Raw genomic sequence first — 72,089 nt, forward strand, 5'->3', positions numbered from 1 at the left:
CCTGTCTCAAAGTTACAGAACTCCGAAAATTTTGGCAACGTGCCAATTGGTGAAATTTTGCACAAAGGTCCCGCTTATTGCTAGACACAACCGTGCAAACTGGCACCAATCTCCCAAGTCCTGTCTCAAAGTTACAGAACTTATAAAATTTTGGCAGTATGCCAATGGGTTCAACAGGGACTACTTACTGCGACTATCAATGTGTATTTACTATTATTACTCTATCACCTATCAAAGCAAAGTTATAACCATTTGAACCCCTTGGCAATGGGCCAAAAATCTAATATGGCGACAGCAACCCCCCCGTGCACTGAGAAGCACTGTCACAATACCAAATTATACAGTAATATAACCTTACCAAAGACAACAATATCCTGCCAGACTACGCCAATTTATGTCTTACCTGCTCAAGTTTTGGCTATTCTTTAACCTCATTGGCATACCTACCAAGCATACCGTCTGAGACAGTTTTCAAAGTAAGACAAATATAAAACACAGGTTTATTTACTCTTTAGTATATGTAAGTAAAATAGTTAATTAACATATAGGCATTGAGATCACATGGGTAACAAAGATAAGCATCAATACGTCACCGGATATTGTAGCATCACTCCGCAATCGGGGGATCTCCAGGTACGATTGGTAGGAGGAATCCGAGAATACGCCAGTACGTCTACTGGCCACAAGATGAGTCCCGACTCCTCCCTGAAGATCACTGCTATTTATGCTGTTCTTACATTACGTGGCATATCTGCTTCTGCGCAGTTATGGGTATATACGTCATTCTAATATGGCTATTCAGGATCTAGACATGCGTAGTAGATGATTGGCAACAAAATATATTGAATATTTTGTCCATGAAGTTATCGACATCTGTGTTGTATTATGAGTCATTCTTGCTGTAACATACCATATATGTTCAAAATATTCTGAATTGAACAAATGTTAGCAGAATATTCAGACGGGTCATTAGTTCATTGAAGTTCTGGTTAACTCATACGGCAACTAGTTATTTGATTACCTTAATTTCCCTGCCTCTGACACAATCATCCAGTTCAATCGTATCCCATACGTGTCACAACCCTGACAGCAAGGAAATGCAAACCGGGAAATGCTAATCATTGCTGATTTGAGGTTGGCCACAACTGACTGCTAATAAGCTTTATATCCTGACAGTTTTTTCTCATGGCTTCATTATAGCAATGGAGTTTAATCTGGGCTCACAGGTGTATAGTAGCAGATATTTCAAGGGGTGTTGCCAAAATGAAAATTGTTCCACTATACACACATTTGGGTACACTTTTCTGACTGGTGTTGTGTCCAACTGCTGGGGATCCCACTGCTCCACTGTTTAAACACTCAACAATCTCCGGCACTCACATTGAAATGAATGGGGTGGCAGCAGACAAAAGCTAATGCTGCTCCACTTATGCAGGAAGCTTTGAGACTAGAGATGAGCGAGCACGCTCGGTAAAGTCAGCTACTCAGCGAGCATCACTCTCCTCGAGTAACTGCCTTCTCGGTTGAGCGTGCTCGGGGGGGGGGGGGGGGGGCGTGTAGTAGCATAAGTTTCAAAGAGTGGTATGAAAATGGAAAGTTCTACACTATCCACAGGGTAGGGTATATTTATCCCACTGCCCCTGTGTTGAAGCGCTCAGCAATTTCCGGTGCTTATATTGAAATCAATGGAGTTGCAGCAGACATAAGTTGAAGCCACTTCACTTATGCAGAAAGCTTTGAGACCCATGTTCTGGCGATTGGTGAGGGATGCTAGCAGTTTAACTCCCACCAATTAGAAAGTTATCCACTATCTATTGTATAGGGCATAACTCTTCATCTTGGCACAACAACTTTAAAAAGAAATTAACCAAAATATAGGCACAAATGATAAACAAATGCAAAAACACTCTGCTATATTGCTATGAGAACATAAGAAGGATCCGCACATAGAGCTTAGAATAATTAAAATAGATAAGCTTTTTTACAAAACAAAATAATAGTTAAAAACATGTACCAGGAGAAAAAGAGTATCTGGATATACAGGAACAGGACTTGTACAATGGAATAAAAATTCATCCATGATATGAATAGGATAACAATATATACAACAGTGGATCTACTAAGTCATATATAATACAAGCCAGACAAACAAGGCAATAAATTAATTGTCGGATTACACAAAATGAAAATACAAAGTTGTTACCACATGCCAATCAGGACCTGTATCCTGAGCCCCAACGCATGTTTCACATCTGCTTTCTCAAGGGGGTATGGTAACAATGACTGATCATGTTTAAATAGTCTCCTAAAAGAACTAATATGGAGCACATGATGTATCACATGACTCCAAAGAACACACCCTCCAGTGAAAAGAAAAGAAAGAGTATCCAAAAATATATAGGAATGGGATACATGAGTGAAAAAACAATAAGTGAATAAGGGGCTAAATGATCATCCTAAAATAACAAGTCAAACAAATCCATTGTGTTCTTTGAAGTCATGTGATACATCAGGTGCTCCATGTTAGGTTGTTTCAGAGACTATTAAAACATGATCAGTCATTGTTACCATACCCCCTTGAGGAAGCAGATGCAAAATGTGCTTTGGGGCTCAGGATACAGGTCTTAATTAGCATGTAATAACAACTTCGTATTTACATTTTGTGCGATCCGACAGTCTTAATTTATTGCCTTGTTTGTCTGGCTTGTATTATATGTGACTTAGTAGATCCACTGTTGTATATATTGTTATCCTATTCATATCATGGATGAATTTTTATTCCATTGTTCAAGTCCTGTTCCAGATACTCTTTTTCTCCTACTACATGTTTTAACTATCATTCTGTTTTGTAATAAAGTTCATCTATTTTAATTATGCTAAGCTCTATGTGTGGATCCCTTTTTGTGTTCTCACAACTTTAAAGAGAAGTATCCTTCAAGGGAGTAGGCTTTCCATTAAGCGTAAGTACTCCCAAAGAGGAAGCAAGATAGCTTTTGCCAGAGGCAATATTGGCCAAATTGGTAAAGGGCAAGTTTAAAGGAAAAGAGTGTCTTCCAGTGAAAAAAATAAAACAATGAAATACAATACCTTTAAGTATCAAACATCTGCCACTATTGTCGGATTCCTAAAATGGCAACAGAATACTCATATATTTTTTTTTCACATCTGTGCTTCTCCACACAATATAGTGAATATTGCTTTAGTAATCTGACCAAATACAAAAACCAATGATGTTCTAGATCTGATGAAAAACTAGCAAAACCTTTTCTATATTATCAGCTATTGCCCATCTATCAACTCCCATTACTTCTGCCTCTAGAGATGCTCTCTATTTCATTAGCCATCACTAAGCTTTTCAAATTTTTATCATTATTGATGAATTTACATCCATAACGCCTTCGTGACCACCAATACGCCTTTTGATGGCCTTACCAGCTGGGCCTTATTACACAATTGACAGCCTCACCGTGGAATAAAGCCCCATGGTCTGTGAAGCTGACAGGTCTCTGCTATTGGCTGCTGGAGGTAACCAACAGTCTGGTGCTGTCATGAGGGGCCATGGTATCCGACCTTAAGGTTACACAATCACCTTTACCCACCGCAAATCCCCAGGTAACTGGTGTAATTTAAAATCTCCCTGCTCCTGGCTATCAAATGTAGCTGAGGGCCTGGAGATTTAACAGGATATAATGGATAATGGCGATCATGTAAAAGTTAAAAAAAAGTTAAAATTTCACTTCCCGTCTTGGATCTGATCCTTGAGTGAAAGTGAAATTACTTACCTAAGGCCTCCAGCAATGTTCCCCAATGGGATCTTTTTCCGATGACTTTTCCACAGCTTCAGCACATGCCCCCGTTGGCAAAATGGCGGATGCAAGTGCAGAACCTGGGGAGGGCCCAGGATATTTAAAACATTCTTGCTCTAGGCTATAAAAGGTAGCTGAGAGTCTAAAGCAGTGACCGAGGGCTGCAGTGAGCAGCCCCCACTCACATGATCGCCGTTATCCACTGGATATTGTTGATCACAAAAAAGTTTTAAAAAGTTGAAGTTTAATCTCCCCTCTCCAATGTGAACGGTGAGGTGTGATAAAACTTCTTATTGACATGATCCTCCTCTATAGACATTACCCACTGGCAACATGCAGGACACATGCGCAGCAGCTGGGGACGGCCCAGGAAATATAAAATCTCCTTGCTCCGGCTACCAAAGATAGCTGAGAGCATAGAGCAGTGACCGGTGGCCTCGTTGAGCGGTCCCTGGTCACGAGATAAAAAGCTAGTGATTTACCTTAGGCCACTCTCCCATGACCGCATAGGATTCCGCAAGTGTTTGATTTGTGGCAATGCACAGATCAATCAAATGCATTGGATTACACAATTTCCGGTCACATTAGTGCAATGGAATTACATAATCCACTCGCAGGAAAACATAACACAGCATGTTCTATATTATTGTGCTCTATGGTCGCGGATATACCCCCAGCAATTACACTGTGTATAGGCTGCTGGTACCCACATTATCACTTAGCAATGGAAAGGGAAATATAAACTAAAAGGAGGTGTACTGCGCATGACCGCCTGTGTGAGGACACAGTTATGCACAGTACATTGCGCGGCTGTATGCAGGGCCATGGCCGGGCTCACAGCTGGGATCCACTGCGGGCTTCTGCAAGCAGATTCCACATACAGTCATGGGAGCCTGGCATTATTCAGATCACTACCTGTAATGCCTACATAATTTTCAAGAAGTCCCTGGGAATGCTTACCTTCCTGCAGTTCCAGGAGCAGCTTGTTGAACGCCTTCTGTTTGAGACCACCGCACCTCAGCAAGCTTAGTAAGCCTCACAGAGCGACACTTTTTACACCCCATCCCTGCCACTGAGGTCAAGAAATACCCCCCAAAAAGTGTTGAGATTGCAGCAAGCATGGGAGAAGAAAAGTTACCCAGTTTTATTCCTCCATGTGCCCATCCTAACCAAGCCTCCATAACTACCACTGTTTTCAGACATAGTTTACATTAATATTTTTACTTAAGATTTAGGGAATGTCAAAAAGGGGACGGGGATTATTTCTAGTGAGTCATTTTTTTTTCCGCTCAAGTGAGCCATTGGGCCTGGAATTTATCCAGTTGTGCCCTGAAATCCAATGGGTGTTTCCTCCATTATAGACCTAGCCATGTCTCCAGTAAGCAAATTGGGGCCACAATTGGTATGTTTCTGAACACAGGACAACCAGGGGTTTACAGTCTTCATTTGTAGTGTACAAAAAACCTGTTGTTAAAATGACACAATTGCCAAAAAAATGAAACTTGGAATTTTTTTTCATTTTGCTTTGCTTAGATTAATTCAAAAACGTTGGAGTCAAAATACACAGTACGCCCTTTGAATTCGTAAAATAGTCTAGTTTTCAAAATGGGGTCATTTGTGGTGATTACTTCCCGTAATGGAAGCAATGAGATGGGTCATCCCTCTCCAAAACGCTTGCACCATTGGACAGAACCACCAGATGTGGAGATGGGAGCCCATGTAATAGAACCTCTAAAACATAAATTAGGAACTTCAGCAAAAATGGCATGCCCTCAGATTGTCAGGGCTCAAACCCACAACCTCTTGTGTTTCAATCAGCAGAACTCCCCGCTAAGCTATCCAGGACTGATCAGAATATGATCATGGAGTCATTTTCATGGAGTGAGGAGGCAGGGAGGAAGGAGGAGCAGCAGCCAGAGGATTCAGAGTTGCAGTCCCTAGGCCAGGAGTAGTGGACTGTGTAGAAGACGGGGTGGTCGACACATTGCTGGATGCATTTTCTGCCATCCACGACAGGATCTGCTCACACTGCTCTGTTTGTAATAAAGGTCTACCACGCAGACCCATAAATTGCGATATAAAGCTGGGGACCCCAGAAACTTGCCTCTCTCCTAATCCCGCAGCAGCTGGCTGTGATTCACCATGCCCAGGAACTCGGCCTGTGCGCACACCCTCACTTGGACGTACACATCCGCGCCCTCGCCCCTTACCCCTATTCCTCATCATGGGGGATTAACAATAGAGCAGGGCCCAAATAAAGAACCCCACTGTACAGCACTGACAACTGTGGCTTAATTCACCGCACACAGAGACTTGTAGATAGCGGAGGCTCTATGCTGTGACTTGAAAAAGTTAACCCGCTGTCTTGCGCTGATACCTAGGGGTAATTTACCGCTCGCAGAGACTTGAAGACTCTAAAGCCAGTGGATAGTCCTGGTAACTGCGGCTATCTCAACCCCACCAAGGAAAGGGTATTGTGAAACGCTCTGCACAGCGGAAAAGCTGAAATACTTTGCAGGGGCCCAGGAAATATTGCAGTGCTGTTTAGCATGAGACCGCTGTCTGATTCACTGTAGACACAGAACTGTATAACTGAAGTAGTTTGCAGTAGGCTAGGAAATCTTAGAGTGCAGTTTCAGGGTGAGAGCTGGTTGTATGGCACTGCAGGCTGAAAACGCTATTACTGAGAGGCTGGGAACAGGCCTAGATGCTCAATACAAAAATTGATGCACTACTACTCCCAGCCAGCCACAACTATAATGTACACGGTCTGATGTAGCCCTAAGAAGGATCGTTGGGGTTCTTGCATGGAGGATCAGGACTGTATAGTGTATAACTTTCCCTATAGAAGTGGCTGTGTCCCTACACTCTGTGTCTAATTCACTGCAGACACAGGACGGTATAACCGAAGTAGTTTGCAGTAGGCTAGGAAATGTTAGAGTGCAGTTTCACGGTGAGAGCTGGTTGTACGGCACTGCAGGCTGAGAACGCTTTTACTAAAAGGCTGGGAACAGGCCTAGATGCATAATACAAAAATTGATGCACTACTACTCCCAGCAAGTCACAACTATAATGCACATGGTCAGATGTAGCCCTAAGAAGCAGCGTTGGGGTTCTTGCACAGAGGATCAGGAGGATTGTATACTGTATATAACTTTCCCTATACAAGTGGTTGTGCCCCAACACTCTGTCTAATGCACTGCAGACACAGAATGATATAACTGTAGTCGTTTGCAGTAGGCTAGGAAATATTAGAGAGTAGAGATGAGCGAGCACCAAAATGCTCGGGTGCTCGTTACTCGGGACGAAATTATCGCGATGCTCGAGGGTTCGTTTCGAGTAACGAACCCCATTGAATTCAATGGGCGACCCGAGCATTTTTGTATATCGCCGATGCTCGCTAAGGATTCCATTTTTGAAAATCTGGGCAATTCAAGAAAGTGATGGGAACGACACAGCAACGAATAGGGCAGGCGAGGGGCTACATGTTGGGCTGCATCTCAAGTTCACAGGTCCCACTATTAAGCCACAATAGCGGCAAGAGTGCCCCCCCCCCAACAATTTTTACTTCTGAAAAGCCCTCATTAGCAATGCATACCTTAGCTAAGCACCACACTACCTCCAACAAAGCACAATCACTACCTGCATGACACTCCGCTGCCACTTCTCCTGGGTTACATGCTGCCCAACCCCCCCCCCCCCCCCGCACGACCCAGTGTCCACAGCGCACACCAAACTGTCCCTGCGCAGCCTTCAGCTGCCCTCATGCCACACCACCCTCATGTCTATTTATAAGTGCGTCTGCCAGAGGAAAAGCAGGCACACACTGCAGAGGGTTGGCACGGCTAGGCAGCGACCCTCTTTAAAAGGGGCGGGGCGATATCCCACAATGCTGTACAGAAGCAATGAGAAATATAATCCTGTGCCACCGCCATCAGGAGCTGCACACGTGGGCATAGCAATGGGGAACCTATGTGCCACACACTTCATTCTGTCAAGGTATCTGCATGCCCCAGTCAGACCGCGTTTTTTTATAAATAGTCACAGGCAGGTACAACTCCGCAATGGGAATTCCGTGTGCACTCACAGCATGGGTGGCTCCCTGGAACCCACCGGCTGTACATAAATGTATCCCATTGCAGTGCCCTGGACAGCAGAGCTAACGTCAGATTAAATGCAGGTGGGCTTCGGCCCACACTGCATGCCCCAACCTGACCGGTTTTAATTCATAGACACAGGCAGGTACAACTCCCTATTGTGAAGTCCCTGTGGACCGACAGCATGGGTGGGTGCCAGGAAGCCACCGGCGGTACATAAATATATCCCATTGCATTGCCCATCACAGCTGAGGTAATGTCATGTTTAACGCAGGTGGGCTTCGTCCCACACTGCATGCCCCAGTCAGACTGGGGTTCTTTTGAAGTGGACACATGTAGTTACAACTCCGTGTGGACCCACAGCATGGGTGGCTCCCTGGAACCCACCGGCGGTACATAAATACATCCCATTGCAGTGCCCAACACAGCTGATGTAACGTCAGCTGTAATGCAGGTGTGCAAAAAATTAATTGGATTACACTGTAGGCGAGGGCCCCAAAAAATTGGTGTACCAACAGTACTAATGTACGTCAGAAAAATTGCCCATGCCCAACCAATAGGGCAGGTGAAACCCATTAATCGCTTTTGTTAATGTGGCTTAATTTGTAACTATGCCTGGAGGCAGCCCAGTTAAAATAAAAATTGGTTCAGGTGCAAGTTTCAACCCTTTAATGAGCCAGTGTGGCCCACCTTGGAGATACAGGGCAACCCGCTGTCATATCAGCCAGGGTTGATATCCTGTATGGTGGGTCACCACCCATCTATGGCTGACATCTTTGGTATCGTTCACATGTGCAGGCTATTAGTATATGCAGTCACTCCTCCCCAAACTGGGCTGGGTTGAGTGGGTGACTGCATATTAGCCTGCCAGGAACAAGCTGCTCCTCCACACATTATTGTCTGGCTGACTACATATTTTCAGGGCTTAAGGCCATTGCGTCTGCCCTACGGCGATTGTGCCGGTGGCGATTGTGCCTGCCTTATGGCGATCGTGCCTATGGCGACCGTGTCTGCTTTGCAGACTTTCAGGTATTTTTGGCTTTTTCAGTGAAAATGAGCATTGAAACGTATAAAAATTGTTTAGAAAAATTATATGAGTGAGCCTTGTGGGCCTAAGAAAACTTGCCCGTTCGGCGTGATTATGTGAGGTTTCAAGAGGAGGAGCAGGAGGAGGAATATTATACACAGATTGATGAAGCTAAAAGGTCCCCGTTTTTGATGGTGATAGAGAACAATGCTTCCATCCGCAGGTGCAGCCTACGTATTGTTTAGGTATCGCTGCTGTCCGCTGGTGGAGAAGAGAAGTCTGGGGAAATCCAGGCTTTGTTCATCTTGATGAGTGTAAGCCTGTCGGCACTGTCGGTTGACAGGTGGGTACGCTTATCCGTGATGTTTCCCCCAGCCGCACTAAACACCCTCTCTGAAAAGACGCTAGCCGCAGGACAAGCAAGCACCTCCAGGGCATAGAGCGCGAGTTCAGGCCACGTGTCCAGCTTCGACACCCAGTAGTTGTAGGGGGCAGAGGCGTCACGGAGGACGGTCGTGCGATCGGCTACGTAGTCCCTCACCATCCTTTTACAGTGCTCCCGCCGACTCAGCCTTGACTGGGGAGCGGTGACACAGTCTTGCTGGGGAGCCAGAAAGCTGTCAAAGGCCTTAGAGAGTGTTCCCCATGCCTGTACTGTACATGCTGCCTGATCTCCGCGCCTCCCCTGCTACCTGGCCCTCAGAACTGCGCCTTCTGCCACTAGCGCTGTCGGATGGGAATTTTACCATCAGCTTGTCTGCCAGGGTCCTGTGGTATAGCATCACTCTCGAACCCCTTTCCTCTTCGGGTATGAGAGTGCAAAGGTTCTCCTTATACCGTAGGTCGAGCAGTGTGTACACCCAGTAATCCGTAGTGGCCAGAATGCATGTAACGCGAGGGTCATGAGAAAGGCATCCTAACATGAAGTCAGCCATGTGTGCCAGGGTACCTGTACGCAACACATGGCTGTCCTCACTAGGAAGATCACTTTCAGGATCCTCCTTCTCCTCCTCCTCCTCAGACCATACACGCTGAAAGGATGACAGGCAAGCAGCATGGGTACCCTCAGCAGTGGGCCAAGCTGTCTCTTCCCCCTCCTCCTCATCCTCCTCATGCTCCTCCTCCTCCTCCTCAACGCGCTGAGATATAGACAGGAGGGTGCTCTGACTATCCAGCGACATACTGCCTTCCCCCGCCTCTGTTTCCGAGCACAAAGTGTCTGCCTTTATGCTTTGCAGGGAACTTCTCAAGAGGCATAGCAGAGGAATGGTGACGCTAATGATTGCAGCATCGCCGCTCACCATCTGGGTAGACTCCTCAAAGTTTCCAAGGACCTGGCAGATGTCTGCCAACCAGGTCCACTCTTCTGTAAAGAATTGAGGGGGCTGACTCCCACTGCGCCGCCCATGTTGGAGTTGGTATTCCACTATAGCTCTACGCTGCTCATAGAGCCTGGCCAACATGTGGAGCGTAGAGTTCCACCGTGTGGGCACGTCGCACAGCAGTCGGTGCACTGGCAGATGAAACCGATGTTGCAGGGTGCGCAGGGTGGCAGCGTCCGTGTGGGACTTGCGGAAATGTGCGCAGAGCCGGCGCACCTTTCCGAGCAGGTCTGACAAGCGTGGGTAGCTTTTCAGAAAGCGCTGAACCACCAAATTAAACACGTGGGCCAGGCATGGCACGTGCATGAGGCTGCCGAGCTGCAGAGCCGCCACCAGGTTACGGCCGTTGTCACACACGACCATGCCCGGTTGGAGGCTCAGCAGCGCAAGCCAGCAGTCGGTCCGCTCTGTCAGACCCTGCAGCAGTTCGTGGGCCGTGTGCCTCTTATCTCCTAAGATGAGTAGTTTCAGCACGGCCTGCTGACGCTTGCCCACCGCTGTGCTGCCACGCCGCGCGACACCGACTGCTGCCGACGTGCTGCTGCTGACACATCTTGATTGCGAGACAGAGGTTGCGGAGGAGGAGGAGGGTGGTTTAGTGGAGGAAGCATACACTGCCGCAGATACCACCACTGAGCTGGGGCCCGCAATTCTGGGGGTGGGTAGGACGTGAGCAGTCCCAGGCTCTGACTCTGTCCCAGCCTCCACTAAATTCACCCAATGTGCCGTCAGGGAGATATAGTGGCCCTGCCCGCCTGTGCTTGTCCACGTGTCCGTTGTTAAGTGGACCTTGGCAGTAACCGCGTTGGTGAGGGCGCGTACAATGTTGCAGGAGACGTGGTCGTGCAGGGCTGGGACGGCATATCGGGAAAAGTAGTGGCGACTGGGAACTGAGTAGCGCGGGGCCGCCGCCGCCATCATACCTTTGAAAGCCTCCGTTTCCACAACCCTATACGGCAGCATCTCCAGGCTGATAAATTTGGCTATGTGCACGTTTAACACTTGAGCGTGCGGGTGCGTGGCGGCGTACTTGCGCTTGTGCTCCAACACTTGCGCTAGCGACCTCTGGACGGTGCGCTGAGAGACATTGGTGGATGGGGCCGAGGACAGCGGAGGTGAGGGTGTGGGTGCAGGCCGGGAGACGGTAGTGCCCGTGTCCTGAGAGGGGGGTTGGATCTCAGTGGCAGATTGGGGCACAGGGGGAGAGGCAGCGGTGCAAACCGGAGGCGGTGAACGGCCTTCGTCCCACCTTGTGGGGTGCTTGGCCATCATATGTCTGCGCATGCTGGTGGTGGTGAGGCTGGAGGTGGTGGCTCCCTGGCTGATCTTGGCGCGACACTGGTTGCACACCACTGTTCGTCGGTCATCTGCACTCTCAGTGAAAAACTGCCAGACCTTTGAGCACCTCGGCCTCTGCAGTGTGGCATGGCGCGAGGGGGCGCTTTGGGAAACAGTTGGTGGATTATTCGGTCTGGCCCTGCCTTTACCCCTGGCCACCGCACTGCCTCTTCCAACCTGCCCTGCTGCTGCCCTTGCCTCCCCCTCTGAAGACCTGTCCTCAGTAGGCGTAGCAAACCATCACCTCATCGCCCTGCTGCTCTTCCTCGGAATCCTCTGTACGCTCCTCCCTTGGTTTTACTCCAATTACTACTACCTGAGTGATACACAACTGTGTCTCATCGTCATCGTCCTCCTCACCCACTGAAAAGTCTTGAGACAGTTGCCGGAAGTCCCCAGCCTCATCCCCCGGACCCCGGGAACTTTCCAAAGGTTGGGCATCGGTCACGACAAACTCCTCCAGTGGGAGAGGATTCAGAACCATTGCTGCCCATTCTGGGCAAGGGCCCGAGAACAGTACCCGGGAGTCTGCCTGCTCCTCGGAATGTGTCATTGTAATGGATTGAGGAGGCTGGGAGGAAGGAGGAGCAGCAGCCAGAGGATTCAGAGTTGCAGCAGTGGACGGCGCAGAACTCTGGGTGGTCGATAGATTGCTGGATGCACTTTCTGCCATCCATGACAGGACCTGCTCACACTGCTCATTTTCTAACAAAGGTCTACCGCGTGGACCCATTAATTGTGAGATGAATGTGGGGATGCCAGAAACGTGCCTCTCTCCTAATCCCGCAGCAGTCGGCTGCGATACACCTGGATCAGGAGCTTGGCCTGTGCCCACACCCTGACTTGGGCCTCTGCGTCCTCGCCCGCGTCCACATCCACGTCCTCTAGGCCTACCCCTACCCCTCAGCATGCTGTATTACCAGTAGTGCAGAAACAGAACTCTGTAATTAAATGTGCTGCTTATTGGCCTGTGGTTGGAGGTTTACTTTGCTTACGGAACGCGCAGCAGAGCCAGGAAAGAATTTTTTGCAAGCCTGCTGTAACACTTAGCTGGCTGCGTATGAATTAGGACAACTACCCCCAGCAGAGACGCAGTACACTGAGGACGGTCACAGGCAGCCCAAATAGATTTTTTTTCCCAAATGTTTTTGGAAAAGCCCACTGCCTATATAGACTGTATATGTCTTCTGTCCCTGCCTCACCACTACTGGCCCTGGACTATGTAAAATTACTGCAGGACGCAATGCTCTGGACGCAATGCTCTGCACGGCCGATATACAAAAAAAAAAAAAAGGGCAACACTGCAAAAAGCAGCCTCAACAGTACTGCAGACGGTCAGATGTGGCCCTAAGAAGGACCGTTGGGGTTCTTGAAGCCTACAATAACTCCTAACACTCTCCCTATAGCAGCTCCAGCATCAGCAGCACTTTCCCTGAGCTATGTCTGAATGCATCTGTGGCGAGCCGCGGGAGGGGCTGATTTATATACTCGGGTGACACTTGATCTCACCAGCCACTCACTGCAGGGGGGTGGTATAGGGCTTGAACGTCGCAGGGGGAAGTTGTAATGCCTTCCCTGTCTTTCTATTGGCCAGAAAAGCGAGCTAACGTCTCAGAGATGAAAGTGAAAGTAACTCGAACATCGCGTGGTGCTCGTTTCGAATAACGAGCATCTCGAACACGCTAATACTCGAACGAGCATCAAGCTCGGACGAGTACGTTTGCTCATCTCTACTTCTAACCTCTATTACTAACTCTAACCCAACCCTAACTGGTACCTTATTCCCTCTCCCCCTCCTCCCCTATAAGCAACAACACCGAAAGACTTCTCATTCTAAATTTCCCAAAATCACACCCTACCATTTACACGCAAACAAAACTCGGTAACTAAATTGACAAACGAACTCGTCTTTACCTCTCTAAACACTAAAGGACTGAATACTCCTCAAAAGAGAAATAGAGTGATGTGGCTCTTGAGGAGACAAAAACCTCCATTGCGTTTCTTCAAGAGACCCATTTCAAAGAAGCGTCTCCCCAGAGATTCCCCCCAAAAATGTTTGACAGATGGCTCTTTAGCAACCATCCTAAGAGTGCTTCAAAGGGGGTAGCAATTGCACTACATCCCTCAGTACCCTTTATTGAGACAGGGAGTCTCTCTGATCAAGAAGGCCGCTTGTTATTTTTAAAGGGCAAGATACTGTCTGAAACGTTTACCCTTGCAAATCTTTATGTACCAAATAAGAACCAAGTGTCCTGGCTGATAGAAGCACTAAAAAAACTCTCAGCCTTTGCAGAAGGCAAAATAGTCATAGGAACAGACCTTAATCTGACACTAGACCCTATTTTAGATGAATCTTCTTGGAGATCTCAGATCTCTCAGAGAGTGTGAAAAAGACTCCATAAGGCGCTGAGCGAGTTAAAAATCTCTGACACCTGGAGGACCTTGAACTCTACAGGCAAGGACTATACCTTTTATTCTGCCCCCCCACACACACACACACACACACAAATCTTTTCAAAGAATTGATTACATTCTCACTTCCACATCACTAATCCAACACCTAAAATATGCTAACATAGGAAACATAACAGTCTCCGACCATGCCCCCGTCACAAGCTCTATCAGCTTGGCCCCTCCATCGCACAAGGCCTGGAGCTGGAGACTAAATGAAACAATCCTAGAGAACCAAGAAGCTCTGGAGAATATCTCCACCCATTTAAAAAACTATTTTAAGGAAAATCAATTAAACTCAGAAAAATATCCCTTAGTGTGGGAAGCCCACAAGGCATATATAAGAGACATCCTTATTTCTATTGGCTCCGCACAGAAAAAACAAAAACTCAAAAGAATAGAGGACATTCTAGCACAAATCTCCAAATTGGAACAGGTATCTAAACAAAACAAAGTAAAAGAATCCCAACCAGAACTAACAAGCTTAAGAGAACTGCTTAAAGATATACTAAATAGTAAATTCGCAAAATCTTTCCTATATTATAAACATCAACTTTTTGCCCATGGTAACAAGGGAGGCCAATTCATGTCCTCCTTAATAAAAAAAAAAGCTAGAAGAAAAACACACATAAATATCTGACGCAGAAGGAAAGACACACAGTGAAACCCTAAAGATAGCAAAAACTTTCCAAAAATTTTACTCACAACTATATAACCTGAACCTAGGAGAAGGCCAAACTAACGAAACAAAACGAACGAAACACCTATTCGAAAGCAATTTTGCCCCACTCCTAGAAAATATCTCCTCGTCCTTGCAAACTTACGACCTACCAGTAATTTCATGGTTTGGCCGGAGAAACCTCCTACAAACATACGTGGTCCCTAAGATCTTATATAAAATGCTAATGCTCCCAATCTACCTACCGGACTCCTTCTTTAAACAGATAGATCAAAATTCTCCAAATTTATTTGGAAACATAGGAGACCCCGTCTTACCCACAACTTACTGACACAGAAGAGAGACTTCGGGGGTATAAATTTGCCGGACATGTATCGATACTATAACGCAATTCAACTAACCAGATGGCTAGAGCTAACTAACCCTTCAAAAAATAAAATAGTAAGAAATTTAGCGTAAGCCACCTATGGTAAATATTTCGTAAGAGACATGTGGTTTCCCATACAAAAATCTTATAGGAAGTCCACCTTTGATCACTCTTGAAAGGTGCATGCAAGATTTGGGATACTCTCCGAGCCGACCTGACACCACACCCATCCCCGACGGCCCCTCTATCCCTGATACCAGACTATTTGGGAGTAAATTTGGACCCTCACACAGAGAAATTATGGTTCGCCTTTGAGACGCAACTATTACCAACCTCTGGGTAGCTTGTATACCCAAAAGTAAACAATATATAGAAAACTTACTCTCACAGACAACATTACCACCACTCAACGCATTATCTTACCACCATATATACAAAACTCTAGAGAAATTTAACCAAGTCTATCCTTCTTCACGCTCATACACAGAACTGGAGCGAGTGATGACAACACGCAGCAACTCCAGCAGGAAACTTTCTGTAATCAAAAATGTTACTGGGGCCTGCCAATACTTCTGCTACTGAAATGTTACTGGGGTCTACCTATACTTGTTCTACAGAAATGTTACAGTGGTCTGCCTATACTTGTGCTACAGAAATGTTACAGGGGTCTGCCTATACTTCTACTACAGAAATGTTACAGGGGTCTGCCTATACCTTTGCTACTGAAATGTTACTGGGGTCCGGCGATACTTTTGCTACAGAAATGTTACTGGGGTTCGCCTATACTTTTACTACAGAAATGTTACAGGGGTCTGCCTATACTTTTGCTACAGAAATGTACTGTCTTCCGCCTATATTTTTTCTACAGAAATGTTACAGGGGTTTGCCTATACTTTTGCTACATAAGGGTTACTGGGGTCCACCTATACTCTTGCTACAGAAATGTTACTGGGGTCTGCCCATACCGTTTTAACTGAATGGTTTGAGCGGTTCGCCTATACTTTTGCTACAAAAATGTCACTGGGGTCCGCCTATGCAGTTTCTACTGAATGGTTTGAGGGGTTTACCTATACTTTTGCTACAGAAATGTTACTGGGGTCCCCCTATATTCTTGCTACAGAAATGTTACTAGGGTCCACCTATACTCTTGCTACAGAAATGTTACTAGGGTCTGCCTTTGCTGTGTGTGCACAAAGACTTCCCATTGCACTGTTTTACCCTTTTGGCACGAATACACTGACTGACTTGTGCGGAAATGTGGGCCAAGGCTGAGGTCCTTGGCGGAGTGAAACTCTGCCATGTTTGGACACTCTGATTTCTTTCTGTGTAATACCATCTTTGTGCACTCACAGCACAGGCGAGCCCAAGGAACTCAAAAACTTCCCATTGCAGTGTTGAGCTATCTGACACCTACACAGAATGAAGTGTGTGGGGACCCATGGATTTCCCATTGCAATTTAACTCACGGCACCATTGGTCACACAAGGTGGAGGCTTGGACCGAGCCTGACCCATGGCCCGCTCACGTACTTCCCACACAGAGTATTGCAGGTCCTACCTCAGTCATGTTTTCTCAGCCTTATTATGCCACCTCCTCCTCCTGCTTGGGGTCTGGGGATCAGCGCTGGGCAACTTGTATTTTCTCTCGTGTTACAACAGTTATCTGGAACAGTGGTTTGGGCCAAACAAAAGGAACGCTACTGCAATAATGAGAAGTTTACAGCTGCACTAGCTTCCGAGTCTGCTTTATGCCCATGATTAATGAGGGTGTGAGGCAAGGCAAAGGTAAAACTGCCATGTTCGGGAGCTCTGATTTCTTTGTGTGTAATACTTTCCTTGGGTTCCAGGGGCTCGCCTATGCTGTGGGTGCAGAAAGACTTGCCATTGCGATGTTTTACCTGTCTAGCACAATACACTGACTGACTAGGGTAGAAATGTGGGTCCAGGTCCTTGGTGGGTTGAAACTGTGCCATGCTTTGTGCACTCCGATTTCTTCCTGGGTAATACCATCTTTGTGCACCCACAGCATAGGCGAGCCCAAGGAACTCAAAGACTTCCCATAGCGGTGTTGAGCTATCTGACACATACAATTAATTGTGTGGGGACACATGGATTTCCCATTACTATGTATTTTGCGGCACCTTGGGTCACATAAGGTGGAGGCTTGGCCTCACCCTGGGCCCGCTCACGTGCTTCCCACACAGAGCATTGCTGCATTGTGGAGATGTGTCGAAGTGCTGGCACCTGAGCCCCCTTTATGCCCACGTTTGCGGCTCCTAACAATGTTGTGACGGAGGTGGCACAGTATTGGAATGATGATTGTACGTCAATTTGTCATCAATTCTCATCAGCATTGTGGGTTATCGCCCACACTTTCCAAGAGGGTCGCTGCCTGGCTCTGCCAACCCTCTGCAGTGTGTGCCTCTGGTTTCTCCTCATCCAGTACGCACTTATAAAAAGACATGGGGGTGGTGTGGCTTTGAGGAGAGCGTGTGGCATGAGGGCAGCTGAACGCTGCACAGGGAAACTTTTGTGTGCTCTGTGGATGCAGGGGGGGTTGGACAGCAATGCCAGCATGTAACCCAGGAGAAGTGACAGCAGTGTCACCCACAGGCAGTGATTGTCCTTGGTTGCAGGTAGTGTGGTGCTTAGCTAAGATGTGCCAACGCATGTGCCTTGCTAATGAGGGTTTGTCCGAATAAAATTGTTATGGGGGTTACGCCAGACTCTTGCCCCCAATTTGGCTTAATAGTGGCACCTGGGAGCCTCATATGCAGCCCTGCATGTTGTCCTTGCCCTTCCCTATCCGTTTCTGTGGTGTTTCCATGACTTTCTGATGTTTTCTGGTGTTTGACAAGTCATCACCTCTGGGGAGCATCGGTCCCATACAAAGATGTTCGAGTTGCCCTTGACTTTAATGGGGTTTGTTACTCGAAACAAGTTCTCGAGTATTACGGAAAGTTTAACTTGAGCAACGAGCACCCGAGCAATTTCGTGCTCGCTCATCTCTATTAGAGATGTATATGTGTTAACCAATTTATGATCTTAAAGATAGGCAATATATAAGCAATGGCCCTTAGAAAAGTTCTGCCTTCAGACTAACATGACTGCATATACTAAGCTTTAATAACCAATGACAATAATGATAAATTGTAACAGGCAATGCATATGCATGAGCAGGGTGTCTCTTAGTCTTGTTTTCAATGTCTTTGTCTAAAAAACCTATAAATACTTCAACTTGTTAACAAATAAGTTGAGTCAGTCACGACATACAAAAAGTTCTGTGTGACCTGTTGATAATTCTCCAAGCTGCTCGTATTTTAACCCCTTAGTGACGAATCCTGTTTGCGCCTTAGTGACGGAGCCAAATTTTGGAAATCTGACACGCGTCGTTCAACGTAGCATAACTCCGTAAAGGTTTTGCATATCCAAATGATTCTGTTATTTCGCCACATGTTGTACTTCATTTTTGTTGTAAAAAGAGACCGATATAATTTGTGTATATTTATTAAAAGTACCAATATTGGAAAAAGTTTGAAAAAATTGTCATTTTTTTTCACATTCTCAACTGTAATATCTCAAATATGTCCAAACATACCGTACAAATTTTTGATAGGATATATATTTTCATCTGTTTACTTTATTCTGAATGCACATTTGAAAAACTTTTGTGTTTTTTTTATCCATTTAGAGGACGTACAAATTTAACATTACTTTTCAGCATTTTGTGGAACACTTTGTTTTCCTGCACCAAGCCAAGTTTGCAAAGGCTCATGAGTGTCAGAATAATAGATCCCCCCGAAATGACCCCATTTTAAAAACTACACCCCTTAATGTATTCACTGAAGGATGTCATGAGTATTTTGACCCCACCAGTTTTTTTCAGGAATTAATTCAATTTAGAAGAGAAAAAATAAAATTTCATATTTTTGCAAATATGTCATTTTAAGACATATTTTTTTCCTATAGTGCCCATAAAAAAGGGGGATTTACAACCCAAAATGGATACCCATGTTTCTTTGTGGTTAAAAATATACCCTTTGTGGCCCTAATCTTATATCTGGATGCACAACGGGGCCCAAAATGAAAGGAGTAGTCGGTGTCTTTCAGAACATAAATTTAGCTTGAAGGCGTTTTAGGCCCCATAGCACTTTTGTAGAGCACTTGAGTGGCCAAAACCAAAGAGAACCCCCACAAATGACCCCATTTTGAAAACTAGACCCCTTAACGAATTTATCTAGTGGTGTACTGCACAGTTTTTGAATAAATTCAAGGAAAGCAAAAGGAAAAAATTGTGATTTTCGTTTTTTTGGCAATTCTGCCTTTTTAAAAACTGCTTTTTTTGTACAGCACACACATGAATCAAGACTTGCACCCCAAAATGGATACCCCTGATTGTCCCGTGCTCAGAGACATATCCATTGTGGCCATAATCTTTTGTCTGGATGCACAACGGGGCCCAAAATGAAAGGAGTAGTCGGTGTCTTTCAGAACAGAAATTCAGCATGAAGGTGATTTAGGCCCCATTGCCCACTTGTAGAGCCTGTGAGTGGCCAAAACGACAGATATCCCCAACAAATGATCCCATTTTGAAAACTAGACCCCTTAACGAATTTAACTAGGGGTGTACTGTGTATTTTCCCACTACAATTTTTGAATAAATCTAAGCAAAGCAGTAGGAAAAAAATTACAATTTTCATTTTTTTGGCAGTTGTTTCAATTGAACAACTTTTTTTTTTTGTACAGCACAGATAGGAATGAAGACTTTCACCCCAAAATGGATACCCCTATTTGCCCCAAGTTCAGAGCCATACCCCTTGTGGCCCTAATCTACTTAAAGGACACATGGCTAGGCCTATAATGGAAGGAGCACCTGTTGGATTTCAGAGTACAACGGAATAAATTCCAGGCCCCATTTCGCACTTGTAGAGCCATTGAACGTCCAAATCGATAAAGAACCCCCTCAAATGACCCCATTTTAAAAACTAGACCCCCTATCGAATACATATAGGGTTGTATTGAGTATTTTGACCCCACAGTATTTGAATAAATCTAAGCAAAGCAGAAGGAAAAAATTACGATTTTCATTTTTTTTTGGCAATTTTGTCAATTTAAAAACAGTTTTTTTGTACAGTGTACATAGGAATGCAGACCTTCACCGCAAAATGGATACCCCCGTTTGTCCCGTGTTCAAAAACATACCCATTGTGGCCCTAATCCACTTAAAGGACACATGGCAAGGCCTGTAATGCAGGGAACACTCGTTGGAGTGCAGGACACAACTGAATACATTCCAGGCCCCATTGCCCACTTGTACGGAATAAAAATTGACACCTTAAAAAAATCCCCCGCCCCCCTCCCCCCACACACACACTCCGCGCCCTTTTCGGCATTCCCCAAATCTTAGATAAAAGTAATAATGTGAACTGTGTAGTATTTCCAAAGACAGAGGTAATTACGGATGCTGGTTGGGATGGATACATGGGGCAATAAAACCGTGTTTCCCCCCTCCTCTCATGCTTTTTTGGGGTATTTTGTGACCTCAGTAGCGAGTATGGGGTGTAAAAAGTGGCGCTCTGTGAGTCTCCGTAAGCTTGATGAGGTGTGGCGGTCTCACACAGAAGACGCTCAACAAGGTGCTCCTGGAACTGCAGGAAGGCGAACGTTCCCGGGGCTTCTTCTAAATTGCGTATTACAGGTAGAGGTCTGAATAACGCCGGGCTCACGCAGCCGTAGGTGGAATCTGCTTGCGGAGGCCCGCAGTGGATCCCAGCTGTGAGCCCGGCTGTGACCCTGCGTACGGCCCCGTAATGTACTGCGCATAACTGCCTAGTCACACAGGCGGTCATGCGCATTCCTTTTTATTTTTGTTTGTATTTCCTGCACCATCGCTTAGCGATGACGCGGGTACCCACAGGCCCTACACAATGTAGTTGCATATGGGCTGTGGATATATCCGTGACCATGGAGCACAATGGGCTCTATGTTGCGGATATCTGTTGTAAAATAGAACCTGCTGTGTTCTCTTTTCTGCAAGTAGATTACGCAATTCCGACCCACTAATGTGAGCAGAATTGTTTAATCCAATGCGGGAGATCTGTGTATTACCGCGGATCAGACGCATGCGGAATCCGTAATTCGCTACCTTTTTATCACGTGACTGGCGACCGCTGAACAAGGTCACTGCTCCAGGCTCTCGGTGATCGCTGGTCGCTGTGAGTTAGGAGATTTTAAATTTCCTGGGCTCCCTGACTCCTGCACATGTGTCCGGTGTTTTGCCAGCGGTCGCATGTGCAGAATCCGGGAAAGTTCACAGAGGAAGATCGCGTCGGGATGCAGATACGGAGGCCTCCGGTAAAAAGTTTCATCTTATCTCACCGATCGCATCGGTGAGGAGAGATGAACCTTCACCTTTTTTTAACTTTTATGTGATCGCCATTATCCATTGGCTCACCGCAGCCCCCCGTGAAATCTCCAGGCTCTCTGCTAGGTTTTGTAGCCAGGAGCAGGGAGATTTCAAATTACCCTGGCAATCCACAGCTTTTGCGCTGCGCCTGCCATTTTGGCGACGGACACGTGCGCAGAAGCTGGGGTAAGATCCGCGGATAAATCCGCGGGCCTTAGGTACGTCATTTCATCCTCCCTCACGGATATGATTCATGGGGGGAGATGAAACGTAAGCTTTTTGTACTTTTTTAAAACTTTTTAAAACTTTTTTTTTTACTTTTTACACTTTTTTTTTTTTACTTTTTACACTTTTTTTTAACTTTACATGATCACTGTTATCCATTGGATAACAGTGATCATGTCCCTGGTGAAATCTCTCTGCTCTTGGCTACACATGGCAACCAGGGGCAGAGGGATTTTAAATTTCCCAGGGCTCGAGCCCCTCTGTGCACGCGCCCGATGATTGACATCGGGCGCGCATGCGCAGATGGGGACTTCGGGTCCCAGAACATCGGGGGGGACCGAGGTGAGTATTTTCACCTCCCCTCATGGATCCGATCCATGAGGGGAGGTGAAACTTTTTGAACTTTTTCGCGATCGCCGCTATCCAATGGATAGCGTCGATCACGGGCCCGGGCTTCTGCTCACAGCGGTCCCCGATAACATCTCCTGGTTCCCGGCTACCTTCAGGAGCCGGAAGCCAGGAGTTTTTAAATTTGCCGGGGGTTCCCGGGCTTCTGCGCATGCGCGTGACGTCATCGTCTGGCTTGCATGCGCAGAAGGCCGGCGGTGGGTCCAGGAGACAAGCCGGGTGAGTTTTTCAGCTGCCCTGATGGATCCGATCCATCAGGGCAGCTGAATAGCTAACTTTTTTTTCTTTTGTTTTACTGCATTGTGATGAGCGCTATCCATTGGATAGCGCCGATCGCAATGCCGGGGGGGGGGGGGGGGGGACTGCCCAGCCCAGGATGACAGCTCCATGCTGTCGGCTACCTGCGGGCACCAACAGCATGGAGCTGTCACGTCCTCAGGCAAGTGGGCATTAATCCTATGAGGAAGCATAATACTACGTCCTCTGGGATTAAAGCCCACTTACTGAGGATGTAGTTTCCCAATGGGACCGTCACTAAGGGGTTAAACCTTAATTTGAAACACAAGAATATACCTCTAGTGCTCCACTGCACTGACATTTCTTTTCTCTTTCCTTTCCTTCTCCTTCCTTCTTTTCTACCTCCCCTTTTCCAATTTTATTTATTGTTTTTTTTATTTTGTAACACCTTCCCCCCCTCCCTCACCTTTCCTTTCTTCCTGCCATCCACATTCAATCAATCATTGTTTTCTGCCATCCACATTCAATCAATCCTTCCTTCTTGCCATCCCCATTCAATCATTCCTTCCTTTAATCTTTCCTTCCTTCAATCCTTCTTTCCTTCCTTCAAGGCTTCCTTCCTTCAAACCTTCCTTCCTCTCTTTTCTTTCCTCGTTTATGCCCTTCCTACATCTATCCTTCATTTCTCCATCCTTCCATCTTTCCTTCTTTAAATCCTTCTTTCCTTTCTTCTTCCCTGTCTCCCATCCATCCATCTTGGCTTTTGCTTGAATAATAGACAATAAAAGTGACCATGTTTTACCTTTGATTCTAAATGTACAATTTAAACTTGTGACCTTATTGTATTTCATGATGTTACAGAAATCACAAGTCTAAAGTTAAGCTACAAATTGGACCAACAGAGAATAGATAATGATTTATTGCAAAGGTCTCAAAACACATCGGAGAAATGAGTTAGGGGATTCAAAAGTTTACAGAGGGGATTAATAAAAAAGAAGCAAAAAATATATAACAAGGTCCCCACATCATTCACGTTTTGTAAGAAAACCCCATCTATATCACTCTGTACAATTGCTTGTAAGTAGAATTTAAATAACACTTTTTCTTCTCATTATTGTTTATTCTAACAATATAGATTTTAATACTTTGCTTCCTGTTTTTAAACTTGCTGATTATTACCTGTAAGACATTTACCACTACCACAAAATGAAACATTAAGCACAGCACACTGGCCTAGCGTTAGCCCTGCTGCTTTACAGTTCAGATCCAACCAAGGGTGACATCTTCATAGAGTCTGTATGTTCTCTCCTACAAACAACTTTAAATTTCTCCCCCTCTTACTTTAAGGTCTGCGGTCAGATTCTAGTGTAAGTATAGATAATCTGTGTACAGTGTTGTGGAATATGTATGTGCTATATGAATGAGTAAAATAAATAATAGTGCAAAAAAGTGACATACATGTAAATCACTGGCTCTATGTACTATAGTAAGCATGAAACTCCATACATATACAGCTTTATGGACCTATTGTTTTTATTCTTGGGATGCATTTCTTTGTAACATATAAGACGTCTTTATATAATTCTTTTCCATGGATTTTTTTCCAGTTTTCTGTTTTATTAGGGGTAATGTGTTCAAAGTTTACAGGGCAGATATGGCAACACTTTAGGTTTGTGTGGGCATTGTTTTTTTTGTTTTTTTATATATATAGATATTTATTTTATACTCTTAACTTTTTTTTTCTATCTCTTACCAGATCCTTTCCTAAATTTTCTGAAAAAGTTTAAAAATTATTTTTTTTTCCATGAAATATTGAAACCATCTGAATGTTATGGAACAGCTAAACCTAACTGTTTCACCTAGGTTCATCTTACTTGGGTTATCCACTGACCCTCAACTGAAAGTAATTTTTTTCCTCATATTTTTGATAATGTATTTAATGACTATATCAGGAAACCTTCTGCTGATCACCGTTGTGAGGATCAATCCAGCTCTACACAGCCCCATGTACTTTTTTTTGACCAACCTCGCCATCATTGACATCTCCTACTCCTCTTCCGTCGTTCCCGTCCTCCTAAGGAACACCTTAGCAGAAGACAGAAGTATTTCCTTTTTAGGTTGTGCAACACAGATGTATGTCTCCTTAACTTTGGGAGGAACAGAATGCACATTACTTGCCATCATGGCCTATGATAGATTTGCCGCTATTTGTAGACCTTTGCATTATAACACCATAATGAATAAGACCTTGTGTTTTTACTTAGCTGTGGGATCATTAGGTGTTCAGTTAATTGACTCTATTCTGCAGGTGTCTATCACATTGCAACTTTCTTTCTGCAATTGTCGCAACATCAGCAACTACTTTTGTGAGATACCCGCTTTCTTACGAATATCTTGTGGAGATACCGTTGTTAATGTATTAGTTGTATACGTTATTGCAGGAATTTTTATTATGTGTGCTTTCTTATTGATTCTAATATCATATGCCCACATTATTTTCAGTATTCTGAAGATGGCTTCATCACAAGGGAGACAGAAATCCTTCTCCACGTGTGCCTCTCACCTCACTGCCGTCTCCCTCTTCTATGGGACACTTATGTCTATGTATCTACAGCCTCACTCGAAAAAAAATTGTCACTACTCTAATGAAAGAGACAAGCTATTGCCTATTCTTTATACAGCAGTTATTCCAATGTTAAACCCATTTATATATAGTGTGAGGAACAAGGATGTGAAAAACACCCTCATCAATCTACTGAAGAGTAAGCTATATCACAAAAGTAGTGGACCTAAACATTTATTCCCTTGGGCCCAGATCTCCACAAATTTCTAGAATTCTATGAAGTACTGCCATTAATTTAAGTGATTATATTTCAGGTCCTCACAATGATTTATGTTTCACAATTCCCTTCATTTAGAGACAGTTTGCATGTGGTCGGATCACAAAATTTGGAATTCGGCCCTACTCTAGAAGCAAGGAAGAGAGTAGAGCAAGGCAAACAAAGCTTAGGCAAAATACCTAAGCAAGGGAGTATGCTTTCCATTAAAGGGGTTGTCCCGCGGCGAAAGTGAAATTTTTTTTTTTTCACTTACCCCCGCATTCTGCCCTGTTAAAAATAAGCATGGGTTAGTTTTTAAAAAGCACTTTGCGCTTACCTGCATCAGCGTCTGCAGCTTCTTCTTTTCTTCTTGTGAAGATGGCGCCGCTGGTCTTCTCCCACGGTGGACCGCAGGTCTTCTCCCATGGTGCACCGTGGATTTTCTTCTCCTTCCTTGCGTTCCATTGCCGATTCCAGCCTCCTGATTGGCTGGAATCGGCACACGTGACGGGGCGGAGCTACAATGACGACGCGGTGACCAGCTCTCCGGCACGAGCGGCCCCATTCACCAGCCAGAAGACCGGACTGCGCAAGCGCGTCTAATCGGGCGATTAGACGCTGAAATTAGACGGATCCATGGCGACGGGGACGCCAGCAACGGAGCAGGTAAGTGAATAACTTCTGTATGGCTCATATTTAATGCACGTTGTATATTACAAAGTGCATTAATATGGCCATACAGAAGTGCTGAACCCCACTTGCTTTCTCGGGACAACCCCTTTAAGCTTGGGTAGGCCCAAACAGGAAGCAAGATAACTTTTGCCAATAGCAATATTGGCCATCCTCTTAAACTGTAGGGTTAAAGGAAAATAATGGCCTACAGGGATAAGGAGTAAAACAAATGCAGTACAATACTTTCAAGCATGAAGCAGCTGCCACTAATGACTGATTTATAAACTGGCAACAAAATCCTTAGATATATATTCTTTTATATCTGTACGGCGACCCGCACACAGGCGGGATTTCCCGAGAAATTTCCGCAGCTGAAAGCCTGCATAGGATTGCGTTAACAAACGGTCGCGGCATGCTCTATTTCTGAGCGGGGCTCGCAGAACCCCGCACAGAAATATTACTCACCCTCCGCCGGCAGCCCGGCAAGCCGGCAGATCAAATAGCCGGCGGGTGAGTACGCGCTGGTCCCTGCAGGCGCTCGTGTTGGGTCCCGCGGCGAGAATCCTCACCACCGGATCCGACCCACCCGTCTGCAGGCGGCCTACTGCTCCAAACACTTCATAAAATACTGCTTTAGTAATCTGAAACAAGGGACAATGATATTCTGAGTCTGATGAAAAACTAACAAATCGCTTTTCATGTTATTGAAAGACTATAGGACTGTTGACAAAGATAACGTCATCCAGCTATTCTCATTATTCAGGTCTTTGTTTTATTACTTAATTGTACTTTTAGGGAAGGGCAGATGGGCTGCATACAGAGATGGGCAAAAGCATATGACCGCATCAATAGTTTTTGAAAAGTCAACATTTTTGCTGAACCAAGATGCTTTGCTAGTAAAAACAGAATCTACAAATCTTTATTCTTTCCCTAAAAGTCCATATTTTAGAAAGCATTTTCTTTTACTGGAACAATATGGGCACATATTACAAATTAATACTCTCCCCCAGATAAGGAGTCTAAGGATAAAGAGCAATATTTCAGAGTCAATTAAATTTGGATCAGATTTTTTAAGACTTATCACCCTAGGCTGGCATCACAAGTATGGAAAGCCTAGATTCAACCAAAACGTTTTCTGTCCTTTTTAACTACTTGTTCAGTGCCAAAATGATCTCCAACCAACTATAGATATAACAATTTGGACATCAATGTATTTTTTTTGTAAATACTTTTTTTATTGAGAGTAAAAGGACAAATGGCATACAATAATAAAGCAGTACTATCAGGAATAGCATAAGGTTATATTGCATGTACATTTCCATGAAAATGCTTTAACATGTTTAACTTTATTCCCAACACAGGCAGGGAGGAAAGATTGGAAGGGAGAAGTGATCAAGAAGAAGGGGGATGTGGGAGGGGGATTGGGATTTTAGGGCTAGATTCCACGCAAGGTGAAGGTTGATACACACAAGTACATGCTTATTCCATGAGTGATATCTGCTATAAGAAAAGGTAGGGAGAATCACATATCAAAAGGATAAGTTATTCAAATCAAGGCTGTTAGAGAACATCAATGAGAAGTCAGGGCCAGATCTGCCAAGGCTTCCACATAGATCTAAATGTTTCAGGTGTTCTGGAAGCCCAGCTCGTCAATTCCTCAAATCTACAGATTTCATTTACCCTGGCAATCCATTGGTTTGTGGTAGGTGCAGAGAGTTAAAGCCATTGCAGGGGATTAAGGATTTGGCCGCCATTATGAGATGGGTAATTAGGTTGGTCCTGGAAGGATTTTAAATAGAGGAGGGTCTGGAGAAAAAAAATCACACAGTCAGGGGAGAACCTAAAGGTACTATGTCCCGTATTGTTTGTACCACTTGGTCTCAAAATGGTCTCAATGCAGGACATGACCACCATATGTGAATTAGGGAGCTCACGTGTTCATTACAGCACCAGCAGAGTTAAAAGTCAGGAAGTTTATAGGCAAACAGCCATTCAGGTAATTTGTACCATCTTGTTAACAATTTACAGTGGTTTTCTTGTAGTCTGACAAATTTAGAATGGCCATGTGAGCTACCCAATATAGCTTTCACCTCTCTGTCAGTTTAATTTTAAGTTCATTTTCCCATGAAACTATAAACGCTGGCCTGAGGACAGTCTGAGGAGCGACAAATTTCCTTTTAAAGCAAGATCATTTCCTCCTGGAGCTGCTACATGCTAAGATAATCTGCTAACAGGCGGGAGGATGGGAATGCTTTGTTAAATTGCTCAAGGCTTTTAGATAGGTGGAGACTTAGAAGGGGTTAAAAGGAGGGACTGTTGTCTGAGACAGCAGCCTCACTAGAAGTTGTTTGCTCTTAGATATATGGGAGAATCAGAGGTCTGCAATTGAGAGGTCAAAGAGGAAAGACTGACTCCCCTCAGAGGGAATCCCAGATCCTGCATGCACCACTCAGAAGGGGATCAAAAGAAGATTTGCTTTACAGTTTTGCGAAGGAAGCCATAAGTCTCTAAGTAAGCGTTTTCCATACGAGTCTTGGGCTAAGTATCTCATAATTCTTTTTTTCCAAGGTGTTAGTTAATTCAATTCATCTGATCAGTTGGATTGATTTATAGTATTGAGATTTATTAGGTATGTTTATCCCACCGCATTCCCTCCTCTGGACCAGGAGGCAGCAAATCATACGAGGCCTTTTATGCTTTCAGATTAATCTTGAGAAGTTTAATCTTTTTTTTTTTATAAGATACATCAAGAGCATTTGTAATTTATATATATATATATATATATATATATATATATATATATATATATATATATATATATATATATATACGAGAGCAGGGGCGTACCTAAAGGCTCAGGGGCCCGGGTGCAAAAGTTCAGCTCAGCCCCCCCCCCCCCCCCCCGGGCCTCCACCTCACACTCCCCCGTACCCATACCTAGATCGTGCTGCAAACATGATCTGCCCCTTGGCATAATCTTTCCAAACATGACGCATTTCCTGAACATAAAAATTTGTTTGTAGCCCCGCAGGCCACTCTCTCACACACACTGCTTTTTACCGCTATTAGCACAGCGCCCCGAGTGCCGTACTAACCGCGGTACAACACTCCCATAGATTTTAATGAGGTTACTCAAACCTGCGCTCGAACGCGGTGTTTCTAACACTATGATTTTCGAGAGCTGTCTGTTCTGTTCCTGCATTTTCGTGGTTTTTAACACATAGCATCACCCATCACAATGATGGGGTGCATTAAAAAGCGCTGTCACACGCTGTAACCTGTGTTAGAAAAGGCTGCTTGAAATTCCGGTCAAAATGCTACGATTTCGAGCTGCGTTTTCTGAACACGTGTGTGAGAGCGGCCTTAGGGGGGCTCATATTTTTGTTGCACTTTAGAACCACAATAAAGAAAAACACATAAAAAACCTGCATGCAGTATTTAAAGACCACGTAAGTTATTAAGGAGCTGCAGACACTATTAAAAACTGCATGCGGTTTGGATGCGTTTTATTATTGTGTGTAAAGTGTCCAAATGAATACAGTAAATCCAGGGAGAGGGAGAGGGAGAGGGAGAGGGAGAGGGAGAGGGAGAGGGAGAGAGAGAGAGAGAGAGAGAGAGAGAGAGAGAGAGAGAGAGAGAATGATGGGTGGATAGATAGTATATAGATAGATATGAGATGGATAGATAGTAGATAGACAGTAGACAGGTAGATAGATAGTATATAGATAGATATGAGAGTGATAGATAGTAGATAGATAGATAGTAGATAGATAGTATAAAGATAGCTAGATAGTATATAGATATATAAATAAATAGTAGATAGATAGTATATAGATAGATAGTATAGAAATAGATAGAATATAGATAGATAGATAGAATATAGATAGACAGAATATAGATAGATAGAAAGTATATAGATAGTACATAGATAGATAGATATGAGATAGATAGAGATAGATAAATAGTAGATAGATAGACAGATAGATATATATGAGGTAGATAGATAGGAGATAGATAGGAGATAGATAGATAGATAGATAGATAGATAGATAGATAGATAGATAGATAGATAGATAGATATGAGATAGATAGATATGAGATAGATAGGAGATAGATAGTATATAGATAGATAGAATATAGATAGATAGGAGATAGATAGATAGATAGATAGTATATAGATTGATAGATAGATAGGAGATAGATATGAGAGACAGATAGATAGATAGATAGACAGATAGATAGATATGAGAGATAGATAGATATTAGATAGATAGATAGATAGATATGAGATAGATAGATAGATATGAGATAGATAGATAGGAGATAGAAGATACATAGATAGATAGATATAAGATAGATAGATATTAGATAGATAGTAGACAGATAGATAGTATATAGATAGCTATATATGAGATTGATAGATAGTAGATAGATAGACAGATAGTAGATAGATAGACAGTGTATAGATATGGGAGATAGATAGATATGAGATAGATAGATAGAATATAGATAGATAGAGAGTATATAGATAGATAGTAAATAGATAGATATGAGATAGATAGATAGATAGATAGATAGATAGATAGATAGATAGATAGATATGAGATAGATAGATAGATAGATAGATAGATAGATATGAGATAGATAGCAGATAGACAGATAGCAGATAGATAGTATATAGATAGAAAGGAGATAGATATGAGAGATAGATAGACAGATAGGAGATAGATAGATAGATATTAGATAGATAGATATGAGATAGATAAATAGATAGATAGATAGATAGATAGAAGATAGATAGATAGATATGAGATAGATAGATAGATAGATAGATAGATAGATAGATAGATAGACATGAGATAGATAGATGGATAGAGGAGGGAGACAAACAGACACACACACATATATACACTTACCCCAGGGCACGGTCCACTTCTCCTCCATGTGACAGCAGCAGCAGGAGAGGTAAACTCAGCAGGAGAGGTAAACGCAGAGGCTTCCGTGCAACAGGAAGCAGGGGGCAGCACATGATCACATGATCATTGTGCCCTGCCGTTCCATGTGACCTCCTCCCTCCACCCCTGCCGGCCCATGTGAGTACCTCCCTGCTCTTCCTCTCAGGCTGGCCGTTCTCGCTGCCGCATGATGGGAATCTTGCTGCAGATAGAAAGGCCAGCCATTAATGCACTGAATGTGCATGTGGGCATGGCGGAGGGCGGCCTCGGGGCCCCCTAAGCCCAGGGGCCGGGTCGCCATTGCGACCCCAGCAGCCCCTGACGCTACGCCTATGTACGAGAGTCTTACGGGCAAACCAAGAAAGCACCAGTAGATCATATGTTTGTAGAAGCAAAGAGATTTCTTTAAGAAAGAGTGCAAAATTATTGTCATAAAGGTGTTCTAGGTCTTTGGTAGAAATGAGCGAGCACCAAAATACTCGGGTGCTTGTTCCTCAAGTCGAACTTCCCGCGATGCTCGAGAGCTCGTTTTGAGTAACAAGCCCCATTGGAGTCAAAAAAACGACTCGTGCATTTTTGTATATGACCGATGTTCCGCTTGGGTTTTGACTTGTGAAAATCTGGAAAACCTACGAAAGTGATGGAAACGCCACAGAAATGGATAGGGCAGGGCAACATGCAGGGCTGCATCTCAGGCTCCCAGGTCTCACTATTAAGCCACAATAGCGGCAAGAGCGTGCCCCCCCCCCCCCAACCATTTGTACTTCGGACAAACCCTCATTAGCAAGGCACACCCTAGCTAAGCACCACACTACCTCCAACCAAGCACAATCACTGCCTGCGGGTCCTAAGGCTGCCTCTTCTCCTGGGTTACATGCTGCCCAACCCCACGCACGATTCTGCTTCCACAGCGCACACAAAAGTGTCCCTGCGCAGCCTTCAACTACCCTCATGCCACACGCTCGCTTCATAGCCACACCACCCTCACGTCTATTTCTCAGTGCGTCTGTGATGAGGAGGAACCGGAGGCACACACTGCAGAGAGTTGGCAGGGCTAGGTAGCGACCTTCTTTAAAAGGGGGGGGGGGGGCGATAGCCCACAATGCAGTTGAGAATCAATGAGAAATTGATGTTCGATCTTCATTCCAGCAGCAGTATAGGCAGATCCCTGTAACATTTCTGTAGCAGCAGTATAAGCAGATGCCTGTAACATTTATTTAGCAGAAGCATAGGCAGACCCCTGTAACATGTCTGTATTAGAAGTATAGGCAGACCCCTGTAACATTTCTGTTGCAGCAGTATAAGCAGACCCCAGAAACATATATGTAGCAGAAGCATAGGCTGACCCCAGTACCATTTTTGTAGCAGAAGTATACGCAAACCCCCTGAAACATTTATGTAGCAGCAGTTTAGACAGACCCCTGTAACATTTCTGTAGCATCAGTATAAGCAGACCCCTGAAACATTTATGTAGCAGAAGCATAGGCTGACCCCAGTACCATTTTTGTAGCAGAAGTATACGCAAACCCCCTGTAACATTTACGTTGCAGAATTATAGGCAGACCCCAGTAACATTCTTGTAGCAGAAGTATAGGCAGACCCCAGTAACATTTTTGTAGCAGAAGTATATGCAGACCCCTTTAACATTTCTGTAGTAACACTATAGACAGATCCCAGTGACATTTCTGTAGCAGAAGTATAGGCAGACCCCTGTAACATTTACGTGGCAGCAGTATTGGCAGACCCGTATAACATTTACGTGGCAGAAGTATAGGCAAACCCCAGTAATATCCTTGTGGCAGCAATATAGGAAGACCCCTGTAAGATTTACGTGGCAGAAGTATAGGCAGAGCCCTGTAACATGCAAGTGGCAGCAGTATAGGCCGACCCCTGTAACACGTAAGTGGCAGCAGTATAGGCAGACCCCTGTAACTGTCTTGAAGGAGAAGTATAGGCAGGAAGGCAGACCCCAGTAAAATTTCTGTAGTAATAGTATAGGCCAACCTCTGAAACATGGGGATACCATGAGCGCAGGCGAAGGCCGGAAAAATTAGTTGATAAGAGTGTAGACGTGGGCCCCAAAAATTAGTGTACCAAGAGTACAAGTGTACCTCTGAAAAATTTATCAACAAAGAGAGGGCAGGTGAAACCCAAACATTTTTTAAAGATACAGCTCACTGCTGCTTAATTTGTAACAGAGCCTGGAGGCAGCCCTGTTGAAAAAATTGGTTTATGTTACAGTCTCAATACTTTTGAAACTTAAAAAAATTGTAAAAAAAAATTGGTAGATGCAGATGAGCCTTTTGGTCCGCAGAAAAATTGACTATTCAGCGCGATGACATGTTGTTTCTGGAGGAGGAGTAGCAAGAGAAAGACTAATGTCAGAGACAGATTGACAAAGCTAAATGCCCCGTTTAACTGCGGATATAGAGGAGAGCGCTTTTATCTGCGGTTGCAGCAAAAAGAATCTTTAGGTTCCGCTGCTCTCCGCCGGTGGAGAAGAGAAGTCTGGGGAAATCCAGGCTTTGTTCAGCTTTATGAACGTAAGCATGTCGGCACTGTCAGTTTAAAGGCGGGTACGCTTGTCCGTGAATATTCCCCCAGCGGCACTAAACACCCTCTCTGACAAGACGCTAGCAGCAGGGCAAGCCAGCACCTCAAGGGCATACAGCGCAAGTTCGTGCCACGTGTCCAGCTTTGACACCCAATAGTTGTATGGAGCAGAGGCATCACGGAGGACGGTTGTACGATCGGCTGCATACTCCCTCACCATATTTTTACAGTGCTCCCTCCGACTCAGCCTTGACTGGGGAGTGGTGACGCAGTCTTGCTGGAGAGCCATAAAACTGTCAAAGGCCTTGGAGAGTTTTTCCCCGCCTGCGCTGGACATGCTGCCTGACCTCCGCGCCTCCCCTGCTACTTAGCCCTCGGAACTGCGCCTTCTGCCGGTAGTGCTGTCAGATGGGAAGTTTACCTTCAGTTTGTCCACCAGGGCCCTGTGGTATTGCATTACTCTCGAACCCCTTTCCTCTTCGAGAATGAGAGTGGCAAGGTTCTCCTTATACCGTGGGTCGAGCAGTGTGTACACCCAGTAATCCGTAGTGGCCAGAATGCGTCTAACGCGAGGGTCACGAGAAAGGCAGCCTAACATGAAGTCAGCCATGTGTTCCAGGGTATCAGGACGCAACACATCGCTGTCCTCACTAGGAAGATCACCTTCAGAATCCTCCTCCTCCTTGTCCACAGGCCATACACGCTGAACAGATGGGAGACCAGCAGCATAAGTACCCTCTGCAGTCGGGCCAGCTGTCTCTTCCCCCTCCTCCTCCTCCAAAACGCGCTGAGATACAGACATGTGGGTGGTCTGACTATCAAGCGACATACTCTCTTCCCCGATCTCCTGTTCCGACCGCAAAGTGTTGGCCTTTATGCTTTGCAGCGAACTTCTCAGCATTCATAGCAGAGGAATGGTGACACTAATGATTGGAGCATCGCCGCTCACCATCTGGGTAGACTCCTCAAAGTTTCCGTGGACCTGGCAGATGTCTGCCATCCAGGCCCATTCCTCGGTAAAGAATTGGGGAGGCTGACTACCAATACGCCACCCATGTTGGAGCTGGTATTCCACTATTGCTCTACGCTGCTCATAGAGCCTGTCCAACATGTGCAGCGTAGAATTCCACCGTTGCTCTGGCAGATTAAACCAATGTTGCAGGGTAGCAGCGTCCGTGGTGGACTTGCGGAAATGTGCACAGACGCGGCGCACCTTGCCGAGCAGGTCAGATACGTGCGGGTAGTTTTTCAGAAACCGCTGAACCACCAGGTGAAGACGTGGGCCAGGCATGGCACGTATGTGGGGCTGCCGAGCTGCTGAGCCGTAACCAGGTTACGGCCGTTGTCACACACGACCATTCCCGGTTGGAGGCTCAGCGACGAAAGCCAGAGGTTGGTCTGCTCTGTCAGACCCTGCAAAAGCTCGGGGGCCATTTGCCTCTTGTCACCTAGGCTGAGTAGTTTCAGCACGGCCTGCTAACACTTGCCCATCGCTGTGCTGACGTGCCGTGCCACACCGACTGCTGGCGACATGCTGCTCACATTTAATTGAGAGGTAGAGGTTGCGTAGGAGGAGGAGGGTGTAGTGGAGGTGGCATAGACCGCCGCATATAGCAGAACCGAGGAAGGACCCGCTATTCTGGGTGTGGGTAGGACGTGTCCAGTCCCATGCTCTGACTCAGTCCCAGCCTCCACCAAATTCACCCAATGTGCCGTCAGGGAGATATAGTGGCCCTGCCCGCCAGTACTTGTCCCCGTGTCCGTGCGTAAGTGGATCTTCCCAGTAACCGCGTCGGTGAGGGCACGATTGATGTTGCGGGAGACGTGTTGGTGTAGGGCTGGGACGGCACACCGGGAAAAATAGTGGCGACTGGGGACTGAGTAGCATGGGACCGCCGCCGTCATCATGTTTTTGAAATTAATTAATTTGGCAATGTGCACATTTAATGCTTGAGCGTGCGGGTGTGTGGTGGCATATTTGCACTGTGAGACATCGCTGGATGGAGCCGAGGACAACGGAGGTGAGGGTGTGGGTGCAGGCCGGAAGGTGCTCGTGCCTGTGTCCTGAGAGGGGTATGGGATCTCAGTGGCAGGTTGGGGCACAGGGGGAGAGGCAGTGGTGCAACACGTAGGCGGTGAACGCCCTTCGTCCCACCTTGTGGGGTGCTTGGCCATCATATGCCTGCGCATGCTGGTGGTGGTGAGGCTGGTACTGGTGGCTCCCCGGCTGATCTTGGCACGACACAGGTTGCACACCACTATTCGTCGGTCATCCGTGCTCTCACTGAAAAACATCCACACCTTTGAAGACCTAGGCCTGTGCAGGGTGGCTTAGCGCGAGGGGGTGCTTTGGGAAGCAGTTGGTGGAGTCTTCACTCTGCCCCTGTCTCTACCCCTGGCCATCCCACTGCCTCTTCCAACCTGCCCTGCTGCTGCACTTGCCTCCCCCTCTGAAGACCTGTCCTCAGTTGGCTTAGCGTACCAGGTGGGGTCAGTCACCTCATCGTCCAGCGGCTCTTCCTCCGAATCCTCTGTGCGCTCCTCCCTCGGACTTACTGCCCTTACTACTACCTCACAGATAGACAACTGTGTCTCATCATCATTGTCTTCCTCACCCACTGAAAGCTCTTGAGACAGTTGCCGGAAGTCCCCAGCCTCATCACCCGGACCCCAGGAACTTTCCAAAGTTTGGGCATCTGTCACGACAAACTCCTCACGTGAGAGAGGAACCATTTTTTCCCAATCAAGGCAGGGGCCCGAGAACAGTTCCTGGAAGTCTGTCTGCTCATCAGATGTTGTCATTGTCATGGAGTGAGGAGGCTGGGAAGGAGGAGGAGCAGCGAGATCATTCAGAGTTGCAGCAGTGGACGGCGAAGAAGACTGGGTGGTCAATACATTGCTGGATGCACTTTCTGCCATCCACGACGGGACCTGCTCACACTGCTCTGTTTGTAATAAAGGTCTACCACATGGACCCAAAAATTGTGATATGAATCTGGGGACCCCAGAAACTTGCCTCTCTCCTAATCCCGCAGCAGCAGACTGCGATTCACCTGGACCAGGAACTCTGCCTGTGCCCACACCCTCACTTGGACCTCCGCGTCCTCGCCTGCGTCCACGTCCTCTACCCCTACCTCTACCCCTCAGCATGGTGTATTACAAATAGAGCAGACACAGAGCGGTGTGAATAATTATGCAATTATTGGCGTACACTTTCACGCTGACAGAGGTTATGTAACGCAAACTGCAGTCCGAAAAAAATGATACGCAAGGCTGCAAAAAGGCCTAGCTGGGTAATAGTGAGGCACTACAACTCCCAGCAGCCAGGCAGTAAAATGCACAAGGTCACAGGTAGCCATAAGAAGGAGCTTTTTAAAAAAAACTTTCACTCTATCGGGGGCTGTCGCCGCACGCTGTGCGTGAAGTTGACGGCACACACAGAGCGGTGTAAAAAAATTATGCAATTCTTGGCGTGCAGTTGGAGGCTGACAGCGGTTTTGAAACGCAAACTGCAGTCCGAAAAAATGATACGCAAGACTGCAGAAAGGCCTAGCTGGCTAATAGTCAGCCACTACAACTTCCAGCAGCCACGCAGTATAATGCACACGGGCACAGGTAGCCCTAAGAAGAAACTTTCTTTAAAAATTTTTTGAAAAAAAAACCAGCCTATATAGCGCATATGTCTTTGCCTGGAGATACAGGGCAACCCACTGTTATAACAGTGAGGGTTGATATCCTGTATGGTGGGTCACCATCCATCTGTGGCTGGCATCTGGGTATCGTTCACATGTGCAGGCTATGATTATATGCAGTCGCCCCTCCCCAATCAGGGCTGGGTTGAGTGAATGACTGCATATTAGCCTGCCATGAACAAATTGCTCCTCCATACCATTGTCTGGCTGACTACATATTTTAAGGGCTTGTGGCCATTGCGCCTGCCCTACGGCAATTGTGCCGATGGCGATCGTGCCTATGGCGACCGTGTCTGCTTTGCAGACTATCAGGTATTGCAATTTTGGCTTTTTCTGTGAATAATGTCTTTGTTGTTTTTCTCACTTCTGTGATTATATGTCTTTGCCTCTATCAGTGGCTGTGGCCGCACGCTGTGCGTGAAGTTGACAGCACACACAGAGTGGTGTAAAAAATTATGCAATTATTGGCGTGCAGTTGGAGGCTGACAGCGGTTATGTAACGCAAACTGCAGTCCGAAAAAAATTATACTCAAGGCTGCAAAAAGGCCTAGCTGGGTAATAGTGAGCCACTACAACTCCCAGCATCCAGGCAGTAAAATGCACACGGTCACAGGTAGCACTAAGAAGAACCGTTGGGGTTCTTGTTGACAGGATTCTACACTACCACTGTCCCTGCCTAACCAGTACTGCCCCTATTGTTACGATCGTGTGGGCAACCTAAGCACGGGAGCCCACACGATCGCACCCAAAGGGAGGGATAGAATGAATGGGATGGACGCATACAGGTTTCAGGCAACTGACCCTGTTCTACATGGGAGGATGGCATGGCCCTACCTAAGCGGGGGACATTGCCCCAATAAGGGCAGCCCAGCGGTCTTCGGATCTGGGCCCTAGCTGATCCTAGGAGCCACGCCACAAAACAAGAGACATACACATGCTACATGACAGAGACAGAACCATGGGATACACAGAGCAGAGATCACAGCATACAAAACTCAACCACCAGTAACAGATGATAAGCTGAATATAAATACCAGGTATTGGTTGACATTTTGTACAAAACATGGAAGCTAGTGTGCCACTTCACAGCTCCTGGTTATACCGCTAGGCCCTACACTAACCAGGAGTCCAGCAGAACTGGACAGAGTTCACACAAAAAGCTGCAACAGGACAGGACACAGATAGCAGGTCACGCAGCAAACTGACACGAAACTGACAGAATTTAAACGTACAAACGGACATGAACCAGCAAGAAAGATTACTCAGCAAAGCTTGCAACAGGACAGAACAGAGTACTGGACACACAGCCAGCTGCATCAGGAACAGGACCGAGTACAGGGCACACAGCCAGACAGACTCTACTCAGATCACATGCACACAGATGAAACTCACAGCAAGTCTCTGTGTCCTCATACCAGGGGGAATAGACAGTGAACTACACAAGCTCACATAGGGAACCGTGTCAAGTTACACCAACTGACACACAGAACAGACAGTCAACTACACAAGCTGACATAGGGAACAGTGTCCAGTTACACCAACTGACACCCAGAATAAGACATAAGACCTCTGGAGGCTGCACCTGTACAGGGGGAAGGAAAAGGGGGCTGCACATACTGCAGACTAGAACTACAGGTGTCCAAACAATCTTGGGGAAGCAGAGAGACACTAGACCTACTTGCAAACACAGATCAGAGTGGGAACAAGCTGAACATGACTGATAACAAGTTACAGGACACAGAACTAACATGAGTGCTCACCCTAGGGTCCAGCCAGAGACTATCCAGGAGCTGGGTTTTTCATGTGAGCACAGACTCAGGAGATTGGCTAGCAGGAAGTACCACACCCAAGCAAGCTCAATTAACCCTCAACCACCTGACTGTGCTGCTAGGAGTACATAGTACAACAGATCCCAGCAGCACACGTAACACCTATACTCTGTATAATTGACTGCAGACTGAGAACGCTATAGCCTGCACAGCCCAAGATGAAAAAAAAAATTGTGCAAAACTGCTCCCAGCAGCCACAACAGTAATGCACATGGTCAGATGTGGCCCTAAGAAGGACCGTTGGGGTTCTTGAAGACGCCAACACTCTAACTATAGCACCAGCAGCACCCTCCCTAATCTCTGCCAGCGTGTGTCTGAGGCGAACTGCGGCCGGACCACTTTAAATACTCGGCGGTCACTTGATCTCGCCAGCCACTCACTGCAGGGGGGTGGGATAGGACTGGAACGTCACAGAAGAAAGTTGTAATGCCTTCCCTGCTTGTCTATTGGCCTGAAAATGGCGCTAAACATGCGGGGAAGGAAATGGAATTGACTCGAGTACTGCGTGGTGCTCGTCTCGAGTAACAAGCATCTCGAGCACCCTAATGCTCGAACGAGCATCAAGCTCGGACGAGTACGTTCGCTCATCTCTACTAGATATGCTTTTAAGTGCCTCTTGATTGTCTAAAATAGATTCATTCAATCTCCAGCTCCAGGCTTTATGAGATGGGGATGCTAGTTTAAGTCAGATTGGAGTATGATCTGATACCGTCTGGGGAAATCCAGGCTTTGTTCATCTTTATGATTGTAAGGCTGTCGGCACTGTCGGTTGAAAGGCGGGTACGCTTATCCGTGATGATTCCCCCAGCTGCACGAAACACCCTCTCTTACAAGACACTAGCTGCAGGACAAGCAAACACCTCCAGGGCATACAGCGCGAGTTCAGGCCACGTGTCCAGCTTCGGCACCCAGTAGTTGTAGGGGGCAGAGGTGTCACGGAGGACGGTTGTGCGATCGGCTACGTACTCCCTCACCATCCTTTTACAGTGCTCCCGCCGACTCAGCCCTGACTGGGGAGCGGTGACACAGTCTTGCTGGGGAGCCATAAAGCTGTCAAAGGCCTTGGACAGTGTTCCCCTGCCTGTGCTGTACATGCTGCCTGATCTCCGCGCCTCCCCTGCTACCTGGCCCTCGGAACTGTGTCTTCTGCCACTAGCGCTGTCGGATGGGAATTTTACCATCACTTTGTCCGCCAGGGTCCTGTGGTATAGCATCACTCTCGAACCCCTTTCCTCTTCGGGTATGAGAGTGGAAAGGTTCTCCTTATACCGTGGGTCGAGCAGTGTGTACACCCAGTAATCCGTAGTGGCCAGAATGCGTGTAACGCGAGGGTCACGAGAAAGGCATCCTAACATGAAGTCAGCCATGTGTGTCAGGGTACCTGTACGCAACACATGGCTGTCCTCACTAGGAAGATCACTTTCAGGATTCTCCTCCTCCTCAGGCCATACACGCTGAAAGGATGACAGGCAAGCAGCATGGGTACCCTCAGCAGTGGGCCAAGCTGTCTCTTCCCCCTCCTCCTCATGCTCCTCCACCTCCTCCTCCTCCTCAACACGCTGAGATATAGACAGAAGGGTGCTCTGACTATCCAGCAACATACTTTCTTCCCCCACCTCCGTTTCCAAGCGCAAAGCGTCTGCCTTTATGCTTTGCAGAGAACTTCTCAAGAGGCATAGCAGAGGAATGGTGACGCTAATGATTGCAACATCGCCGCTCACCATCTGGGTAGACTCCTCAAAGTTTCCAAGGACCTGGCAGATGTCTGCCAACCAGGCCCACTCTTCTGGACAGAATTGAGGAGGCTGACTCCCACTACGCCGCCCATGTTGGAGTTGGTATTCCACTATAGCTCTACGCTGCTCATAGAGCCTGGCCAGCATGTGGAGCGTAGAGTTCCACCGTGTGGGCACGTCGAACAGCAGTCGGTGCACTGGCAGATTAAACCGATGTTGCAGGGTGCGCAGGGTGGCAGCGTCCGTGTTGGACTTGTGGAAATGTGCGCTGAGCCGGCGCACCTTTCCGAGCAGGTCTGACAAGCGTTGGTAGCTTTTCAGAAAGCGCTGAACCACCAAATTAAAGACGTGGGCCAGGCATGGCACGTGCGTGAGGCTGCCGAGCTGCAGAGCCGCCACCAGGTTACGGCCGTTGTCACACACGAGCAGGCTAATGCTTGAACGAGCATCAAGCTCAGGCAAGCATGCTCGCTCATCTCTAGATCACACCATGCAATTGTATTTATTTTTTTAATTTTACACTTTTTTGTAAGTATGGATAGTGCATGTAGAGGACAGACAGGACTTCCCTTCATAGTTTTAATCAATATAGGATCTACCCTTGACTTTGGCCTTATAAAAAAAAAAAAAAAAACAAAGACCAATAAAACAAAAGCTACATAAAACTGCCCATGTGAATTTTATCTATAATACCAAATATACAGTGCAGTTTAACTGCTGCCCTGTTTAATTATGTTACATAAAATACTAATAAAGTGTTAAGTTACAATTAGACCAACGGAGAATAATGATTTATCACAAAGGTCTCAAAACGCAAAGGAAAAATGAGTTTGGGGATTCCAAGGTTTACAAAGGGGATTAAGCAATCAGGTGTAAAATATATAAGAAGGTCCCCTTTCTTTTATAGGTCACATATCTTTTATAAGAAAACCAAGATGTTACTCCATCCATAGAGAACACGCTATGGTTTGTAAGTAAAATGTAACTAATATTTTTACTATTATTATAATACTACTGTGTAAATGAATTGGTACAAACAGAATAAAAAAGAAATGAAACTAATATAAAGTTTAATTTATTAGGCATCAATTCCATTGGTTTTCGGAACCTCTTTCACTTCTAATTGCTGTCAAGTTTAATTTCATAGTATGTCCCAATTTGCTTTGTGATTGTATTAATTCTGGCTATGCAGAGTTCTGATTTCTGCAGTTTAATTTCATGGTATTTTTATGATAAAGGTACCTTCATGTCTACCTCTCCCTTCATTTTTGATCTGATGCTATCTGTAAACTTTTGTCTCTGATCCTCATTAGATTTTGTCAGTATTTCCTGTGCTTAGTACTTTATGTATACCTTAAGTGTTAATTGCTTAATTAGCCCTAGATCTAACCATATAGCCCCTATAAATTTGGATGCTGTCTTGGGGCCGCATGCGTGACGGGAGATGGGGAGGAGGGGCGCTTGTGGGAGTCATTTCTGTGGAAGTGTCATTGTGTCTAAGAGTCTTAGCAGTTAATCATGACAGTTCATCAGGGCAGGAAACAAGTACATTACATAAGCTACTTAAGGAAACTTAATTTCAACATCATTAGTATTACCAAAGCATCTGCTTTCATGTTAGCTCTATGCTTTAACCCCTTCATGACACGGCCTATTTTGGGCTTAAGGACTAGAGATGAGCGAGCACCAAAATGCTCGGGTGCTCGTTATTCGGGACGAACTTTTCGCGATGCTCGAGGGTTCGTTTCGAGTAACGAACCCCATTGAAGTCAATGGGCGACCCGAGCATTTTTGTATTTCGCCGATGCTCGCTAAGGTTTCCTTGTGTGAAAATCTGGGCAATTCAAGAAAGTGATGGGAACGACACAGCAACGGATAGGGCAGGCGAGGGGCTACATGTTGGGCTGCATCTCAAGTTCACAGGTCCCACTATTAAGCCACAATAGCGGCAAGAGTGGGCCCCCCCCCCCTCCCAAAAACTTTTACTTCTGAAAAGCCCTCATTAGCATGGCATACCTTAGCTAAGCACCACACTACCTCCAACAAAGCACAATCACTGCCTGCATGACCCTCCACTGCCACTTCTCCTGGGTTACATGCTGCCCAACCGCCCCCCCTCCCCCCCACAGCGCACACCAAAGTGTCCCTGCGCAGCCTTCAGCTGCCCTAATGCCTCACCACCCTCATGTCTATTTAGAAGTGCTTGAAATCCCCGCCTCCAGAAACACAGCCAATCACAGCCATTCAATGACATCATTGTCATTGGCTGTGATTGGCTGAAGGCACGTGTCTTTCTGGAGGCAGGGATTTAAAGTCTTTCGTGGAGAAAGCTTGTCTGCCGTGGACCAGGAGGGAGTGACAGCCTGCAGGAGCGCCGCAGATCATCTAAAAACGTAAGTAATGCTTTTTATTCTTTGCTCCACTGTATTACCGGCGTATAAGGTGACAGTTGGGGGGTCGTCTTATACGCCCCGTCGCCTTATACGCCGGTATATATTTTTAGTGTAACACATTTCTGGATGAATTGCAGGAAAGGGGTTATATATTTAACCCCTTTCCGACCATTCATCCTGCGATTGCCGGCAGCCCATTGCATTCAGTGGAGTCGGCTGTATTGCCGGTTCCATTGAATTCAATGGGCAAACATCGTTCTTCTCTGCTACAGCTGTTACAGCTGTGCCAGAGAAGAAGGATTTGTCTTCTATATGTTCTCAATGGGGTCAGCGCTGCTGCCGCTGGCCCCATTGAGCGCATATAGAATGCATCCATAGCGAACCGCGGGAGGGGCCGACATGTATGTTCGGGTGACACCTTATCTCCCCAGCCACTCACAGCAGGGGGGTGGTATAGGGCTTAAACGTTGCAGGGGGAAGTTGTAATGCCTTCCCTGTCTTTATATTGGCCAAAAAAAAGCGCTAACGTCTCAGGGAAGAAAGTTTAAGTAACCCGGACACCGCATGGTGTTCGTTACGGATAACGAACATCCCGAACACCCTAATATTCGCACGAATATCAAGCTCGGACGAACGCGTTCGCTCATCTCTATTAAGGACGCAAGAATTTTTGGCGGATTTTCTTCTCCATTTATCAAAAGTCATAACTTTTTTATTTTTACGTCGACGCGGCCGTATAAGGGCTTGCCTTTTGCATGGCGAACTGTAGATTTTATCGGTGCCACTTTTGGGTACATAGATTATATTGTAAAACTTTTTTTTTTTATGATAGCAGGGAGAGAAAACGCATTAATTCTGCCATAGATTTTTCTTTTATTTTTTTTTTACAGCGTTAATCATGCAGCATAAATGACACAATCCATTTTTTCTGCGGACCGGTATGGTTACAACGATACCAAAATTCTTACATTTTTTTTAGGTTTTTACACTTTTCTGCAATAAAAACCCTTTTTTTTGGAAATCTTTTTTCTATTCTAAATTTCTGCATTCAAAGTCCTGTAACTTTTTTATTTTTTGATGTACGGAGCTCAATGAGAGCTTATTTTTTGCGAGACGAGCTGTAGTTTTTACTGGTACCATTTTGGGATACATACGGCTTGTTTGATCACTTTTATTGCGTTTTTAGTGAGGCAAAATGCTAAAAATTAGCATTTTGCCTCAGTTTTCTAGCTTTTTTTTAGCGTTTTTTTTACGTGCACAGTCAAAAGCATGTGCAACTTATTGTACGCATCGTTATGGATGCGACAATACCAAATATGTGGGTTTTGTTTTTTTTTTTAACTTTTTTTATGCTAATCTGAGAAAAAGCATAAAAAATGGGTTTTTTACACTTTTTTTTACATTTTTTTAATTCATTTTTTTAATCTTTGTTTTTTTACACTGTTTGTGTCCCTCTGAGGGACTTTAACCACTGCCCTGATGATCGCTGTCATAAGGCATGGCAGAGCTACTGCTCTGCCATGCCTTATCGCTTATACAGCGATCATAGGCATAGGCAATACAGGACGCCAGTGACACAGAGAGAGTCCGCTCCCTCTGTGAACTTTTTCCCTGCCGCGATCTACTTAGATTGCGACAGGGAAGGGGTTGACAGCGGGGGGCGCATCTCCGATGCCCCCCGCTGTTGCAGCGGGACGCCGGCTGTGACTGACAGCCGGCTCCCGCTGCGGGATAGCGCGGGATCATATGTGATCCTGCGCTATCTCCAGGACGTAAGTTTACGTCCTGTTGCGGGAAGTACCAGGCTGCCAGGACGTAAACTTACGCCCTGCAGGGGGAACGGGTTAAAAATAACAACTAATATCCACCTGCCACATGTTCTATCCACATCAGTCCTGCTCTCCTTCCCTCGCCTATGCACAGCTCACACATACTTCACTGTCTTAAACTGCCTCAAACCATCTGATTCTACTGTGAAGCACAAAAGTTGCTCCTACAAATCTTTCAACCATCTGCTCACCCTCTCCATTCTCCTGCTACTAACTGTATGGTACATCTTTCCTAACTCCAGTCCAGATTCTACTTCTACTAACTTCAACTTCTTATGTAGCCCACAAAGAAACTCCTCAAATCTGGTTAATATTTACTGAATACCTTTTCTTGTCTCCTTTAAGTGTGCACTCTGGCAGTGGCATAGCCTTATGGGAAGATGATACATTTGCCCTCGGCGCAGTCAGGACTGAGGGAAGGGAAGTCCCCAGCATTGGACTTTCAGTACCATCTCTATACTGATGACACCCAATTATACTTCCCTTCCCAAGGAATCCCCCCTGCACAACTACAACATGCCAGTTTCTAATATCATGTCCTCTCTATCTGAGACTGAATCTTTCAAAAACTGAACTTCAAGGGAGGCGTGGCCTGACTGAGCACCAAGATGGACACTTGATCCTGGAGCTCCGAGAACTCACACTTTTAAAAGCAACAAAAAGCACCACCGAAGACCCTTCACCTACCCCACTGGGTTTCCTGGACACATCTCCACCGGCAGATGAATCGCCGCAGGTCAGCTTGGCATCTGGCTGGCCGTTTAGAGGACTTCTCCCCCCGAGTCTCTAAGCGCTCCTCTGACTCTGAGGTCCAGTCCTCGTCACCTACACAACTGGAGGAAGAGAGAAGTGTCCTCAATTCTGCAGTTTTCACACAGTCAGCTGGGATCCTGAAATGGGTGCCTATCGGGAAGAGCGGAGAAAGTGAGTCTACCACGCTGCCTCGACTCCCGCTGCCACCCGCCGCCATATCTGACCTCCCATACAGCTTCTCTGCCTTGCCACCGGTAAATGAGGAGCCTGTATCTCCATTGGTCCCCACACCGCTGACTGTCATCCCTCCGTTGACTCGGAGGGACCTCTCTGCTTCAGCGGAGCTTGTTGCTGAGCCGGCTTCTTCTGCTGGTCCCGCTCCACTGTCCGCGGCCGCTCTGGAGTCAGTGGGAGCTCTCTCTGCCCTGTTTGAACTTGGCACGGATCTTGCCTCAGCTGCTGGCCCCACACTGTCATCCACTAATGCTCCGAAGGTCCTGACTGAGCTCTTTTCTGCACCGGAGCTTGGTGAAGAGATTGCCTCTCCCACAGACCCTGCGATTCCATCTCCTGCAGCGCCGGGCTCTCCAGGCAGTACTTTTGCTACTCCGAAGTGGGGAAGAGACTCCATCTTCCCTGATAATCTCACGCCTCTGACGTCTGGCATTTTGAGAGACCAGTACAATCTTTCTCACCTGGGAGATACTAGAGGTGAGTGTATAAAAAAGTTTAACCCCTCACTGCCCGAACTTGCTGTTCAAGAGGTCCTGAACTGTATTTCTGCAGCAGAGAGGTCTGAGAAGGAAAGCCACACATCACCCAACGCTAATTTACAGAAAAACGGTCCTGTAAGCTTGACCTCTGTGCATTTCGGGGAAACTACCCAATCGCCCTTTAACCCCTCATCTTTAAAACTTACCACAAGATCTCACTCCCAACAAAACATAGATAAGCACTACGCTAATAAACCCTACTGTGCTTTTGAAGAAAACACAATGTCTACTAGAGGAAAAGGAGCACACAGAGGGGCACAACAGACATCTAAACCAAACTCCAAATCTCAGAAACAAATCCATATTTCGCCCTCGGCAAGCCCACTTAAACAAAGGCAAAAACTTATGACAGACCATTCAGAAGAATTGCCGATTTCTAACATGGAAGACATGATATCTGAAATGCCTACTTCTGAAAAACCGGTTACTAAAACTTTCATGAAAGATATGGTAGTAGCCTTAAAGAACTCTTTACAAGCTAACTTTGACTTACTGACATCTACACTAAAAGCCAATCTAGCGGAATTTGATGAAAGAGTTGCACATACTGAAAACAAAATAGGAGAGCTGACTCATTCACATAATGATCTTATCGACTCTCACTATGCTCTGACAGACGAAGTGGATAAATTAAAAGCTAAGTTAGCTGACATGGAAGACAGGAATCGCCGTAATAATGTCAAATTTAGAGGGATTCCAGAAACAGTCTCACCTGTGGAGCTAACTAAATATATACAGCAGCTGATAAAATCCCTTCTCCCAGATGTTTCATCCACGGAATTAATTATCGACAGAGCACACGGACTACCTAAACCTAAATTTATAGCAGAAAATATACCAAGAGATGTCATCGCACGCATCTATTACTTCCATATTAAAGAGGCTGTCATGCAGGCAGTTCGGAAAACAAACCAATTACCAGCGCCTTTTGGAGAGGTTCGCCTCTACATTGACTTGTCTCAGGCCAACCCTACAAGCGAGAAGAAAATTTGCCGCTATCACCAATACCCTCAGACAGGAAAAAATCCAATATAAATGGGGTTTTCCTCCTAAATTAATAATTCAAAAAGATGGAATAACTCATGTTCTTTCCAAACCAGAGGAAGCATCTGAGCTACAGTCTTCGTGGGGCATACAACTGAAGGAGAACACTCCATCAACTCCTTCTAGACGTCTGAGATCCTATGAGAAGAACCCTTCTGCTGGAAATCTGGAATACTGAAATACCAACAACAAGGTCGGAGGTGGTCTTTGAACTCAACGCACTGAGTTCTCAAGTATGTTGAACTTTGCCCTCCCCCAAGCACAAGCCCAATTTACATCTCACGGATTTGTTGTCTTCAATCTATTCTTACGAAGATTCTTTACTAGAACCTCAATTTCTGTTTCAAAATGTTTGATTATGTTGCTAGTTTAAGACATCCGACTAACTCCACATTGGTACATAGCGCCTCTTCCATTAAATATGGCTGGTAAGCTTCTCTCCATAAATGCGAATGGACTGAACTCTCCATTTAAATGGTCCGCAGTGTGGAGAGAAGCTCTTACTTCCAAAGCCGATATTCTTTGCATTCAGGAAACTCACTTTGATGCCTCCGCATGCCCAAAAATGGTACACAATAAATTTCCTAACATCTTTCTGGCCTGCGCCTCCGAAAAGAAAGCAGGTGTTTTGATTGCATTCAGAGACACGTTGACCACGGAAATTTCCTCTATAGAGCAAGGCCCTAGAGTAAGATATCTACTCCTGTCTGGTGCCTTAAACTCAATTCCCTTTACTTAACTTAATGTCTATGCACCTAACTCCACCCAAATAAGATTTCTAAACAAAACCATCAAGAAGCTGCGGAGACATGAAAGAGGTAGACTAATAATATGTGGGGACTTCAACCTTGTCCCAGACGCCATAGATTCATCCGCCACTCTCCCTAGAACTCCTGTCCTGCAGCCCTGGCTTCAGAAGGAAGCGCTATACGATGTGTTTAGATGTTTAAACGCTTCAACCAGAGAATACACTTTCTACTCTGCCCACCATAGATCTTTCTCTCGAATAGATCTGATACTAGCAGACAGATGGTCATTGCCTTTTATTACAGACGCACAGATAGGTACCGCTACTTGGTCGGACCATGCACCAATCTCGGCCACCTTTGAGTGGAGTCAAAACACAGGGAGAGCTAGAACATGGAGAAATAATCTCTTCTTGATGGGGATCCCACAGAACCTTAAGAATATTTCTGAAGCTCTCTTAGAATTTTTCAAGATCAATTCCACTTCGGAGGTTTCATCCCTTACGATCTGGAATACACATAAGGCCTATATAAGGGGGGTCCTCATCAAGCTGAGTGATAATCATAGAAAAGCGAAAGAGGCTCAGATATCTGATGTTCTTCTGCAGATTTCTGAGCTCCATTCCTCGAGCTCTGATTCAGACCATGCTCAACTTTTCATGTTAAGACAGAAATTACGCAACCTTATGCTAGAAAATTTTGATAAATCTTTAAAATCCTCCCGTGCTAACTTCTACACATCCTATAACAAAGCTTCATGTTTGATGGCAAAAATGGCGAAAAAGAAAATCATAAAAGCTAAGATCCCTTACTTATCTTGCCCAGATACTCCAGGAGGAAAGGTGTTCCACCCAAAACAGATAGCTGAATGCTTCCGTAGATTTTATGAAAAACTATACAATCTCAATAAGGACTCCACTACATTCAGCCGTCACAAAAAGAGATCCAGACCTTTCTATCTAATGTAAATCTCCCAATTATTTCAGAAACACAAAGTAGATCCTTGAATGAACTTATATCACATAAAGAAATCTTAGACACTATTAAACTACTAAAATCTCAGAAAACCTCAAGCCCAGATGGCTTCTAAAATGAATATTATAAACATTTTGCAGAGATTCTAACTCCCCACATGTCCCTAGCATTTAATCAATGCATATCACAAAGCAGATTGCCATCAGAAATGCTTGAAGCGACAATAATCACTATACCAAACCAGGTAAAGACCCTTCCATCATATCTAACTTTCAATCCATTTCTCTACTAAACTGTGATATGAAACTCTACTCAAAATTTTAGCTCAAAGATTGCTAAAAACATCATACATTCAGACCCAATGGGATTTACCAAGGGGAGACAGGCACCGGACGGTACGAGCAGGATCCTAAATCTATCAAAACTGGAATGCTCACACACACCTGCCATTTTCCTAGCCTTGGATGCTGAAAAAGCCTTTAATAGGCTTCACTGGGGCCACGCCTTCTCTGTATTAGAAAAATTTGGCTTTGGTGGAAATATATTTAAGGCAATCAAGGTGCTATACACTTCCCCTTCAGCAAAAGTTCTAGTAGATGGAACTTTCTCTGATCCCTTTAAAATTTCGGATGGCACTCGCCAAGGATGCCCATTATCTCCATTAATTTTCACCCTAATAATGGAACCTCTAGCAGAATATATTAGACAACACCCCACAATATACGGTATACATGCCAGCAAGAGATCTCATAAAATAAGTCTATTTGCGGACGATATACTTCTTACCTTAACAAATCCTCTAGTCTCTCTGCGAAACATCCATTCTCTACTACTACAATTCTCTGAAATCTCCTACTACAAATTAAACGTATCAAAATCACAAATTCTAGGTATATTTGTAAATGCAGAACAAAAAACAAGAATTCCCTTTCCAATGGCAAACAAAAAGCATTCCTAATTTAGGGATAAATTTGTGCTTCCCCCTTTCAGAATTGGTTTCCAACAACTATCTACCATTACTACAAGAGCTACAAAAAGAATTAGATACTGTTAAACAAAAACAAAGCTCGTGGCTGGGACGTATAATACTTTATAAAATGCTAATCCTCCCCAAAATACTATATTACTTCCGTACTTTACCAATTCCAATTCCGCGTGGCATACTTGCTAAATTTCAGAAACAACTAACAAATTACATTTGGGTGGGAAAACCCCCTAGAGTGGCCCGCTCGATTCTTTTTCTCCACAGGACCCAAGGAGGAGTAGATTTAAGGAGGAGTAGATTTACCTAACTTGGAAGCATACCGCAACGCCTTGCTTTTAAAACAATCTTCATCCTGGTTGTCCCATACCTCAGGGATTAGCTGACCTGCATTAGAATCAGAAATGGGAGAGATGCGTTTTTTATCTTCATTAATTTTTGCAAAACTAATAGAAACCAAAATTCCTTAGCTCGCAAGAATGTCAAATAAGTCTTTTTTTTATCTCCACCTATGGTAGCAACCCTAGAGGCCTGGGAAAATCTCTTAAAATCAGCAGATAATAAAATATCTTGCCCTTTAAAACAAATCCCCTTAGAAACTCTAGAGTCCTTCATTCATGACATACGTACCACTACATGGTCTAATGCAGGAATTAAATACATCTCAGATCTATTTGATAAAGATTCCCTTAGACCATTTGAGACCCTGGTTCAGAAATTTGATCTACCACTCTCAGAAATATTTAAATACACACAGATATGATCCTTTCTCCAGAAAAACTCTATTAACTCATTCAAAATTCCAAAAACGGTAGCCGCTAAAATAAATAACACTACACACAATAAAAATCTCGAAACAAAGACTACCTATGATACACTAACAGGTGACTTAAAAGAGAGTAAAAGATGCAACCTCCTAAACTGGGAGAAAGAACTGTCCTCCAATTTCCCAATAAAGACCTGGCTAAAATCCTTCAAGTGGGCAAAGCAAGCCTCAAGGTCGGCCAGTCTGATGGAAGTTCGCTTGAAGGTTCTAACTAGATGGTACCTTACCCCATTACAGCTAAAGATCAGACACATATCCCCTGATGCTTCCTGTTGGAGAGGATGTGGTCATGAAGGATAACTTCTACACATTTTTTGGCCTTGCCCGCTGATACTGAAGTTTTGGAAGGAGGTATATATTCTTCTAAACAAATTATTAAATCATCCAACTCCCAAAAATCCAGCAACAGCTCTTTTGCTACTAAGTCTGGAAGACCAATGTTTCCCCTGGGATAGAGGACCTTGTCCATACGATTTCGGAACATAGCATTTATGAAAAAATCTTCACCTTAAGAAAGAACACCATAAGTAAATATGATCTAATGTGGAGTAGTTGGAACAAAATGTTCCCGTCGTGATGTCATTTATTTTGTCACATTCCCGACCCCTCTTCCCCTTTGCTTACTATTTCTACTCCCCTTATATGCCTCTCCCTGTTTTCTAAAATGTAAAACCATAGTAAATCCATACTCTTTACCTGTTGTAAACACAGTGTATGAAGCATTTATGGATGTTCATGTTTATCTTCCATTGGAAACAATGAAAATGTATTGATTAAAAAAAAAAAAAAAGAACTTCAAGTGTTTCTATCATTTACTAACTGACCTAAACTTATTATCTCCCTTTCAGTCTGTGGCACTTCCATCACTTCTAGGCAGAATGTCCACTGTTTTAGGGTCATATTTAAGTCTAGTATTTCCTTTGCTCCTCAAAAGACATATTCAGAATCCACCTTTTTTTTTTTTTTTACTGTGAATATATCAAAAACTCTCACTGCAACTCATTACTGATTGGTGTTCAACTCACTGAACTATACCTATATATGTGTTTTGCAAAAGTATTTACCCCTTTGGTGTTTTTCACGTTTTGCTGCATTACAACCTGGAATTAGATTTTATGTACTGGACAACAGAGCCCAAAAAGTTACAGTGGAATAAAAAAAGACTTTGTTTAAAAAAATAAATAAAAACTGAATATGTTAGTGAATTATGTACCTATCTTATTTACATGTGTTCATCTCTTTCGCTATGAAATCTTTAAATAATGTCTGGTCCAATAGCTTAACCTCAGAGGTCACATAATTAGTTGAATGTAGACCCTTGTGTGCTATCAAAGTATCACTTGATGTCAATATAATTACAGCTCTTCTGTAACACCACTAAGTTAGAAACATGAAGTCCAAGATACTCACTAAAGACATTTGAGACAAAAGTTGTGAAGAAGTATAGATAAGAGTTTAATTATATAAAAATATACCATAACTTCAAAATCGTACAGAGCACAATTATATTGATCATAACAACCTGGAAAGAATGGCACAACTACAAACAGACAAGAGAAGACTGTCTACCAAAACTCACAGACTGAGTAAGAAGATATTAATCAGAAACTCAAAAAAGACACCAACGATAACTTGGAAGGAGCTTCAATGATCCATATCCAAGAGGAAAATTTCTGTCCATAAGACCATTATAAGCCTTACACTCCACAGAGGGTGGATTTATGGAAGAAGAATGGCTAGAAAAAAGTGATAGATTAAATAAAAATACAAGAAAAAATACCATGTAGCAGACTCCTTGACACAAGGATTTACCCCACTCCTACATTCCCTCTTGGAAGCCTCACCAACTTCAGCCCACTGTAGCTCCCACACCCCATAAACGTTCATGCATGGTGAGCAGTTCATACAGCTTTATGTATAGAATTTAGAGTTTTTTTTCCAGTATGTTATATGGTACATTAAACAGTACTATTGAAAAATACAACTTCCCCCGCAAAAACAAGCCATTATACAGCTACGTCGATGGCTAAATAAAGGAATTTCAATTTTTTAGAAGGGGCAAAGAAAAAAACGAAAATGGGGGGGGGGGGGGGAGTCTGCGGCATTGGCTTAGTACTGTATGATAATTCTTATTTTGTCCGTTTCCTCTGATTTATAAAGTGATATTGGATATGTTGGCACTGTATAAATAAAGACATTATTATCACTTCTTGATTCTGAAACCATAGTTTGATCAGACTTGCATTCATCTTTGGTCTTACTGCACAGTCCTTGTTTCCTATTAGTGACTTCATAATAGCCTATACATTTTCTATTACATTTCATTTGGGTGAATTTCCTGGCCAAAAAGTACTGAGTGTACCTGGAATTATGGCAGTGTGGCAGGTCTTTCTGGAACATGTCACCACAACTTGGAAACCAGTTCTAGAGTGTTTGTAGTAATTTCCTCTTCAAAACTGGCACATATTTTTCACTCTTTATCATGCCTTCAATAGAATGGACTGGCCCTTCTCTAGCAACAGTAAAGCACCCCAAAATATCACTTATAGTGGGTATTTAGTGGCTTGTTGGAATTCTTCAAGTCAATGTTCTCCAGGTGTGAACGATTTAAAATGAGTTTCATCAAAACAACATTACTTCTTCCACTTGTCCACCGTCCGGTCTTGATGCTTCGTTTCCACAACAAATGTCTTTTCTTTATTCCTTCAGTTAAAAATTGTTTCTTTACAGGTCATCTACATTCTAGAAATCAGAAGAGCACTATTGAGCCATGAAGGTCACCCCTATGTGATGCCATTTCTCTTTTGATATCATTGCTTGTATTTCTTGGGTTGATACAATTTATTCTCCAAATTAGAGAATTATTTTGTGAAATTGTTTTCCTTTTTCTTCCACAGATTGCTTTACCAATTAATTTGTACAGTATGGTGTACATGCAGTATTTTTTATCTTTCTTTTTCTTACAATTTTTATTCTGAATGTTATCTAGACTCATATTCTACCAAAATGTCTAAATAAATAATGGATGTACCATATGCTTGGGAAAGGCAACTTTATTTCTGAAACGCATTGCATTAATAAATCAACCCTACAGACTATCGGGTCTACGGCTGATCAGAGCACGCAGATTTTTTTCCATTTGCAAGTTGTGTTGAATTAAAAATTGTATTCTTTCTGTCTCTAATTGTTTTTTTTAAGTATTCTAATATAATTTTATTGCAATTTTATAATTAATTCATATTTTTGTTTAGCAGATTATAATCATTTATCCTACAATTTTTTTATTCCATTAATAATTTGTCATGATGTAGTAAGGTCACCAACGTTTAAGATAATACCAACTTCAGGCCTTATTCACATGACTGTATATACGCAGCTAACGGAAAAAAGACGGCTAAGAGGTGATCAAATAACCATGTATAAGTACATGAGGGGACGATAAAAGGATCTCTCCCAAGATCTGTTTACACCCAGGACCGCGACGGTAACAAAAGGACATCTGCTACGATTAGAGGAAAGTAGGTTTCATCACCAACATAGAAGGGGGTTCTTTACTGTAAGAGCAGTTAGACTGTGGAACTCTCTGCCGGAGGAAGTGGTGATGGCAAAATCCATAGAGGAGTTTAAAAGGGGACTTGATGTCTTTCTGGAGAGGAAGGACATTTTAGGATACAAGTCTTAGGTTAATTGTCAATCCGGGTATAGAGGCAGGTAGGAACTATTAGGGGTTGATCCAGGGAACAGTCTAATTGCCATTAGGGAGTCAGGAAGGAATTCTTTCCCCAAAAGGGCTAAATTGGTTTCTGCCCTTGGGGTTTTTTGCCTTCCTCTGGATCAACACAGGAGGATAGACAGGCTGGACTAGATGGACATTGTCTTCATTCAGCCTTACATACTATGTTACTATGTTACTAATGTACCATCTGAGGAATTGGATTGCAATGTATTCACTCAAATATTTACAGCTGTGTAGAAAGTCATTACCTGACATAAAAAGAGTAAAGTTAAGGTTTTTGTTTTTTAAGGACATTAGGTTCTACCATTATGTTACTGTTATCTGTGGACTTTTAATGAAAAATAATGCATTTTCACATAAATTGCACACATATATGCTTCAATTGTGCTCAAATACTATACATATTTTAGTGCTCACTTCCCAAAAAGCAATTAAAAGGAAACATCTCCACTTTTGTTTATGGGCTTATCTTGCATTGCAGCTCAGCCTCAGGCTCATATTACCTAATAGAAAGATAGATTTTTTTAACCCTTTCTAATACAATTTGTATCCTGGGTTTCCTAGGGGGATTACTCTTTTTCTGCAGTTATAAAATGAAGCCATCTGCTGGCTAAAGACAGTACCGCATGAGGTGATGCGTCAGATAGGCTCCAGCAGCAGAGCAGCTGGCAGTATACAGTAAGAATACCCTGTCAGACATCTTCAACATTGGAGCTGTACTGTCTTAAATCATAATGTCGGAATATGTCAAACAGTGAATTGGAAAAGGTTAAACCTTTACCGCCCGAGGATGTATATGTTCAATCTAGATTCTCAGGGTTTTTATTGAATAGGATAAAGAGCCAAGCCAACCCTACACATGGCCAGTTTAAGCTCATAGTAACATGCCAATAACAGGTGTTTTAATCCTTTAAATGTTCAGTCAGCATTGGGGAACCCCTGAATGGCTACTACACAGGTCAATGATATTCCGATGTGCCATTTAGGCGGCATGACAGCCAAAGGCTTTCTGAACACCCCCCAGAGCTGCCTTGTATAGGTATTTCTGTCTAATAAGATGGGCCTGTCTTAATAGAATGCCTGCAGAAATGCCATTTAAACCATCTCCAAGAAGAAATTTAATAAAAAATAGATCAAAAAGTTGCGTATACTCAAAAATGGTACGTTTCTCTGAAAATAAGCCCTAGCTGCATTACAAAAAAAAGGAATGCATTACCTAGCAAGCTTGATCCAAGTCACTCCAGCTGGGACCCTACACACGGCCAGTGTAAGCTGTCTTTAGCAGCTGATACCTGGCGTCAGCAGCCATGATGAGGGGTCATGCCGATAGCTGCTGTTAATCCTTTAAATGCCTCGATCGGCATTCAGGAACCCCGGATGACTCCTACACAGGTCAATGACATTGTGATGTGCCATTCAGGTGTCATTACAGCCAAAGGCTTTCTGAACAATCCCAGTGCTGTTCTGTATAGGTATTCCTGCCTCATAAGATAGGGCTGTCTTAATAGAATGCCTGCAGAAATGCCATTTCCTCATTTTTGATTATCCAATCTCCAAAAAGAAATTTGATTAAAAAAAGATCAAAAAGTTGTGTATACTGTAAAATGGTAACAAGGGAAGCAGGTCATCCTGCCCCCCCCCCCCCCCCCCCCCAAAAAAAAGTAAAGATATCTAAAAAACTAAATTAATTTGGTATCATCTTAATCATAATGACACACGGAAAAAAATTACATCAATGTGTATGTTGTAAAAACAACCCTCTAATGGTAAATTTGCATTTTTTTTCCATTTCAGTCAACTTAAAGAGATGAAAAAAGGTAGTTTATTATATGGTACACTAAATAGTACTAAAAGACACGATGGCTTGATACTGTCAAAGCTGATACTGGCATAGATATCACACAACTGAAAGAAGCAGTGGAAAACCAAAAAATATAGAGAGAGCTCCCCTTTAAGATCGCCGAGGGTCGTGAACGACTAAACGGCTAACAACAACAAATAGTACCACTGAAAAATGCTACTTGTCAATCAAAAAAACAAGCCAGGTATGTCAGACAGCTAAGTTATCCGAAACAAAAGAGATTGGATCATGGTCAACTAAGGATAGGGCCATGTGTGTATTTCAACTTAACCATTATCTGAGTAATATATATATTTTGAGAATTGAGGTAGTCCATCAATGCCTCTAACAGTTTCCCTGATTGTTAGTTTGCCGTATTGTTGTAACAATACAATAAATTACAATTTTTTTACCATTTGCAAGTAGAATGCAAACTATATTTTAGTTTTGTTTTTTATTCATTATTTATCAGGATCCCCCTGAATGTTATGGAACAATTAAACCAAAGTACTGCACAACAGTTTATCTTACATGGGTTGTCTACTAACCCTCATCTGCAAATTATAATTTTCCTAACATTTTTGATGATATATTTAATGAACATATCAGGGAATCTTTTGTTGATCATTGTTGCAAGGATCAATCCAACTCTACACAGTCCCATGTACTTTTTCCTGACCAACCTCTCTGTGATTGACATCTCCTTCTCCTCCTCTGTCGTTCCTGCCCTCCTAATGAACACTTTAGCCAAAGACAGAAGTATTTCCTTATTGGGATGTGCAATACAGATGTATGTCTCCTTAGCTTTGGGTGCAACAGAATGCTTAGTACTTGCCGTCATGTCCTATGATAGATTTGCAGCTATTTGTAGACCTTTGCATTATTACAACATAATGAACAAAACAGTGTGTATATATTCAGCTGTGGGATCATGGAGTATTGGATTCATTAACTCTTTGGTGCAAGTGAACCTCACATTCCAACTCTCATTCTGTAAGGGTGTCAACATCAACCACTACTTCTGTGAGGCTCCTGCTCTTATACGAATGGCTTGTGGAGATACCTTTCTTAATGAGTTATCTATATACATTACAGGAGCAATTATTATTATAGGTGGCTTCTCTTTGATTCTGATTTCATATGTTTATATTATTTCCAATATTCTGAAGATTTCTTCATCACAAGGGAGGCAAAAATCCTTCTCTACATGTGCCTCTCACCTTACTGCCGTCTCCCTCTACTATGGGACACTTATGTTTATGTATCTGCGGCCTCACTCAAAAAAATATAGTAATTTCTCTATTGAAACAGATACGGTAGTGCCCATTCTTTATACGGCAGTAACTCCAATGTTGAACCCTTTTATATACAGTGTGAGGAATAAGGATGTGAAAAGCACCCTCATCAATCTACTGAAGAGGAAGCAATGTTATCAAAGCTAGTGCAACATGAAACATTTCCTGCTTTTGGCCCAGGCTTCCACCGAATTCAAAAAGACTAGGTAGCACAACTAGAGATGAGAGAGCACACTCGTCCAAGCTTGATGCTTATTCGAGCATTAGGGTACTCGAGATAAGCACCACGCGGTACTCAAGTCAATTCCATTTCCTTCCCCGCATGTTTAGCGCCATTTTCGAGCCAATAGACATGCGGGGAAGGCATTACCACTTCCTCCTGTGACGTGCCAGCCCTATCCCACGCCCTAGCATTAAGTGGCTGGTGAGATCAAGTGACTGCCGAGTACTTAAAGCGGTCCCGCCCGCGGCTCGCCTCAGACACATGCTGGCAGAGGTTAGGGAAAGTGCTGCTGCTGATATAGGGAAAGTGTTAATCTAGGATTCTGTCTTCAAGAACCCCAACGGTCCTTCTTAGTGCTACATCTGACTGTGTGCATTACTGTTGTGGCTGGCTGGGAGCAGTAGTGCACTATTTTTTTTTCCATCTCGGGCTGTGCAGGCCATTACATCTATAGCATTCTCAGTCTGCAGTGTATTATACAGAGTTTAGGGAAAGAGCTGCTTATATAGGGCAAGTGTTAGAGTAGGATCCTGTCTTCAAGAACCCCAAAGGTCCTTCTTAGGGCTACATCTGACCGTGTGCATTAAACTTGTGGCTGGCTGGGAGTAGTAGTGCATCCATTTTTGTGTTACGCATCTAGGCCTGTTCGTAGCCTTTTAGTAAAAGTTTTTTCAGGCTGCAGTGCCGTACAATCGCGCTCTCACTGTGAAACAGCACTCAAATATTTCCTAGCCTGCTGCGAACAACTTCATTTATACCGTTCTCTGTCTGCAGTGAATTAGACAGAGTGTTGGGGCCACAGCCACTTCTATAGGGGAAGTTATTAAAACTATACAGTCCTCAAAGTCCTCCGTGCAAAAACCCCAAAGCTTCTTCTTAGGGCTACAACTGACCGTGTGCATTATACTTGTGTCCTGCAGGAAGTTGTAGTGCATACATTTTTGTATTATGCATCTAGGGCCTAGGCCTGTTAGCAGCCTGTCAGTAATAGCGTTCTAAGGCTGCAGTGCCGTACAACCAGCTCTCACCGTGAAACTGCACTCAAATATTTCCTAGTCTACTGCGAACGACTTTGTTTATACTGTTCTGTGTCTGCAGTGCATTATACAGAGGTCTAACCGCTAAACAGTACTATAATATTACCGGAACCACTGCAAAGTATTTCAGCTCTGCCGCTGTGCAGAGCGTCTCACAATACCCTTTCCTTGGTGGAGTTGAGATAGCCACAGTTACCAGCACTATCCACTGGCTTTAGAGTCTTCTCCTACTCCACACAGCCTCTATTATCTACAAGTCTCTGCGAGCGGTAATTACCCCTAGGTATCAGCGCAAGACAGCGAGTTACTTTTTTCAAGTCACAGCATAGAGCCTCCGCTATCTACAAGTCTCTGTGTGCGGTGAATTAAGCCACAGTTGTCAGTGCTTTACAGTGGGGTAATTTATTTGGGCCCTGCTCTATTCGTAATCCGCCATGATGAGGAGTAGGGGTAAGGGTCGAGGACGTGGACGAGGACGCGGACGTCCAAGTGAGGATGTGGGCACAGGCCGAGCTCCTAGTCTAGGTGAATCACAGCCGGCTGCTGTGGGATTAGGAGAGAGGCCAGTTTCTGGGTTCACCAGCTTCATATCACAATTCATGGGTCCGCGTGGTAGACCTTTATTACAAACAGAGCAGTGTGAACAGGTCCTGTTGTGGATGGCAGAAAATGCGTCCAGCAATGTATCGACCACCCTGTCTTCTACGCAGTCCACTAGACCTAGGGACTGCAACTCTGAATCCTCTGGCTGCTACTCCTCCTTTTTCCCAGCCTCCTCACTTCATAAAAAATGACATATTCTGATGAGCAGGCAGACTCCCAGGAACTGTTCTCGGGTCCCTGCCATGAGTGGGAAAAACTAGTTCCTATCTCACCTGAGGAGTTTGTCGTGACCGATGCCCAACCTTTGGAAAGTTCCCCGAGATCGGATGATGAGGCTGGGGACTTCCGGCAACTGTCTTAAGAGCTTTTTGTGGGTGAGGAGGATGATGATGATGATGAGACACAGTTGTCTGTCAGTGAGGTAGTAGTAAGGGCAGTAAGTCCGAGGGAGGAGTGCACAGAGGATTCAGAGGAAGAGCAGCTGGACGATGAGGTGACTGACCCCACCTGGTCTGCTAAGCCTACTGAGGACAGGGCTTCAGATGGGGAGGCAAGTGCAGCAGCAGGACATGTTGGAAGCGGCAGTGGAGTGGCCAGGGTTAGATGCAGGGCCAGTGCAAAGAATCCCCAAACTGTTTCCCAAAGCATCCCCTTGCGGCAAGCCTCCGTGCAGAGGGCTAGGTATTCAAAGGTGTGGATGTTTTTCAGTGAGAGCGAGGATGACCGACGAATAGTGCTGTGCAAAGTGTGTCACACCAAGATCAGCCGGGGAGCCACCACTACCAGCCTCACCACAACCAGCATGTGCAGGCATATGATGGCCAAGCAGCCCACAAGCTGAGACGAAGGCCGTTCACCGCCTCCGGGTCACACCACTGCCTCTTTCCCTGTGCCGTAACCTGCCACACAGATCCAATCCCCCTCTCAGGAAACAGGCACGAGCGCCTCCCGACCCGTATCCACACCCTCACATCTACTATCCTCCATCCCATCCAGCAATGTCTCTCAGCGCAGCATTCAGCTGTCGCTAACACAAGCGTTGGAGCGAAAGCAAAAATACGCCACCACGCACCCGCGCGCACAAGCTTTAAACGTGCACATTGCCAAATTAATCAGCCTGGAGATGCTGCCGTACAGGCTTGTGGAAACGGAGGCTTTCAAAAACATGATGGCTGTGGCGGTCCCGCGGCAGCACAGCGGTGGGCAAGCGTCAGCAGGCCGTGCTGAAACTAATCAGCTTAGGTGACAAGAGGCACACGGCCCCCGAACTATTGCAGGGTCTGGCAGAGCAGACTGACCTCTGGCTTTCGCCACTGAGCCTCCAACCGGGCATGGTCATGTGTGACAACGGCCGTAACCTGGTGGCGGCTCTGCAGCTCGGTAGCCTCACACATGTGCCATGCCTGGCCCACGTCTTCAATTTGGTGGTTCAGCGGTTTCTGAAAAACTACCCCCACTTGTCTGACCTGCTCGGCAAGGTGTGCCGCGTCTGCGCACATTTCCGCAAGTCCACCACGGACGCTGCCACCCTGAGGACCCTGCAACATCCGTTTCAGCTGCCAGACCACCAACTGCTGTGTGACGTGCCCACACACTGGAACTCTACGCTGCACATGTTGGCCAGGCTGTATGAGCAGCATAGAGCAATAATGGAATACCAGCTGCAACATGGGCGGCGTAGTGGTAGTCAGCCTCCCCAATTCTTTACTGAGGAGTGGGCCTGGATGGCAGATATCTTCCAGGTCCTGGGATACTTTGAGGAGTCTACCCAGATGGTAAGGGGCGATACTGCAATCATTAGCGTTACCACCCCGCTGCTTTGCCTGCTAAGAAGTTCGCTGCAAAGCATAAAGGCCGACGATTTGCAGTTGGAACAGGAGACCGAGGATGACAGTATGTCGCTTGATAGCCAGACCACCCTCATGTCTATATCTCAAGCGTTTTGGAGGAGGAGGAAGAAGAGGGGGAGGAGCAGGAGGGGGAAGAGGCAGCTGGCCACACTGCAGAGGGTTCCCTTGCTGCTTGCCTCTCATCTGTTCAGCGTGTATGGGCTGTAGAGAAGGAGGAGGATCCTGAAAGTCATCTTCCTAGTGAAGACAGTGATGTGTTGCGTACTGGTACCGTGGCACACAAGGCAGACTTCATGTTAGGCTGCCTTTCTCATGACCCTCACGTTAGACGCATTCTGGCCAACACGGATTACTGGGTGTACACCCTTTTTGACCAACTGTATAAGGAGAGCCTTTCCACCCTCATTCCCGAAGAGGAAAGGGGTACGAAAGTGATGCAATACCAGAGGGCCCTGGTGGAAAAAAAGATGCTAAACTTCCCATCTGACAGCGCTAGTGGCAGAAGACGCAGTTCCGAGGGCCAAGTAGCAGGGGAGGTGCGGGGATCAGGCAACATGTCGAGCGCAGGCAGGGGAAAACTCTCCAAGGCCTTTGCCAGCTTCATGGCTCCCCAGCAAGACTGTGTCACCACTCCCCAGTCAATGCTAAGTCAGAGGGAGCACTGTAAAAAGATGGTGAGGGAGTACGTAGTCGATCGTACCACCGTCCTCCGTGATGCCGCTGCTCCATACAACTATTGGGTTTGAAAGCTGGACACGTGGCACGAACTTGCGCTTTACGCCCTGGAGGTGCTGGCTTGCCCTGACACTAGCATCTTGTCAGAGAGGGTGTTTAGTGCAGCTGGGGGAATCATCACGGATAAGCGTTCCTGCCTGTCAACTACCAGTGCTGACATGCTTACACTCATAAAGAGGAACAAAGGCTGAATTTCCCCAGACTTCTCTTCTCCATCGGCGGAGAGCAGTGGAACCAAAAGATTATTTTCGCTGCAACCAGAGAAAAAAGCATTCTCTATCACCGGGAAAAAAAGGGGGGAATTAGCTTTGTCAATCACTCTTGGATATTATTCCTCCTCCTCCTACTACTCCTCCTCCTAAAAAAGCATGTCATCACACTGAACTGCCAATTTTTTTCCGGACCAAAAGCCTCTGCTTACAATTTTTTAAAGATTTTTCAAAATTTCAAAAGTATTGTATTGATACTTTAACACTCAGAAACCAATCTTTCTCAAAGGGCTGCCTCCAGGCTCTGCTACAAATTAAGCAACAGCGAGCTGTATCTTTAAAAAATGTTTATGGGTTTCACCTGCCCTCGCGGTTGAGCAATTTTTCAGGGGTACACTTGAACTCTTGGTGCACAAATTTTTCTGGCCCTCGCCTGTACTGTTATCGAACTAATTTTTCCGGCCTTCGCCTACACTCATGGTACACCAATGTTTCAGGGGTTCGCTATACTCTTGCTACAGAAATGTTACTGGGGTCTGCCTATACCTTTGCTTCAGAAATATTACTTGGGTCTGCCTATACTCCTGCTACAAAAATGTTACAGGGGTCTGTCTATACTTTTAGTACTTAAATAATACTGGGGTCTGTCTATTCTTTTCTACAGAAATGTTACAGGGGGTCTTCCTATACTCTTGCTACAGAAATGTTACTGGGGTCTGCCTATACCTTTGCTACAGGAATGTTACAGGGGTCTGCCTATACCTTTGCTACAGGAATGTTACAGGGGTCTGCCTATACTTTTACTACAGAAATGTTACTGGGGTCTGCCTATACTTCTGCTACAGAAATGTTACAGGGGTCTGCCTATACCTTTGCTACAGGAATGTTACAGGGGTTTACCTATACTGTGGGTGCACAAAGACTTCCCATTGCGGTGTTTTACCTATCTGGCACAAATACACTGACTGACTTGGGTAGGGTGCAGAGTGCAGATGGCTTTCCCCTTTACGGTGCTGATTGAGCTAGCAATGGATTTCCCATTGCTATGTAACTCAAGGCACCTTGGGTCACACAAGGAGGAGGCTGGGACCGAGCCTGACCCAGGGCTCGCTCACATACTTCCCACAGACTATAGCGGGTCCTGGTCATGGTTTCTTGGCCTTGTAATGCCACCTCCTCCTCCTGCTTGGGGTCAGAGGATCAGCACTCGGCAACATTTATTTTCTCACGTGTTACCACAGTTATCTGAGGCACTGGTTCGGGCCAAACAAAAGGAGCGTTACTGCATTAATGAGACGTTCACTGCTGTACTAGCATCGGAGTGTTCTTTATGCCCACGATTGTTGAGGGTGTAGGCAGAGGCTTATGTCCTGGGGAAAATGAAACTGCGCCAGGTTGGGCCTGTGGAACTTGTTCCTGGTTAATCCAGTCTTTGGAGCGGTGACAGCAACCGTAACTGATTTAATGAGACGTTCACTGCTGTACGAGCATTGGAGTTCGCTTTATGCCCACGATTGCTGACGGTGTGGACAGAGGCCTATGTCCTGGGGGAAATGCAACTGCACCAGGTTGGGCCTGTGGAACTTGTTCCTGGTTAATCCAGTCTTTGGAGCGGTGACAGCAACCGTAACTGATTTAATGAGACGTTCTCTGCTGTACTAGCATCGGAGTCCGCTTTATGCCTACGATTGCTGAGGATGTGTGCAGAGGCCTATGTCCTGGGGGAAATGCAACTGCGCCAGGTCAGGCCTGTGGAACTTGTTCCTGGTAATGCAGTCTCTGGAGCGGTGAAAGCAGCCGTAACTGATTTAATGAGACATTCACTGCTGTACTAGCAACTTTTGGGTGGGAAACTATTGGGTTCGCTGTGGCTGCAGGATCGCGCGCGGGGGGGGGGGGGGGTGGAGGTGGACAGCAATGCCAGTATGCAACCCAGGAGAAGAGGCAGCGATGTCACCTGCAGGCAGTGATTGTCCTTGGTTGCAGGTAGTGTGGTGCTTAGCTAAGATGTGCCTTGCTAATAAGGGTTTGTCCGAAGTAAAAATTGTTAGGGGTGTGCCCCCATTGTGGCCTAATAGTGGGAGCTGGGAGCCTCAGATGCAGCCATGCATGCTGCCCCTGCCCTTCCCTATCCGTTTCTGTGATGTTTCCATGACGTTCGGATGTTTTCTGGTGTTTGATAAGTCATCAGCTATGTGGAGCATCGGTCCCCTACAAAAATGCTCGAGTCGCCCATTGACTTCAATGGGTGGGGTTCATTACTCAAAACGAGCTCTCGAGTATTACGGAAAGTTCGACTCGAGCAACGAGCAGCCGAGTATTTTGGTGCTCGCTCATCTCTAAGCACAACCCCTTTTGACTACCATCAATTTACTGATAACAATGGTTTATATCAAATTTGCTAAGACAATATATCACTGGGAGAGGCAGCTTGACAAAGGCCATAGTATTATTGGCCGAAACGTCGCTGTTGGAAATGCCATTCTTTTATGCAATAAAGTTTGGGAGGTTATTTTAACCTGGCTCTGCCAGATATAGGGACGAAGATCCTGTGTGCTGCCTCTCCCAGTGATATATTGTCTTGGCTTATTGGATTCCTGGTGTCCGGATCCAGAGCGGGGCTTGCACGGCGAGTACTCCTACGATTTATTGGAGTGTACCGGCATTTACGTGATGCTGCTGTGAACTGTGCTATATATTGTATATCAAATTTGCTGACCGCATGATAATATTTGATCATTGTAGATTTTTTATGTTGAAATCAAATATCATTTTGTTTATTCCAGCCACATCCAGTTTTCCCAGAAATCGATATTGTTTTTGATTAACAGACTGTACATTACATGTCTATTGCATATGTATTAAATATCTATATGACTGGCATATGAAATAAATGAGCTAGAATGTGAAAACTGAATCAAAGAGTTAGCCATGATTGGTCTTTTCTAACGAAATTAAAGGGGTTGTCCCGCGGCAGCAAGTGGGTCTATACACTTCTGTATGGCCATAATAATGCACTTTGTAATGTACATTGTGCATTAATTATGAGCCATACAGAAGTTATAAGAAGTTTTTCACTTACCTGCTCCGTTGCTAGCGTCCTCGTTTCCATGGAGCCGCCTAATTTTCGGCGTCTAATGGCCAAATTAGACGCGCTTGCGCAGTCCGGGTCTTCTTCTTTTCTCAATGGGGCTTGTTCGTGCAGGATGCTGGCTCCGTGTAGCTCCGCCCCGTCACGTGCCGATTCCAGCCAATCAGGAGGCTGGAATCGGCAATGGACCGCACAGAAGCCCTGCGGTCCACCGAGGATGAAGATCCCGGCGGCCATCTTCAGCAGGTAAGTAAGAAGTCACCGGAGCGCGGGGATTCAGGTAAGCGCTGTGCGGTGTTCTTTTTTAACCCCTGCATTGGGGTTGTCTCGCGCCGAACGGGGGGGGGGGGGGGGGTTTGAAAAAAAAAAAACCGTTTCGGCGCGGGACAACCCCTTTAAATAAACAGAGAACTGCTAAGGTTCGGCATTCCTGTTGAAATAGGAGTGCACAAACATGCTTCTTTACTGATTTCACCAAAAACAAGGAACAATGAGTTTTGAGTTTGGTGAAAAACTCACAAATCCATTTTGAGGTTACTAGAAGACTATAGGACTGAAGACACAGATCACATGCACTAATAATTTGTATTATTATCCAATTCAGTTGATCGTTTCACAATTATACTTGTACCTTCCTTCCTCCTTTTTCTCTCTCCTTCTTTCCCTCGCTATCTTCCTTTATTTACTCCTTCCTTACTTCCAACTTTCCTCTCTCCTTTTTTACATCCTCTCGTCCTTTCTTCTTCCGTTCCATCATCTCCGGTTCCCTCCTCTCTTCACTCCTACACTTCCCTTTCTTCGTTCTTTCCTCCTTTCCTTCCTTTTCCTTTTTTAACTCTTTCATTCTTTTCTCTCTCTCCTTTCCTTCATTCCTTGCTTACTTTATTCAACCCTCATCTTTCTTCATTCCTTTGTTATACATTCAATCATTCATACCTCCTTTTTTATTTTATTTTCCTTCCTCCCTCCATCTCTTCTTTCCTTCTTTCCTACCTGCCTTCCTTCCACCTTTTTTACTCCCTCTCTTCCTTTCTTCTTCCATTCCTTCCTTCCCTTCCTTCCTTCTGTTATGGAATATGAACTGTTACGTTTCAGAATGAAATAAGTGTTATCTTGTATTAGACTATTGGCCCTTAAATAAAAGACTAAAACCTATGTTTTGTCGTGCCGGTAACTAGGATTTTAAAATAGGAAGTCAACAGAAAAGTTAAATAAGGCTAAGCTGTGTTAGCAGAGAAGACACACAGCTATAGCAGACATAGTGAATAATGCGATAACTATACCCTGATTGCAGTTATTTCCATGTCTAAGATGAGCCTTAAGAGCTTTGAGCCTATTTGGTAGATGTCAATAAGCCTTATGATCAATACGCTTGTCACCTTTGAAAGAGTAAACTTTGTAACTTTTATATAAATAATGCCCTTTTCTTTCTTTATAGGAGATGGCAATGTCGATAATTAGGTAGAATTCATAGAGATTCTCACTGGATAAGAGCCTTGACATAACGTGGAGAGATATCATGCTATTGATAGATAATTGCTAGCAAAATCTTCTCATCAAGGGCTTCCATACCTACTAATTTGCCACCTGACAACACGGTCATCAGATCGATACTGGTGAGGTCCTTCCTTCCTTCCTTCCTTCCTTCTTTCCTTACCTTCCTTTCCATCCTTTCTTCCCTCCTTCCTTTCTTCCCCCCTTCCTTTTCTTCCTTCCGTTCTTCCTTCCCTCCTTCCTTCCCTTCCTTCCTTCCTTCCTTCCTTCCTTCCTTCTCTTCCATCTCTTCCATCTCTTCCTTCTTTCCTTCCTTCCCTTCCGTCCTTCTGTTATGGAATATGAACTGTTACGTTTCAGAATGAAATAAGTGTAGGTTTCTTATCTTGTATTAGACTATTGGCCCTTAAATAGAAGGCTAAAACCTATGTTTTGTAGCGCTGGTAACTAGGATTTTAAAATAAGAATTCAACAGAAAAGTTAAATAAGGCTAAGCTGTATTAGCAGAGAAGACACACAGCTATAGCAGACATAGTGTATAATGTGATAACAATACCCTGATTGCAGTGATTTCCATGTCTAAGATGAGCCTTAAGAGCTTTGAGCCTATTTGGTAGATGTCAATAAGCCTTATGATCAATACGCTTGTCACCTTTGAAAGAGTAAACTTTGTAACTTTTATATAAATAATGCCCTTTTCTTTCTTTATAGGAGATGGCAATGTCGATAATTAGGTAGAATTCATAGAGATTCTCACTGGATAAGAGCCTTGACATAACGTGGAGAGATATCATGCTATTGATAGATAATTGCTAGCAAAATCTTCTCATCAAGGGCTTCCATATCTACTAATTTGGCACCTGACAACACGGTCATCAGATCAATACTGGTGAGGTCCTTCCTTCCTTCCTTCTTTCCTTACCTTCCTTTCCATCCTTTCTTCCCTCCTTCCTTTCTTCCCCCCTTCCTTTTCTTCCTTTCCTTCCTTCCTTCCTTCCTTCCTTCTCTTTCATCTCTTCCATCTCTTCCTTCTTTCCTTCCATCCCTTCCGTCCTTCTGTTATGGAATATGAACTGTTACGTTTCAGAATGAAATAAGTGTAGGTTTCTTATCTTGTATTAGACTATTGGCCCTTAAATAGAAGGCTAAAACCTATGTTTTGTAGCGCTGGTAACTAGGATTTTAAAATAGGAATTCAACAGAAAAGTTAAATGAGGCTAAGCTGTATTAGCAGAGAAGACACACAGCTATAGCAGACATAGTGAATAATGTGATAACAATACCCTGATTGCAGTGATTTCCATGTCTAAGATGAGCCTTAAGAGCTTTGAGACTATTTGGTAGATGTCAATAAGCCTTATGATCAATAAGCTTTGTCACCTTTGTAATAGTAAATTTTGTAACTTTTGTATAGGAGATGGCAATGTTGATAATTATAACTTTTATTAGGTAAAGATAAAAATAAAAATGTATAAAAGGCGTGGACTCTTATTCCAGTTACACTCCTACTGGACAAGTAGATATTCTAACAGTAGTAAGTCCATATAAGTATATACCAGATGATGCGCTAAGTTCTAACTCCACAACCACAATGACCCCATCTATATTGTTGGTGCATGGGTCGAGATATATATTATGGTTGTGTACAGCTCCACGTGTATAAATGGCCACAAGGGCTAACAAAGCACAATGTAGGTTATATTTTTTGTATTTATACGTTGGAGCCGATAAATGGGTAAAGGCCAGAATAATAAATGTAACCCCCGTCTGGCAGAGTATTGAGGCATATATTAATGCCCAGGAAATATAGCATCAATCAGGTATATACTATGTGGTATATCCCCTATTATGGTGGATTATACCCTGATGCGATAACCAGCTATAGTAAACACGATCACTAATTTCATCTATATAGTGACTCGCTTGACTGACGTCATTTAGCGTGTTTATCTAGTTTATATAAAAGCTGGCAAATAGACTGCAGCGCTGAGTGGTCTGTAACTAGGAGTTAAATGGTGCAAGGACATATTACAGCACTAAACGTTCCTTTTATTTTACCACATTCCCATTAGGGACAGACACAGCGGAGAGTCTTAGACAAGGGTCATTAACTCATAAGACCCTGTCACATGGACTAAACACTGCTGAGTGCAGCTAATAAAAACAGCTGATCACTGCTTCACTAGAGATGAATGCTGCTGTTTGTGAGATTTTATAATCACCAGCAGCTGCGAGCAGCTGAACTGAAGAGGGTTCAATAAGATATATAATGAACCCTCTTTGTCAGTAACTGCTGCATTCACTATCACCATTTAAGCATAGATAGCCCGATATACAATGATGTGGACATCTGTGGCATGTCAAGCACAACAATAAGGCTATCTTAGGCTGGCTAACACCATCTACGCGTTTCCGCGGTCCTTAATGCAGTGACCGCATCATCAGGATGGTGAGTCTAGGTTATAGAACCGAACAGCCTGAACGGCTGTGTGAAAATGAGCAGCAAAATTTGCCACAGATGTCCACATCATTGTATATCGGGCTATCTATGCTTAAATGGTGATAGTGAATGCAGCAGTTACTGACAAAGAGGGTTCATTATATATCTTATTGAACCCTCTTCAGTTCAGCTGCTCGCAGCTGCTGGTGATTATAAAATCTCACAAACAGCAGCATTCATCTCTAGTGAAGCAGTGATCAGCTGTTTTTATTAGCTGCACTCAGCAGTGTTTAGTCCATGTGACAGGGTCTTATGAGTTAATGACCCTTGTCTAAGACTCTCCGCTGTGTCTGTCCCTAATGGGAATGTGGTAAAATAAAAGGAACGTTTGGTGCTGTAATATGTCCTTGCACCATTTAACTCCTAGTTACAGACCACTCAGCGCTGCAGTCTATTTGCCAGGTTTTATATAAACTAGATAAACACGCTAAATGACGTCAGTCAAGCGAGTCACTATATAGATGAAATTAGTGATCGTGTTTACTATAGCTGGTTATCGCATCAGGGTATAATCCACCATAATAGGGGATATACCACATAGTATATACCTGATTGATGCTATATTTCCTGGGCATTAATATATGCCTCAATACTCTGCCAGACGGGGGTTACATTTATTATTCTGGCCTTTACCCATTTATCGGCTCCAACGTATAAATACAAAAAATATAACCTACATTGTGCTTTGTTAGCCCTTGTGGCCATTTATACACGTGGAGCTGTACACAACCATAATATATATCTCGACCCATGCACCAACAATATAGATTGGGTCATTGTGGTTGTGGAGTTAGAACTTAGCGCATCATCTGGTATATACTTATATGGACTTACTACTGTTAGAATATCTACTTGTCCAGTAGGAGTGTAACTGGAATAAGAGTCCACGCCTTTTATACATTTTTATTTTTATCTTTACCTAATAAAAGTTACATTTTAGTGATTCCCTCGGTGATAGGCTTGTTGACACACAGGGTTTTCCTTTCTGTCACGGTGACAAACAATTTGAAAGCTGATGCAAAAATTGCAGATCCCTATTCACAATTTAAAAAATTAAAATAAATATTATTTGTATAGTGCCAACTTATTCAGCAGCGCTTTAAAGTAATTAATTTATTACCCCCAGCAAGCTGAATATTAATTTTACCGACCTCGGAAGGATGGAAGGCTGAGTCAACCTTGAGCTGGCAATTTAATGATGAGTTTCTAAAAGATAGTTCTCTTCCATATCTCTTAATAAAGATTTTTCTATTAGATTTTAAATATAGTTACTTCTTTAAAAATTTACAAACCCGCTGATCCCAATGGTCTTATAAATGAATATCATAAAATATTTGCTAATACTCTCAAAATACCTTTAATAGCTTCCCCAGCACAGATAAGGACCCCCAAATAATTGCCCCAGGACAAATAGTGACCCCCAATAGTTGCCCCATCAGTAACAGTGACCCCAATAGTTGCCCAAGCAGAAATAGTGACACCAATAATTGCCCCAGCACAAATAGTGACCTCCCAATAGTTGCCCCCCCCCCCAAAAAAAAGTTACTGGGGTCCGCCTCTACTTTGGTTACAGGAATATTACTGGGCTCTGCCTATACCTTTTCTACTGAATGGTTTGAGGGGTTTGCCTATAGTCTTGCTACAGAAATGTTACAGGGATTTGCCTATACTTTGGCTATAGAAATGTTACTGGGGTCCGCCTTTACTCTTGCTACAGAAATGTTACTGGGGTCCGCCTATACTTTTGCTACAGAAATGTCACTAGGGTCCGCATATGCAGTTTCTACTGAATGGTTTGAGGGTTTTGCCTATACTTTTGCTGCAGAAATGTTACTAGGGTCCACCTATACTCTTGCTTTTAAAACATGATACTGGGGTCCGCCTATACTTTTGCTACAGAAATGTTACTGGGGTCGGCCTTTGCTGTGGGTGCACAAAGACTTCCCATTGCACTGTTTTACCTATCTGGCACAAATACACTGACTGACTTGGGCAGAAATGTGGGCCAAGGCCGAGGTCCTTGGCAGAGTGAAACTCTGCCATGTTTGGGCACTTTGATTTCTTCCTGTGTAATACCATCTTTGTGCACCCACAGCACAGGCGAGCCCAAGGAACTTAAAGACTTCTCATTGCGGTGCTGAGCTATCTGACACCTACACAGAATCAAGTGTGTGGGGACCCATAGATTTCCCATTGCAATTTAACTCACGGCACCTTTGGTCACACAAGATGGAGGCTGGGACCGAGCCTGACCCAGAGCCCGCTCACGTACTTCCCACACAGAGTATTGCGGGTCATGGTTTCTTAGCCTTATTATGCCACCTCCTCCTCTAGCTTGGGGTCTGGGGATCAGCGCTGGGCAACTTGCATTTTCTCTCGTGTTACCACAGTTATCTGGAACAGTGGTTTGAGCCAAATAAAAGGAACGCTACTGCAATAATGAGACGTTCACAGCTGCACTAGCGTCCGAGTGCTGT

The 72,089-nt window shown here is 44.6% G+C and overlaps 3 protein-coding genes across 3 annotated transcripts in view; 2 read left to right on the forward strand and 1 right to left on the reverse strand.

Annotated features, from left to right (window-relative positions):
• Positions 1-1,073, reverse strand: part of LOC136633433 (uncharacterized) — a 9,289-nt gene extending 8,216 nt beyond the window's left edge. Inside the window, exon 1 of the mRNA XM_066609170.1 lies at positions 594-1,073. Within this exon, the coding sequence (XP_066465267.1) occupies positions 594-608 (15 nt within the window). The 5' untranslated portion in view covers positions 609-1,073. The remainder of the gene's footprint in view (positions 1-593) is intronic.
• Positions 1,074-24,253: 23,180 nt separating this feature from the next.
• Positions 24,254-25,255, forward strand: LOC136571934 (olfactory receptor 5AR1-like). Its single transcript, XM_066572552.1, has one exon. The coding sequence runs from the start codon at positions 24,254-24,256 to the stop codon at positions 25,253-25,255; it is 1,002 nt and encodes a 333-aa protein (XP_066428649.1).
• Positions 25,256-57,063: 31,808 nt separating this feature from the next.
• On the forward strand, positions 57,064-58,017 carry LOC136571935 (olfactory receptor 2D3-like). The gene has a single exon (XM_066572554.1). It carries the CDS (start codon positions 57,064-57,066, stop codon positions 58,015-58,017), a length of 954 nt encoding a protein of 317 aa, XP_066428651.1.
• The last annotated feature ends 14,072 nt before the right edge of the window (positions 58,018-72,089 follow it).

This window comes from Eleutherodactylus coqui, chromosome 6 (assembly GCF_035609145.1).
Source record: "Eleutherodactylus coqui strain aEleCoq1 chromosome 6, aEleCoq1.hap1, whole genome shotgun sequence".
NCBI classification, from domain to species: Eukaryota; Metazoa; Chordata; class Amphibia; order Anura; family Eleutherodactylidae; genus Eleutherodactylus; species Eleutherodactylus coqui.

Excerpts from the sequence above, each read along its gene's own strand:
- LOC136571934 (XM_066572552.1), top strand. The coding sequence starts at position 24,254 with ATGGAACAGCTAAACCTAACTGTTTCACCTAGGTTCATCTTACTTGGG.
- LOC136571935 (XM_066572554.1), top strand. The coding sequence starts at position 57,064 with ATGGAACAATTAAACCAAAGTACTGCACAACAGTTTATCTTACATGGG.